This window comes from Zingiber officinale, chromosome 6B (assembly GCF_018446385.1).
Source record: "Zingiber officinale cultivar Zhangliang chromosome 6B, Zo_v1.1, whole genome shotgun sequence".
Taxonomy (NCBI): Eukaryota; Viridiplantae; Streptophyta; class Magnoliopsida; order Zingiberales; family Zingiberaceae; genus Zingiber; species Zingiber officinale.
In genome coordinates, this window is record NC_055996.1 from 34,972,361 (window position 1) to 35,044,449 (window position 72,089).

The following is a 72,089-nucleotide window of genomic DNA, read 5'->3' on the forward strand; positions in this document are numbered from 1 at the left end:
AAAAATACAAATCTTATTTATCTCTTGTACAAAAAGCAAATAGAAAATCAATCCAAGCATAGGTCCCCAAGTCCAAATTGATTAATCAAGTTGGACTTGGTCAATATTGGATCCTGAAGGATCAAATACACTATCTCGATAGACCATATCGAGGCTATGATCCAGGGGGAGCAAAAACAAAAACGATATTAATAAAATGAACATAATTCAAAATTCAAAATTAAATTAAAATTTCAAAAATTCGAAATTAAAAATCCAAAATTCAAAATTCAATTAAAAACTCAAAATTAAATTAAAAATTCAAAAACTCGAAATTAAAACCACGGTACTGGTGAAGTATTGGATGATAGTACGTTGGGGAAGCTTAGTCATCGCATGTCTAGGAAGATATGACTTCGACCTGGTGAATTTGGCTAAGTGGAACTGACCGAAGCTACCCTTTATGGATCCTAACCAGTTAGACCAAGGTTTTGTACTAAGTTCAATGGGAAGGACTATTTGGAAAACCTCGAAGGCATGGTAACTTTAATGATGTCCTTGTGACTCACCATAGCCCAGAAGTTTATCCAAAGAACGTCTACTTGTTGAACCCAAAGCTAAATCTAAATCTAACACAAAGTTAAACCAAACCCTAAAATTGAACTACAAATCATCTCACAAAAATTATAGGATTACCTGATTGAAAATTTAGATCGGGTGAGATGACTAAGGACTAAGAAATTGAAAAGAGAATCAAATATGAAATTGAAAATTAAATTCATAATTAATATTATTTTTTCAAATGAACTTAGTTTCAAAAAATTTTTAAAAATCATTTTAAAAATTATTTTAAAACTTAATTTCAAAATTATTTGAAAAATCTTTTAAAAATCTTTTAAAAATCATTTTAAAATCTTTTAAAACTTAATTTCAAAATTATTTAAAAAATCTTTTCAAAATCTATTTAAAAAACTTTTCAAAATCAATTTCAAAATTATTTAAAAATCTTTTCAAAAATATTTTCAAAATTATTTCAAAATCTTTTCAAAATTATTTAAAAATATTTTCAAAATCAATTTCAAAATTATTTAAAAAATTTTTCAAAATTATTTAAAAATCTTTTCAAAATTATTTAAAAATCTTTTCAAAATCTTTTCAAAATTATTTAAAAATCTTTTCAAAATCAATTTCAAAATTATTTAAAAATCTTTTCAAAATTATTTACAAAATCAATCAAACTTAATTATTTTTAATCAATCAAATTTAATCAATCAAACTTAATTTTCAAAATTAGTTAACTTAAAATTAATTAAACTCATATCACAATTTAAATTAATTAAAAAAAATGAAACACGTGGTGCCTGTCGGAGGCACCTCCCATACACGGGAGGCACCCTAGAAAGCGGCGGGAAAACTCCCGCCGCCTGAGACTAAGGCGCCTCGGATTATCTCCGAGGCACCTCAAACCACCTTCCTAAGGCGCCTTATAACTCAATTAAGGTGCCTTAAGACCTAAAAGTTTATCACGAACAGAACAGAGTTTGTTCATTTCTGTCTACCCAATTTTGCCGAGTTCCCGAGCGATTTCTCGTCGAAATCTCGTCTCTAAGGCGCCTTCAACCCTTTGTTCCTCCCCTTCCACACCCCACAATGCCTCCTAGGTAAACTCTAATCACTTCCCAGTCAATTTTTACATATTCTTTGTGCTTATTTTACAAATCTTTGTGTAAAATCGTTGAAAATAGGAAACAACGTCAAGTAGATCCCAATCCGGCTCGACTCCCATCAACCGAACTCAGATTCCCAACCGAACAACTTAGGGCTACATTTGCCAGCTTCACATTTAACCCTATCAAACCTAGATACCTAAATAGGCTCTTTTTTAGTCAGTTCTGTCACTCATCGGTCCAGATGATAGAATACTATTAGCTGGACAAATTGGTTTACTGCAGTAATGCAGTAAATCATTATTTATGTGCACAGTTCTATCACAACCTTGAAAGGGTTGATGATAGTACATACTCCTCTAGAGTTGGTAGCACTGACATCCAGCTTACCCCTACTTTGTTACATACAGCTTTAGGGCTTAGAGCGTCAGAGTGTACCTTCCTGTGCTACCCCGGTAGGGATCTGCCATTTGGCAATCCCTACTCTCACATTACGTTAGACACGATCTATACGTATTTTTTTGGGGGGGAGAGACCACTCGGCTTGACTGAGTTCCGGTCAGTTTCTCTTAGAGTCCAGGATTATGTTATGTATAGGGTCCTGACAGCCTGCATATTGTCGATCTCATCTCGGGATGTCCCGATGATGCGATCTTCACATTCATTCTTTCTATATGCCTTGAGTCATCAGTTGGACATTGATATAGCCTTACACATGTTCCAGAACATCATCTCAGCATCTAGTACAGTCACATCCCATATAGTGCATATGCCCTACTGCCATATTTTGACTTCCATCTTTTCGACCATCGAGGGTATAGATGTGACCAGAGGAACAGTTATCCCTTTAATCATATACGACGAACTAAGGTCACGCAGTTGTAGACTACCCCATGCTGAGGTCAACGCTGATGGAGTTCTAGCCTCGACAGGTCGACCACAGCCAGCCGCTGCCCCTATCGATCCAGAGGCCGAGGATATACCCGGTGAGGGTGAGGATTGGCCTAACTTCCTGGCAGAGGACTTTTTCTCAGATCCTTCCACCTATGCTGGACCCTCTACATTTGCCGATCCTTCGACCTTGGCATCACTCTCTGTCGAGGATAGGCTCGCCCGTCTTGAGGTTCACTCCATTGAGACTCGACGCTTCCTCCGATCTCTCCGATCCGAGATAGCTGCAGGTTTCGAGTCTCTCTGAGGTGAGATACGGCGTCAGGGACAGCCTCAGCCGGCACCCGAGCAGCCTCTAGCCGATCCTCCAGCTGACAATCTGCCTACTTGACTCTATCTTTTTAGATTGTCTGGATATGTCACTCACTTTTTGGATCTGGATATTTTACTCACCTTTTGGTTGTATCTTGGAGTTGATTATCTTATGTTTAGCTGACTTATGTTTTAATTCAGTACTTATTTGTCACTTTTTCAAAATTGTGAGTATAATTTCAAAACCACTTTTAAATTATTCTTGAAAATTATAGGAAAAATAATGATTTTAAAATCCCATTTTCGTAGAATTTTTAAAGTTGAACTTAGTTTAAGCGCTACCCTAGAAATCCTGTTCCCCTAGATTTGAGCCAGAGCATCTCACAAACACCTAGGTATACCTTGTCTGTGTTTGAAAAACATAGAATGGTGTGAGATGCATAGGGTACAGCCTGGACTCCAGAATGTTTATTTCTGTGCATCAATATGAGTCTGTGCGTTAAATACTTTATTAACAGAAATCAGTTTAAGTCATCCAGCTTTAGTCAAAGCTAACTGGACCAAAAGACTTAACTAACCGAGTGAAAGCTGTTGCCCTTTAGGCAATCAGCAAGTAGCTAAAGGTTAGACAGTTGGGGAAGGAAATGGAAATATTAAGATTAAGCATGCTTGTACTTTAGGGCTCTGATACCTGATCAAAACAATTTGGATAAGTTAACAACTATTTAACTTGACTCATGCTTGGACTTAAGGACCAACTAAATTTGAATAAATAACCTAAATTAAATATTTAGTTACTCCCTCTTCGTCCTAAAATTTAACAAGTTCTTACTCCTATTCTTTCAAAATTAAATTTTTAAAGCTAAGTACATGTTTTAAACTTAAACTACATTTTCAAAATTCAATGTTTGCAAAAGGCTTAGCTAAGTGATTCATATAGCAACTTTCAAAACTTAGCCATCTTTATAAATTTTTGCTAAAAATACTTTTCTATACTTAGCTAAAAGTATTAAAAAGCATATTTCTTTACTTGCAAAATTTAACTCATTGCTTTCAAAAAATTCTGCTAAGTAAAAAGAGACTTCAAATTTTTTTTTTGGCTCCAAAAAATTCTTTAAAATCTAGCCAAGTTTTTTCAAAATTTAGTTTAGTATGGTTTTTCTAAAAACACCTAAGTTTCAAAAGTGGCTACAGTCATCATTCGAAGTCATCCATATGTTACTTAGCCTTTTAAAACTTAGGTGAAAAATATTCCTGTTACTTAGTTTCACAAGCATTTTTTCCTTCTTCCAAAGCCTAAAATCTGGTTTTTTCTAAAAACTTAAAACTTGCTTTCAACTGGCTTATTTTTTGATAAATTGCAAAGTGGGAGAGTAGGGAAATTCAAAAGTAAAAGAAAATATGATTCAAAAAGAAAGCCCTGTATTAAGGGGGAGCTTCACAAAGTTTAAGTGTTAACTTAAGTTATGCATGTATTTGAAATTTATATACTTAAGCTTGCTCACTTAAATCTTTTAAATATATTTATGCATTTGTTTTACTTAACTTTGAATTTCAGTTACCATAATCAAAAAGGGGAGATTGTTGGTGCGGGAAGCATCCGACGATCGAACCTGAGTTTTGATAATGGCAAAAGATTCAAAGTTAAGGTGTGTGGTGATCTAACAGTCTGAATGAGATTGCAGGAAAGTCCTAACTGTGGTTAGGCAGGTGAAAACCCTAGGGGGTGGTAACCCTAGGTCCTAGGGGGTGGTAACCCTAGGTGGAGAAAAGTCCTAGCTGCGGTTAGGCAAAGGGAAAACCCTAGGGGGCGGTAACCCTAGGTCATAGGGGGTGGTAACCCTATCGGAAAGTCTTGGTGGGTCGAGTGCTTCAGGCAAAAGTCCTAGGGGGGTAACCCTAGGTGGAAAGTCCTGGTGTCGCGAACCAGGTGAAAGACTGGACCAGCCGGGAAGCGGACGTCCAGCAGAAAGTCCGGAAGCATCGAGCACCGAGCAAAAGTCCAGTCGATCTGGAGGATCGCACTGGCAATAAGTAAATCTCCTGAGTGGAGTAGGTGAGGACGCGTTCCCCGTAGAGGGAACAATAGGCGTCGGGTCGACCTAGGGTTTCCAGTCGAAAATCCGAAGTCAGACCCGGACGGTCCGATGACTGTCAAACTTCATATTTATGATATTATATGTGCTAACTTTTGTTTTGCAGGATATGTTTGTGTTTTGGATCTAACATATCTTGCAGGTACGAAAGAACAAGGTTAAGCCTCGGATAAACAGTGTCTGAGGTGACTCCATGGAGCTTGGAGGCGCCTCGGGTGCAAAAGATGAGCTGGCTACGAAGCAGGCTTGGGGTGCCTTGAAGGAAGCTCAAGGCGCCTTGGACTGGTGGATGAAGGCGCCTTGGAGAGCAAAGGAGGCGCCTTGAACCTGATAAGGTTCGACCAGTTCAGCCCTTATCTAAGTGTGTGACTCGGCCAGCATGGAGGCGCCTTGGATGGCTTTCAAGGCGCCTTGAACACCCTTTATAAGAGGGTCTCGACCAGCAGCTCAAGACAACTTCGCACAAGCAATCATTCTGCAACCTGCTGCTAACGAGACGTTCAGACAAAGCCTCAACTAGACGCCGACAACCCGGAGCTTTAGATTTAGTCTTTTATTGTCGGTATAACTGTTATTTTTACTGCTTTAAATTCTACTTAGTTTGTAATAGTTTTTACGAACTATAGTTGTTGCCCACCGAAAGCGGTCAGCGACTGCAGGCCTTCGAGTAGGAGTCGCTAAAGGCTCCAAACGAAGTAAATCCCCTGTGTTTGTGTGTTTGCTTTTTATTCCGCTACGTTTTATTTACTCGATTGATTTACGATTCCGAAACGAACGAAATAGCTGCGAGCGCTATTCACCCCCCCCCCTCCCCCCTCTAGCGCTTCTCGATCCAACAAATCCACCCAAGCCTCCTTCTTCTCCTTGCAAGTTTCGGCCACCAACAATCTCCTTGAGATGATGAACTTTGGCCACCAACCAAGCTCCAAGGGATGCTAAGAAACAAAGTCTCCTTTCTCTACTTCTTCTCCAAGCTAAATCTGGCCACCAACCAAGCTCCAAGGAATTGATGCCGCCGGCCACCAAAGAAGAAGAAAAGGAGGAGAGGAAGGATGAGGGCCGACCACCACCAAGGAAGAGAGGAGAGGAATAATAGATGTGTTATTTTGTGAGGCACCTCTACCCTCTCTTTTATATTCCTTGATCTTGGCAAATAAGGAAAGTTTTAAACATAATTAAAACTTCCTTATGTTCCTTGCCTATAGCTAATAAGGAAAATTTAAATAAATTTTCCTCTTTATCCATCTTGTGGCGGGCCCCTACAAGTCCTCCAAACAAGAAAAGTTTTAAACACAAAAAATTAAAATTTCCTAATTTATTTCCAGAAATTTTTTAAAATAAAAATTTCTCTTTTAAAAATTACCTTCATGGTTGTTATAAAAGGAAACTTTTATAAATGAAAATCTCTCTATTAAAACATGTGGATGATTTCAAAAAGAAAAATTTTCTCCAAAATTAAAATCCTCCTTTTAACTACAAATAAGGAAAGATATCAAACCTTTCTCTTAATCCTTTATAGAAACTATAAAAGAAAAAAATTTATTTTAAAACTCTCTTTTAAATCATAGCTTCCACATAAGGAAAGATTTTTAAAAATTAAAAACCCTTTTATTTTAATTGTGGTCGGCCACCTTAGCTTGGGTTCCAAGTTAGGGTCGGCCACCACTTGATCTCATCTAACCTTGGTTTGGCCGGCCCTAGCTTGGGCTCCAAGCTAGGCTTGGCCGGTCACCTTAAGGTGGGTAAGAAATTGGGTTTAGGTGGGTATAAGACTTTATAAATAAGAGACTACGACAGGGACCGAGAGGAGGAATTGATTTTGGTCTCCTGATGAACTTGAGCTTCCCGTGTTCGCCCCGAACACCCAACTCGAGTTCATCAATAATAACTCATACCACTAAAGAGTTATTATTGCACTACCGCACCAATCTCATATTACTATATGGGCTCCTTCTTATCATGAGTGTGTTAGTCTTTCTGCGTTTAAGATATTGAATGCCCACTAATTAAATAAGTTACTAACAACTCACTTAATTAATATCTAGCTCCAAGAGTAGTACCACTCAACCTTATCGTCATGTCGGACTAAGTCCACCTGCAGGGTTTACATGACAATCCTTATGAGCTCCTCAAGGGGACATCATCAACCTAGATTACTATGACACAATTTCATTCTATAATCAACAACACATCATATAAATAATATCATTTCCCAACTTATCGGGTCTATTAATTTAAGGAGCTAAATCGCACCCTTTGATAAATTATAGAAATAAATATTAAGTATATGTTCTTGTTATTATATCATGATTAAGAGTACACACTTCCATAATAACAAAGGTATTATTCTTTTATATAGTCAGTATAAAAAGATACCGCCTCAAATGGTCATGATCAATATACTCAGAGTGTACTAGTGTAATTTTATAGTCAAGATAAACTAATACCAAATTACACTACAACTTATTCCAATAGTTTGTTCCTATCCATCTTAGTCGTGAGCTACTATTTATAATATATAAGAAACTGATAACATGATCTTCTGTGTGTGACACCACACACCATGTTATCTACAATATAAATTAATTGAACAACTACACTTAGCATATAAATGTAGACATTTGACCAATGTGATTCTTTATTTCAAAATAAATGTTTACAAAAAACTAGGCTTTTAGTATACACTCTAACAACCTCCCCTAGGGCACCTGCCTAGAATCCACTAGGACTTTTGCCTAAGAACACTTAGGACTTTCCTTCAAGTTCAGTCATACTTGTTAGATCACAAGACATCTTAACTTTTGAACCCTTTACTATTATCAAAACTCAGGTTCGATCGTTTGGTGCTCCCTACACTAATAGTAAAGTCTGTATTCCTTAATAGATTCATCAAAGAAAAGGTTTATGTAAATCAACCCCTAGGATTTGAAAACCTAAACCAACCAAACCATGTCCTTAGGTTAAAGAAAGCTTTATATAGATTAAAACAAGCACCTATGGCTTGGTATGAACTACTATCAACATAACTTATGTCTAAAGGGTTTAACCAATGCCAAATAGACCAAATCTTATTTGTTAAAATATTAAAAAAAAAAAAGATATTTTTATAGCATAAATATACGTAGATGACATAAACTTTGGCTCAACTAATGCAAATTTTTAAAAGAATTTATTAAATTAATGGAAAATGAATTTGAAATGAGCATGGTAGGAGAACTTAATTTTCCATTAAGATTACAAATAAAATAAATAAAAGAGAGAATTTATGTTTATCAAATAAAATACACTAAACCATTAATTAAGAAATTTAGAATGAAAAATTATAAAAACATTAATACCCCAATGGCAACCAATATAAAAATTGACTCTAACTTAGATGACAAATTAGTAGACTTAAAATATTATAAAAGTACAATAAGAAGTCTACTATACCTAACTATAAGTTTACTTGATATTTTATTTATAGTTGTTATGTGTGCAAGGTACCAATCATGTGTAAAAGAATCATACTTAACTAATTTAAAAAGAATACTTAGATACATTAAGGGGACACTAAGTGTAAGACTTTGGTACCCTAGGACTAGCACATTTTACTTAATTGGTACTTTAACTCAGACTATGTTCGGTGTAAAATAGATAGAAAAAGTATAAGTGAAAGCTTCCAACTTGCAGGTCAATGCCTAGTTAGCTAGTTCAGTAGAAAGCAACACTGTGTTACCTTATCCACTACTAAAGCAGAGTACATACCTATGAGGGAATGTATGTCTCAACTCTTATGGATGATGTACACTTTAAAAGATTATTAATTAGAATATAAAAATATAAAAATTTCAATTGATAACATAAGTTCAATCAATTTAACCAAAAATTCAATACACCACTCAAGGACTAAATACATAGAGATTAAGTACCACTTTATAATGGATCATGTAGCTAGGGGTGATATTGTACTTGACTATGTTGAGTCCAAGTTAAACTTAGCAGACATTTTCATAAAACTCTTACCTAAACTTGAGATCAGTATACTTAGAACATAATTAGGTATGTGTTTAATAGAATAGATTCTAATCTTTTCAAAATTATTCTTTTTTTTACCTTTTCAAAAATTATGGTTTTTCAAAATTATATTATCTCTTCAAAAACCTTACAAACTTAAAAAATCAACTTAGTTTTAAAAATTCTAGGATAAATTATTTTATTTTCTTCAAAAAATGTAGATCCGCTACATTAACAGCTCCCCTAGTACCAGCCCTATGGATATGGAGGGAGGTACATGCAGGTACATAGGCATCAGGCGCATGGTGGGGTAAACCCCAGGTCGTCAATTCCTGAGAATCAACCCCTAACCATTATGCCAAAGATGTCATGTGTCCACCGTCTATGCTACGCCCTGGGGGCATTTTTTGTTTTCTTCAAAACTCCCACTTTTACTAGTGCTTTCAAAGATTGGACTTGGCCTAGGTTTTTTCCCCTAGAAAGCATATACCCATAAGTTTTAGCCAAAACATCTCACAAGCACACTAGGAATACCTTGTTAATGTATGAAAAAAATACTTAGAATAGTGTGAGATGCATAGGGTATTGCTTGGACTTCAGAATGCTTATGTCTATCACCATAAGTTTGAACTATAAATATTAATTCAAATTGGTCAAGTGAAGTCATCTTTTTTAGTAAACCTAACTGATCATGTACTTAACTTGACTAACCAAAGTAAACGCTATTAGTAACCAATGGTTAGACATTTCTTCTAAGGAAAATAGATGATTATTTTTAAAAATTTTGTTACAAAAATTTGCTTTACTTTGATCTTTACATGCTTGGACTCTAGGATAAAAATCATTCACTTTCCCTTCAAACATAAAGCACTCACTTAAAGAGTTTTTAAGGCATTAATCAAGGGGGAGATTAAAAATTATTTTTTAAGTTTGTTTTTTTATAAAAAAAAAATTAATAGCTTCTTTTCTCTACTTAGTTTTTTTGATATATGTCAAAGGGGGAGTAACAAGAGTTAAGTTAAATATTTTCTTCAAAGTTTAAGTATTTTTTAAAATTTTCAAAGTTAAAGTTTTTTTAAATTTTTAAAGTTAGAGTATTTTTAAAAAAAAACAAGTCAAGTACTTTTTAGAAAGTAAGTTAAATATTTTTTGAAAATATAAAGTACTTCTTCAAAGTTAAGTAAGTTAAGTCTTTTTTCAAAATTAAAGTATTTTTCAAAAAACAAGTTAAGTACTTCTCAGAAAGTAAGTTAATTTTTTTTTAAAATAAAGTACTTCTTAAAAGTTAAGCATTTTTTTAAAAGTTAAAGTATTTTCCAAAAAACAAGTTAAATGCTCTTAAAAAGGAAGTTAAGTATTTTTTCCAAAGAGAGTAAGCTCAACTATCCTTGAAAAAATAAAGCTTAAAGCAAGTTTAACTATTTTTAAAAAGCAAGTGTTTTTGAAAAAGTATCTGTAGCTAAGTGTTTACCTAAGTATTTTGAAAGAAAAACTAAAGTTTGAAAACTAAGATTTTTTGCTAAAAAGTACTATATTTCAAGGAGAGTTTTTGAACTCTTAAAGAATTCTTAGTTGTATTTCAAAACTTAGAAACTTAGTTTTTAGGAAAAAATTTCCTTACTTGTGAAAATACTAACTCATTCTTGCTTGTTCTCTATTTACTTAACTTAACTACTATGAATTGTGTTACCATAATCAAAAAGGGAGAGATTGTTGGTGCAGGGAGCATCAAACGATCGAATTTGAGTTTTGATAATGGCAAAGGGTTATAAGTAAAGTGTTATTGTTGTTCTAACAAGTTGAACTGAGTTTGCTAGAAAGTCCTAAGTGATCTTAGGTAAAGGAAAAGTCCTAGCTATAGTTACACAACGAAGTCCTGGTCCAGGAAATCGGGCAAAGTCTTAGCAGGTCAAAGACATTAGGTGAAATCCTAGGATCGAGGACGCTAGGTGAAAGCCTTGGGGGTCGCGAACACTAGGCGGAAGATTAGACGGGTTGGGAATCGAACATCCAGTATGAAGTCATGTGTCTCTGACACTGAGCGAAAGTCTCAACAGTCTGGAGGACTAGTCTGGCAAAAGGTAATCTCTCCTGAGAGGAGTAGGTGAGGATGCATTCCCCGAAGAGGGAACAGTAGGCGTCAGCCCGACTGAAGAAGTAACAGTAGGTGTCAGTCCAACCTAGAGTTTTAACGAAACTCAAAGTCAGGATCGGATAGTCCAAAGGCTGTTAAAACTTATTATTTATTATATATTATTGCCTGGACTAACCCTATTTTGCAGAAAGAATGTTCTTGAAAAAAGTTAGTCCGGGCGCCCAGAGTTGCTCTGGGCGCCCGGGTAAGCCTCGATGAAGAAGCACCCCTGGGTGGGTGCCAGGCACCCGGCCAGTCCAAGCGTCCTAACAACCAAAAACTGCTGAGCTGGAGCGCGACGACTAGCTGACCCACGTCAGCAGTCCAAGCGCCCAGAGGGGGTCCAGCGCCCGAACGTAGATAAACTTCAAGGATGAAGTTTCGATGAGAGCTTGTCACGTCAGCACAATCCAGACACCCGGGAGGGGATCTAGGCGCCCAGATAGGGCTATAAAAAGAGGCTTCGGCTAGCAATTTCTGTTGGAACCCCAAGGTTATTTTGGTGTGATCAACAAGTTAAGTTAGGTCCTGTGTATTTTTAACCTTGTGTCTAAGTGTGCAGGAGCTTAGGAGCACAGGTAGTCGAGCAGAAGATGCAGCTAGTGAGAAGGATGGCACGTGGTGCGTTCGAGGGACGAGACGCTGCGGAAGAGTACACCGACGGACGAGAAGGAAGCATGCGATGGTTCCGAGGGACGAGAAGCCGGAGCGGAAGACTGCTCGAGGAGCAAGAGACGCAGCTAGCGAGAAGGTCGGCACGGGTGCGACTGAGGGACGAAGACTACGGATGAGTACGCTGGCGGACAAGAAGGAATCACGCGACGATTCCGAGGGACGAGAAGCCGGAGCGGAAACCTGCTCGAGAAGATCGGAAGTTGAGTTCGAGTGAGCCATATTTCGAATGGCAGAGATCACCCAAGCGAGCGGAAGACTCGGTCTAAGGCAAACGGAGCCGGAGCAGAAGACCCTGGCTGGAAAAAGTCAACGAGGTTGACTTTTCCCTCTGGGGCGCCCGAAGTTGACTTTTTAACCAGAACGCGTCAATCGCGATCTGAACGTTGGGGGACAAAGTTTTATCCCCCTAGGGCGTCTGGTACCCCTTCGGGGTACCCTGACCAAGGCTATAAATACAGCCTTGGTCCAGAAGCTTTTCAACAATTACAAACAATTCATTCCAGACACTTGTGCGCTTCCTTTTAGAGTTAAGCTTCTATTTTTTGTACGTATCAACACTGTAAGAGGCTTCTCCGCCTAGAGGAAATTTGTTAGTACGCTTTTCATCTGTCTTGGATTAACAACCTCCCTAGTTGTAACCAAGCAAATTGTGAGTCTCGCCCTTTCTGTTTTATTTACTTACTCTTTATATGCAAGTATTAGTTTAAGAAGTCGAGAAAGGGTTGTTCTTTTGTTTTTGTAGGCTATTCAATCCCCCTTCTAGCCGGCCGCCGCAATCCAACAAGTGGTATCAGAGCCAAGGCGCTTTAGAAGGACTAACCGCCGAACGAAGCAACTATATAATGGTCGGACCAAGCATCTACCCGCCGAAGTTCGAAGGGAAATTCACTAGCTGGAAAAAGAAAATGCAGGTATTCTTTAAAACTAATTTGATTTAATGTTAATTATGGAGTTTGATTTTACAGCACCAGAAGGTAAGGAGAAATACCAGTGGACGAAAAATGAGCAGGCTAACTACGTGGCAAACGACAAAGCTGACTACCATCTACTAACAGTTCTTCCGCCACAAGAAGTCAACCTGATCGGCAACTATGACTCCTCGAAGGAACTTTGGGAAAAGTTCCTTGAGCTGCACGAAGGAACGTCCAAAGCAAAGCTCGCAAAATGGGATTTACTTCGCAACCAGCTCACCAGCCTGCGACTTGGGGAAGACGATACAATTGCGCATCTGCACTCAAGGATAAAGGAAATCATCACCGGACTATCGAATCTCGGAGAAAAGATAAGTAACCGAGATTCGCTAAGGTATGCGTTAAATTCTTTTCTGAGAAATTCAAAATGGGTGTCACTAGTAGATGTCTTTTATATTTCAAAAGACTTAGAACAAATTTCATTAGAAGAATTCTTTTCTACATTTGAAGTGCACGAATCAAGATGTGCAGGTTTGAAGGAGCCCAAACATAACGTCGCCCTCAAAGCATTGAGAGACGAACCTGAGTCGGAGTCTTCTCTCGACGACGAGGAAATGGTAATGATGGTAAGACGGTTTTAAAAACTTTATAAATCTAGAACCTCTAACCATCCACAAGGTAAAAAGAAAAGGATGATCTGCTGCTACCATTGCGACGAAGAAGGGCACGTCATGGACAACTGTCCCAAGCTAAAGAACAAGGACAAGGATAAAGGTAAAAAGTATATCCAAAAGTGCAAGGTCCTAAAGGCGACGTGGGACGATACGTCGTCCGAATCGGAAGTTGAGGCGTTCTCCGGGCTCGCATTAATGGTGAATCATTAAGACGACGATTGCGAGTCAAGCTCTTCTGAAATGAGCATCGAGAGCATCGATGAAGGGGGAGTCACGTCGGAAGATAGCAGCAGCTCAGGGGGAGACATGGACAACGAGATCGACAAGGTAAGTCAGGTACGATCTCTTCCTCCCGATAAACTCTTTAAATTCGTTAAATTATTAACAAAAGATTGCTACAAATTAGAAAAAGAAAATAAAAATTTAAAAGTAATACTAGCTAAATCTTGTCCTCTAGAAGATTTAGACAAATCAAAATTAGAAAATAAAAAATAAAAAATTGAAATCAGAAAATAATAATTTGAAAATGCAAATAGATAGTCTAAAAAATCATGTATGTTCAAATAAAACATATTTTAGAAAATACAACAATTTAAATTGGTATTTTCGATATCATAAGGGACAGATTAGAAATATTTCTAAGAAAAAAATCCCTAAGAAATTCTTAATCAATCCAGTAGGTTGGAACCTATATTGGGTTCCAAAGTCTTGTCTGACTTGGACTAATTAGATTTAGAGCTTTCAGCAAGAATATTAGACATTAAAATTTCTTTATGAGGCTTTGTCTAAGAAAGTGGTTGTTGCTCCAAATATTTAAATAAAAATATTTAAATAAAAATGTTAAATAACTTTCTGATAAAAGCATTAAGATGGAAATTTAATAATGCTTAAAAAAATTTTAAACATTTTTTAAAATTTTACAATTTTTTTCTTAGAAATTTACTTTTTGCGTAAAAATTTTACTTAAAAGTTAAAAGTTTTTCTGAAATTAGAAATTTCTACTTAAAATATTTACTTAGAAAATTTTTCAAAAAATTTTTGCAAAAATTTCTTAAGTAAGATTTTTTTTTTAAACTCTCTTACTTAAAGCTTTACTCAGAAATTTTTTACTTAAGATTTTTCCTTAGGAAATTTTCTTAACTAAAAAGTTTTACTTAGAAAAATTCTCAGAAAATATTTCTGCTTAAGTTATTCAACTTAGAATTTTTGTTAAGAAAGTTAGAAAATTTTTTTACCCTTAGATTTTTTTCGGAGCCCCATTTTTTTGTGATCAAAGGGGGAGAAGGAAAAGTATAAGTCTAGGGGGAGGTAGACCAAAATTTAACTTTTCTATCTTTTTGCACATTATTGCAAAAATAGTTATTTTATTTTTTATGTCTATTTACCCTATCTTAACTTGGGTTGCTCACATCAAAAAGGGCAAGACTGTTGGAACCCCAAGGTTGTTTTGGTGTGATCAATAAGTTAAATTAGGTCCTGTGTGTTTTTAACCTTGTGTCTAAGTGTGCAGGAGCTTAGAAGCACAGGTAGTCGAGCGGAAGACGCAGCTAGCGAGAAGGATGGTACGTGGTGCGTCCGAGGGACGAGGCGCTGCGGAAGAATACACCGGCGGACGAGAATGAAGTGTGCGGTGGTTCCGAGGGACGAGAAGCCGAAGTGGAAGACTGCTCGAGGAGCAAGAGACGCAGCTAGCGAGAAGGTCAGCACGGGGTGCGACCAAGGGATGAAGACTACGGATGAGTACGCTGGCGGACGAGAAGGAAGCACACGACGATTCCGAGGGACGAGAAGCCGGAGCGGAATCCTGCTCAAGAAGACCGGAAATTGAGTTCAGGTGAGCCCTATTCCGGATGGTAGAGATCACCCAAGCGAGCGGAAGACTCAGTCTGAGGCAAACGGAGCCGTAGCAGAAGACTCGGGCTGGAAAAAGTCAACAGGGTTGACTTTTCCCTCTGGGGCGCCCGGAACAGTCCGGGGTGCTAGGAACCCTTCCGAGCGCCCGGAGTTGACTTTTTGACCAGAACGCGTCAATCGCGATCTGAACGTTGGGGGACAAAGTTTTATCTCCCCAGGGTACCCGGAACCCCTTCGGGGTACCCCGACCAAGGCTATAAATACAACCTTGGTCCAGAAGTTTTCAACAATTACAAACAATTCATTCTAGACACTTGTGCGCTTCCTTTTAGAGTTAAGCTTCTGTTTTTAGTACGTCAACGCTGTAAGAGGCTTCTCCGCCTAGAGGAAATTTGTTAGTACGCTTTTCATCTGCCTTGGATTAACAATTTCCCCTGTTGTAACCAAGTAAATTGTGAGTCTTGTTCTTTCTGTTTTATTTACTTACTCTTTATATACAAGTGTTAGTTTAAGAAGTCGAGAAATGGTTGTGCTTTTTATTTTTGCAGGCTATTCAACCCTCCTTCTAGTCGGCCGCCGCGATCCAACAGTTTCAACACCCCATTGCAAACATCTTCCGCTTCTGCGCGCTGCTCTGAAAAGGTCTCTACGACGCCCGAAAGCTAATATGATGACAACTGCACTAAAGATCTCTTCCTCTTAGTCGTCAGTATTTTCTTTAATTGTTTAAGTTACTTATACACAATTGTAATTGCTTTTGTAACTTATTCAAATTTATAGTAATTTTTCAACGAAAATGATCGACGATCACGGGCCTTGGAGTAGGAGTCGGCACGGGCTTCGAACCAAGTAAATCAAAGTGTTAGTGATTGTTTGTTTTAACTTATCTTTGTTCCACTGCATTTTAGATCGTATTGTAAACAAACGTAAAAGTCACGAGTACTATTCACCCTCTCTTTCTTTCTCTCTCTAGTGCTTTCAATCCTATACTAACTTAAAAACATCAATTTCCTGGCCCATCATAAAGGAAGGCTCTTCTTCATGCATTGCATATACTTCCTTGGTATGCTTCCATGTACCTCCTGAGATGGTTCTCCGTAGTACTCTCTATATTTTTAATGCAACTTTTTGCATCTTTTCCCACAGATTATGCTAACTTGATGGTGTCTCTTTTCATCCGCTAGGGCTCCTCCTTTCCCTCCTTCTCTGAGGTGGCAGTCGCAAGGGATTCTTTGGGAAGTCTGCAAGTCAATGAGCATTAGTCAAAGGCTTGCGTTGTCAGTTTAGCCACGCCGACGGTCAAATTAGTGAAGGGACCAAGAAATTTTGAGAGCGTAAGGAGCTCGAAAGAAAAGATGAAAAGAATTAGTCTTTACAAGTGTCAAGAAAATCATACCTTCACCTACCTTCACAGGGGCTTTTAAAGCCATAGAAGAAGAATCCAGGTCAACCACCACGCTAGCCCTGAACGGGCTATGTGGACCCCATGAGCGGCAGTAATCGTTGGGTCGTACTGTCGATTTTGTCTGATTGCCAGCCCAATGTCACTTTCCAAAGGGGTCAGACTAGCCAGAGCTAGTCTTGCACCAGAAACAGTTCGAAGTAGACACATGAGAGAGTCAGTTCAGCTGAGCTCCTCTAGCCCCTAACATGACCTCTCAGCCCAAGGCCACTTGGACTCCCGTGATCAAGAAGGGGCGTCAGTCAAGTGCATCTGGTCCCACTAGGCCAACAACTTGATTGAGTTTACCAGGGCGGCATCACCCATGAACTTAGTCAACAAAGAACATCTCAAACTCTCTCCTAAGTGTGGTGAACTTCACTTCAAGTCAAGTAAAGGTTGGTGAATATGTCAGGAAGATTTGATTTTGATTCAATATAATAAGTATTATGTCTCCTCTTGCCAATTGTCTCAAATAAAGTAATGTCTCCCTTTAATATGCTTTGTTCTTGAGTAATACATGGATCTAGTTGACTAGCAGGTTCCTTAACCGATGCTTGATTCGAATTCTTCCATTGGTCTTCTTCTAACTTTTCTATAATATCATAGTTGACTAAAATGTACCACTTGTAGACTGATATTGCCTTAGACCACTGCCTAGACGACTATCTGGAAATAAAATTATTTTGTTAGCTAGTAAACTATCTTAAGTCAACTATCTAGTTGACTCAACTATGAATGTACTGAATTCAATCTTCAATCATCTTGATTATCGACTTCGACTGACGATAAGGCTGAGTCGAAACACAAAAGTACACTAATGGTTGATCAACTCTGCTTATCTTGTTTGCTAGCAAACAATCGTAAGTCAACTACCTAGTTGACAACCATCAATGTTTTGAATTCAACCTTCAATCAACTTGATTACTGACTTCAACAAACTGTAGGGCTGAGTCAAAACACTGATGAATCTACTCAAAACCACGTACAAAACACTCATAGACTATCATCTCACTTAGACTTTCCTACTATGAGCCTACTATGAGGTTACACTTTTGGGACTTCCTTTTTCTAGAGTTATATATTAGGGACTTCTAATATGCCTAGTATTAATCAATTTTGATAATAGTCACCAAGATGTGTTACTTCTGGGACTTCATCATGTTATGAAGTCCTGCCACCAGGACTTCCATTTGCCAAGAAGCTTCTAGGACTTCAATTTATCCATCCTCAAGTCCACCTTGCCCCCACACAAACTTTCACTTACCTAACCTTAGGTTCAGCATGGCTTATCAGGACTTCCACTTGACAAGTCTTATGTCCACCTTAATCTTAATCTACTAGGACATCCACTTGCCCAGCCATATGTCTACCTTGACAATATCAAAACTTCCACTAGTCCACCTTTTAAGTCATCTCACACACCTAATAGACATTTCCGTTGTCAACTCCTATTAAATTTTTTCCATTGTCAATACCTATTAGATTACATTTATTATTAACAGCTATTGGATCTTCTCCATTATCAACACCTTGGATTTTCTTGATTGTCGGCCCATGTTGAATTTCTTAACTGCCCAGTGTCAGTTAACTTATGTCCATCATAATCTCCTGGAACATCCACTCGTCTTCATCCTCAAAATAATTTATTTTTTTTATAATCTAGATATTCAACTGGTACGATCCGATTAATTTTAGAGATAATAATTCAACCCTATAAAAAATTTTCATTAGCCATTAAAAAAAATTTGAAAAGTATGATGACTTCTGACGTAACACCCTAGTATCACAAGTAGATCAAGCACCGCAGATATAGAATGTCCAACATGGAAATCAAACACTTATTACATGTGAGAATACCCTACCGCTTACTATCACACCCTGAGGTCCATCAGACAAATGTTATTATTTATTATTATTATTATTAATTCAGGTATATAATTTTTATAATCCGATTAATTCTATAGGTGATCGATCCAGCTCAAAAGATATCACAAGTAATTTAAACTTCTCAGATACTCTGAATAAGATGTCATTTATCTAGAAAGCTCACCCGACTACTTGTTATGGCACCGTAGCTAGCCCTAGGGGCTAACAAATGTTTTTTTTTCAAATTATATTGTTAGTTAACCAAGAGGTATATTAGTCAAATGAATATTCCTTCCAATCAGATTCTCAACTACTTCAATATAAATATTTTATTCATCAAAATATTTCATTTAGTTAATTGATTTGGAGACAAATGGAGGTTTCAAAAATTCTCCAAGAGAATTGCTATGCTGATCATCCTTCCTACTCAACTACAAAAATCCACACACCCCACAAAAGAAAAGTGCTGTGAACATTAAGCCAAAAAAAAAAAAAAATTAAGACACGGTAGGTTCGACATTTGATTCAAGACTCAAGGTCCGAAGCAGTTTAATATTCACGTAAGATAAGAAACTACGACAAAAAAAAAAGTTTCATAATAAGATAAATGTGACAAAAAATATAATTCACTCACCCTCAACACCTCCGTCAGCCCATCCCTAAATCAACACGAAAGAGATAAATCACATATGATAACCATTAGTACAAGTGACCAAGATATGAAGAAAGACATGTTCAAACAAGTCGAGTTTCGATCCCAAAATCTCATGTAACAATACTCCATGTCTTAAAAAAAATAACTCATAAGACAAACATACTTCAATACAATGTTGTCTGCTCTCTCTGCTAAACAAATGAAAACTCTAATAAATTTAGTCAGAAAAATGGCTTGGGCACTTTTTCAGCCACACTAATACAAACTCGATCTTGTTATCCAGGGATCATAACCAAGGACCAGAGTCGTGGAATGTCTTCTATTACGCAATTTGGAAACTGAAACTGGCAACTTGAACCCCCATGGCGAGAAATAGAAAGTACATATACTACAACAGCATTTTTCATACTACAAATATAGAGATGCAGCAAAAACAATGTCTCGCTTAATTTTAGTCACGGCCTCTTCGAACTTGGATTCCATTTCAATTTCTCCAATAGACTTTGAGGCCAAAATTAGTTGTTGCAGAAGTTCCTCCAGCCTTCTTATAGCCCTGATTAAGCTGCCTTCAAATACTTGAGATAGTTCCATAATCTCGTAAAATTTTGATCCTTTTGTCCAAGAATATACAACTTCCATGATGTCAGAGCGAAAAGAATTTACAAATTTTTCCACGTCAATTTGGATCTGTAAACAGATTACATAGCTACATAAATTATCAAATTTCAATTAACTGATGGTAGCAGGAAAAAAAAAAAGACAGTAGGTAGGAAGGCACCTTGCATTCAAGTTGAACGTTCCCAACCCTTTTTGCAATCTCTTGGAGATGAGAATGAAGGAGATCGAGAGATTCCCTTGGCTTTGGAGCATCTTGGAGTTTCTCCTGCCAAACAAAACAAGAAAGCAGAGCTACCATCTCTTCCAAATTAATATCCTTAAAGATCCCAGTGAACATTAGCTCAGTAAGTGTCAGTTCATCAGCTGTGCTTATCTCACAGGCCACCTTGCCCTTCAACTCTACTACATCCTCACTGGTAATGTAACTGCAATGAGTAAAAGGGCAAAGCTCAGCATAAGCCAAATAAATCAAATGTCATGTCTAAAATTGACACGAGTTTTACAAGCAGAATGTTGTTTAAGTGTGCCATTACATTTGTTGCTTCTATGATTCATATGAAACAAGCCAAAGTAAAGTACATCTCATAACTCTTGAATACAGATTTGAATTGGTTGAGCAATGTTCCATCAATGTTTATTTCGAACCATTAGAAAGACTTGATAAAGAACTCACTAAAAGAGCATAACGTAATAGACTTATAATTTGCCGACTTCATGTTTTGATCTCTATAGTATGTTATCGATCTAACCAAATCTAACCTTAACCAATGGAATATCCATATAGGTTGAGCAAAAAATACAAATATTACCCAAGCCTACGAAGAACTCGTTTCCTTGCTTTGAGCTCATCTTTGAAGGCAAGGGCGGTTGAAGACTGCTTTACTTTTTTTAGTGACTTGATTCTGGCAGTTAACTCTAGCTTAGTATGTAAAACCTTCAGCTTTTGTTCAATAAGCGGCGACTTCCTTACTTCATGCCTATCAAATAAGCTTTCCAGTGCCTCAATCCTTCTAACAGCTTTTTTATACGAGTTAGATTGAACCTGAATAGGATACACTTTTAATTGAAGAGATTAGACAAGATAACTAATAGGAAAAGAGAAATTGATGGTCCTCACTTTCATATCTTCCTCGGGATCTAAAAGAGGCACCCCATCTTTGGCAAACCTTGAAAGAACTTCTGATACTTTTTTCAGTGTATTCTCCCGAGCTTCTAGTGGCAAAAGATCTTTAGGGATGAAGAGACGAATGCTGCTTAAGCTATCAACCTGTTAGACAATGCATCCTACTTGAGGAATAAACCAGCACTAGAAGAATACCAACTTCAGCAAATGTTTTGAGACTAAACTGAATAAAAAATTATCAGTGACCTGCGACAGAGGTAGTGGCACAACAACAGATTCTCCACGTTCATTTAAAGGAATAATCCTTGTTGATTTCTTCATGTCTCCCTTGTTCACAGCACACCTCGTGAGAACGTCAAGTTTGTAATTAGCATCTTCGGGTCTTTTATCTGGTACACATATATAAACAATTTAAAATTACAGGCAAATGCCTGAAAATGTGGGTACCAAAGCATCTTAATGGTTTGGCAGTGTCACTTACCTTCGGCTGAACCTTTTACCCTCTCAAAATTAAGTATTACACCCCATGTCACTTGTTCCTCAGTTGAGAATGACGGCATTTTATCATCACCAAGAAGTCGAATTTTCACAAGCCTGCCAGGCTGTAAAAAGGGTAAGCAATACTTTGGGGTGAATACAATATCACGGACATCATTCTTTAGGCTTCGGTACTGCTCCAATAGATTGTAGTAATCCTTCAAACTCTCCTCCTCTTCAATCACCATAGAATCTCTCTCTATTTTCAATTCCTTTAATTGTTTCTGCAGAAAATGTACAAAAATTACCTTTGGAATAAAGTAACACCATAACATGTTAAATGCAGATTTTAGGTTATACTTATTAGAACCAGATCATGAATAAACCTCATCCAAGTCCGATATCACTAGTCAAACAGCAAACCAACAGATTCTATCGCATTATATTAAATATATTAATTGATAACTAAAATATACATTAATTGATAAAATATATATATATATATTAAAAGGTACTATATTTAAATATCTGAAGTGACATGGATGGAAACTAAAAGGTTATTTTCTAAATCTCCAGGCTGCTAGACATGTTAACATATGTATCAGCATCATGCAAATTAGATTTGGATATGAAAAAGTTGATCGGATTTTTCCAATAAATCAACAACCAATAGAAACCCCACAGAAGAAAATTTTTGAATAATTGAACACAAATTTTCTTTATATTTTATCCATAAATAATTAGTCTAAAAAGACAATTTGTACAATGTTTCTTTCCAACAATTTTGGAATATAATCTCTAATTTGGATAATTATTCAATATTAAAGCTTAAACCTTTGCTTTCTCATCCACTTGTAAACATTGACATTGGATAATTACCATACCCATCAAACCATTAATAAATTTTTATCAAAATCAAACAATTTAATTTTGATATAATCTTTAATTGATTATGGCTCTTTCTTAGACCATTCTTGTACAAAATTGCAATGTTTTATGATTGCAAAACAATAATTACAAGATAAAGAGCTATCTCACATGATCTAGGAGTAGGCCATCGGCTGCAAAATAACTATAAAAAGTGTTTGCATTTCTTAATTCAAAGTACTTGTTACTTGATTGTGAAGATTAATGTATTCATTTAGGTCATGCAGAACTTATTTTGACTAGAATTTTTACAAAACTGTTTACCCTTTCACATAAGGAGAGTGCATGCCTCGATAAGAAAAAGACTGAAACATAAAAATGATTCAAGTGTTGAAACAGTAGAACCATAGGATAAAGGCCTCTCTCCTAGGCTTTTGTAATAACCCAGCTCATAAAGACTCACTAAATAGACTAGGTACTAGGTGTATTGGAAAGAGTGTTGTAGAAATAAATTAAAATATTATTCAGGACTATCTAAAGTAAAATACAATGAAAAACAGAATATTGTTTTATTCAAAAATATGTCATTTTTACTCTTTTTTTGCTTTGGTACTCTCTTATTTGTCTAGAAGGGGGGAGCCTTGGCGCACGTCAACAGTAAAATTGTTGTCATATGAACCTGCTCACATGTTCAAGTCGCGGAATCAACCGCTTTGAATGCACGTTAAGATTGCATACAATAAATGCAATGTGGTCTAATCCTTCCCTGGACCTCGCATTGATAGGAGCTTCATGTACCGAGCTGCACCTTTTTTTACTCTTATTTGTCTGCTTGATTAAAAATATTGTCTTTGCCTTTAGCATTTATTGATATTTAGTTATATAAGATCATAGTTCACTTATACTGTGTGGTTGTATATCAACATGACTAGTAAAAAAATAAGTAAACTAGTAGTAAAATCAGGTAGGTCACATTATTCTTAAGGGACGTTAGAATGCATGGGTTGTCAACAACCATAGTTTTGAATAAGAATATAAAACGTCAAAGTTATGGGTAGATAGAAGTCGTCAATCGCAGAAATTTACATAAGTGTTTACTGGTATTTAGTATATAAGACCATAGTTCCCTTATTCGATGTGTTTATCAACATGACTAACAAAAAATAAGTAAATTAGCAGTAAAATAGGGTAGACCAGGTTATTCTTTAGGAAGGTAGACTGCATGGGTTGCCAACATCCATAGTTTTGAATAAGAATATAAAACATCGCTTTTAAAAAATTACTATGGCATTTATGGGTAGATAGAAATTATCAATTATTGATATTTGCTTAAGTGTCTAATGGGTGAAAATAAAAAAATTAAAATTTTGCTTGCCCCTTGTGAATTTACCTATAACAATTAGGTTTTCAGCCAACGTTTCGCAATATTATATATAGATACATTAAACTATTGTACTAATTCAAAGTTATTCCATGGAAGGAAAACGTTACATGTTCAACTACATCGTTGAATGCGTAGTATTAAATATGCAAGAAATATATATTAAATTAATAAGATAGTTTTATTGTGATTTAATTAAGCTAAGTTAATAGGATATATATTTAAATTATCCTTATAGTTAGGAATCGATTGAAATTATTAACATACAACAACACAACAACAACCAAGCCTTTTCCCACTAGGTGGGGTCGGCTGTATGAATCCTTTTACGCCATTGAACTCTATCTCCTATTATATCATCATCTATATTTAAATAAATTTTATCTTGTTTTATTGTTGCTAACCAAGTCTTTTTTGGTCTTCCTCTTCCTCGTTTGATATGCATGTTTATCATAGTTTCACATCGCATAACTGGAGCATTTATTGGTCATCTAAGTGCATGTCTGTACCATCTTAAACGTGTCTCTCGGAGTTTGTCCTCAATAGATGTAACTCTGACTTTCTCTCTAATGCTCTCATTCCTTATTTTGTCCATCTTCGTATGTCCACACATCCACCTTAACATCCTCATCTCTGCAACTCTCATCTTATGCTCATGTGCTTGAGTCATAACCCAACATTCAGCTTCATATAACATAGCAGGTCTAACAGCGGTTTTATAGAACTTACCTTTAAGTTTAAGAGGTACTTTACGGTCACATAAAACACCCAACGCTCCCCTCCATTTCACCCATCCTACTTGTATTCTATGTAAGACGTCTCTCTCAATCCCTCCATCATTTTGTAAAAATGATCCTAAATATTTAAATCTCTCGGTTCCGGGCAACTCGTCCTCTCCTATCTTAACAATTGTTTCATTACTTCTAATATTGCTAAATTTAAATTCCATATATTCTGTCTTTAATCTACTAAGCTTAAAACCTTTCCCTTCTAGTGTTTCCCTCCAAGATTCTAGCTTAGCATTTACTCCTTCACGTGTCTCATCAACCAAAATAATATCATCTGCAAACAACATGCACCACGGTGCGCAGTGAGTTCATCCATAATTAGTGTAAAAAGATAGGGACTTAGGGTTGATCCTTGATGTAACCCTATCTTTATTAGAAATGCTTCAATTACTCCGCCTGAAGTCTTTACTCTGATCGTTACATCCTCATACATATCCTTAATTAGTTCAATATATGTTACGCTAACACCTCTCTTTTCTAAAATTCTCCATATAATTTCTCTTGGGACTCTATCATAAGCTTTTTCTAAATCAATGAATACCATGTGTAGATCTTGTTTTTGCTCCCAATATTTTTCAATTAATTGTCTAAGGAGATGAATAGCTTCTATTGTCGACCTTCCAGGCATGAACCCAAATTGATTTTCTATCACTGTGGTCTCCTTCCTTAATCTTTTTTCTATAACTTTTTCCCAAAGTTTCATAGTATGACTCATTAGTTTAATACCCCTATAGTTTGCACAATTTTGTATGTCTCCCTTGTTCTTATATAAGGGACCTAGAGTACTTATCCTCCTTTGATCAGACATTCTTTTCGTTTTCAATATCACGTTAAAGTTAAATAATTTTGTAAGTCATTCAATACCTTGTTTCTCTAAGCACTTCCATACCTCTATCGGAATATCATCTGGTCCAACGGCTTTTCCATTGTGCATCTCATTTAAAGTTTGTTTACTTCTGAAGTTTGAATTCTACGATAAAAATTAAAATTTCTATGTTCATTTGACCTAATTAAATTACCTAAGTTAAGTTGGTCACCTAAACCTTCATTAAAAAGTTGATGAAAATACCTCTTCCACCGCTCTTTTATTTCTCCATCATTTACTAATACCCTATTACATTCATCTTTAATACATTTTATTTGGCTAAGATCTCTTGTTTTCCTTTCTCTCACTTTAGCTATTCTAAAAATATCTCTTTCCTCTTCTTTTGTATCCAATTTTTGATATAACCGTTCAAAAGTTTCATTTTTTGCTTCACTCACTACCTTCTTAGCTTCTTTCTTGGCTATTATATATTTTTTTAAATTTTCCTCGTTCTTACAAATATATAATTCCTTATAAGCTATTCGTTTTTCCTTCACTTTCTCTTGTATTTTCTCATTCCACCACCAAGATTCTTTACTTAGTGGTGCATGTCCCTTTGACTCACCGAGTACACTCTTAGCTACTATTTTCAACTTTGATACCATCTTATCCCATGTTGTATTAGAGTCATTGTATATTTCACCTAATGTTTGTACTTCTAGCTTCTCCTTAAATATATTTTGTTTCCCATCCTTTAACTTCCACCACTTAATTCTAGAAATTGTATATATTTTCTTTCTATTGATACTATGTTTGAGGCGTATATCCAACACTACTACCCTATGTTGGGTAGTTAAGCTTTGTCTAGGGATGACTTTGCAATCTTTACAAATCTTTCTATCCTTCTTCCTAACCATAAGAAAGTCAATTTGTGATTTATTATTCCCACTTTTGAATGTGACTAAGTGTTCTTCTCTTTTCTTAAAAAAACTTATTAGTTAATATAAGGTTATATGCTATCGCAAAATCTAATATAGTTTTCCCTTCCTCATTCCTCGTTCCAAACCCATAACTCTCATGTACTCTCTCATATTCCTCATTTTTCACTCCGACATGTCCATTTAGATCACCTCCTATTAAAATCATTTCACTTGGTGGAATATTTTGCAATATTTCATCTAAGTCCTCCCAAAACCTTGATTTGGTAGCTTCATCTAATCCTACTGTAGTGCATATACGCTAATTATGTTCATAGTTTTTTTCGTCACTATTATCTTAAGGGCTATAATTCTATCCCCTTTTCTAACTACTCCTATAACTTCATCCTTTAACAAATTATCTACAATGATACCCACTCCATTTCTTGCTTTACTCTTTCCAGTGTACCATAACTTAAAACCCGAGTTCTCTATCATCTTTGCCTTCTCGCCTATCCATTTTGTCTCTTGTACACACAAAATACTAATTTTTCTCCTAATCATCATATGTACTACCTCCATTGATTTACCAGTAAGAGTTCCTATATTCCATGTTCCAAATCTTAAATTATTAGTTTTCCTATCATATTTGTTCTTATCTAACCTATGGTGTGAGAACTTTTGCCTATTTAACACTACACCCAAGTTCTCATGGAGATGAGACGTTACAGTCGGACCCTGTAACGCGAACTCTTGCATATTTATCACTACACCCGAGTTCTGGAGATGTAGCGGTCCTTGCCGAGACGTTACAGTCGGACCCTGCAACACGTTCCTTCCGGGGAACAACCTAAATTAGCACAATAGTTTAATGGATTCATTCATTGAATATTTGTCATAGTTTGACGCTGGCTGGCAACCTAACGCAACCCTGCTCCTTTATCCGGGCTTAGGACCGGGCATGACCGGTCATCATGGGCGGTATTATTAACATAAAGTTATTTAATTAAAAGCTAAGTTACTGCCTTCATTCACGACCTTTCCTGTTCTGCCCTATCAGCGGCCACGATTCTTGCACGACCCGTACGCGAGGCTCGTGCTACGCCTCCACGACAGTAGTGAGGCTCATGCGATGCCTCTGCGGAGCTCGTGTGATGCCTAGGCTCGTGTGAAGCCTCCGCGGGGCTCACGCGACACCTCCACGATGGTCATGGGGCTATGACACCTCCCTATGGTTGCGGAGCTGCGACGCCTCCACAGCTGCTGCAGGACCTTGGGGCGTGCCAATGTTGATCGGCGAGCAAAATGAAATGTTTCACCCATATCGCCAAGTACAACATGAGATTTTAAACCATGGTTTTAACTTTTTCAGTCAATAAAAATTATAATAGATACAATAACAACCAAGCCTTATCCCACTAGGTAGAATCGGCTAAGATCCATAATAAATGGATCCATTCATTGAATATTTGTCAAAGTTTTAATGCTAGTTAGCAACCTAACGCAACCTTCCTCCTTTATCCGGACTTGGGGCCGGCCATGACTGGTTCGCTATGGGCGGAGTTTAAGACCCATAATAAAAAAAATAAAAAAATAAAAAAATAAAAAAATAAAAAAATATAAAACCTAAGATTTAGTTGGCATCAACTTACCTCTAGACTAGGAAGAGCTCCATCTGATTGAAATTGATAAAATGAATTCCGAAGAAGTTTTTCTGGATCACCATCTTCACATCTCATTTGATTCAGCAGCATGTTATAGCTTAGGTGGAAGGCACTGTGAATAAGAGTTGGATTAGAAAGCAGCCTAGAGTCTCTTATACAGTAGTATAGAACAAAAAGAACATGCGCAAACAAATGTTCAGAAATCCTTCAAGCTGAAACCATGCCAAAAAAACAAAATGCAATGAAACCCAATATAACTCTGGATAAACTTCAGAAATGATTTTACTGACAATTAGACAGTACTAACATGGGTTCATGCTGAAGTTATGCCTCATAATGACATCATAAAAGCTTTCTTGATAATCAAATATAGGTCCATTTGCGAGATTTGAGCATCTAGATGAGAATCGAGATTTGGGCATCTAGATGAGAATCAAAATTTGAAAAAGGGAAAAGTGAAATGATGTATTATATTAGAAGAGTGAAGCTAAGAAACCAAATGAGATCTTACAATAAGGATGGAGAAAACAATGGAATTTAAACCCCAAAACAAGAATGAAACTGGAGCAATGGAAGAGGGCTATAGAGGATAAGGCATTGTTTAGGTGCAGCATTGCCATACTACGGGCTGAAAAGCAATTGAACTGAAAGAAGAGGTATAGGATGCTGGAGAACCTCAATCACAATTTCTAAATTATGTTCTACCATGTTTTTTGCATATAGCACTTCTCTCACAACTTTACCAAAAACTATAAAAATCACTTTTCTGCCAAAAAAAAAAAAATCTTAGCAAAAACAGAATTGCTTTCCAACGACTGTTCCCTCATTGCTGCAACTAAAAACACTATGTCAAACTAAGCCTAACTCGGTAATCCACATGAACACGAATCTTCCATGAATTCAAAACCATATTTGTTCAAGGTTAGGTTGTCATTACCAACAATCTAGCCTTGTGTAGAGTGCAACAGCAAGATATCCATTCAATTAATTCCAAATAGCTGGAATACATGAATAATAAAAAGTACAACATCCATTTTCGTTACTAGTTTCTACCACTACCTAGACCTTAGTTGAGCATCATATGCTAATTTATGCAATGTTGTATGATTGCCTCATTTTGAGTTACAAACAAAATAAACCAATAACTGATATATCTACTATCAATTATATAACTAACTGAACTCTCCTCATCTTATTTAATTAGTAACACAAACGTTTAGGAAACCACATGTAGATAGTAAAAAGTCAACCCACAAATGGATCAATATGGATCAATATTAAGATATTAATAAATATTTATATAGATAAATAATATTATATAATTTCATTCTAATAATATTTTGTTATTTCTTTTTTCTAGTAACTTCATATTGATCTTAGCATTTACATGAACATTGTAACAAAAGGTGATTACGCTTCCTCCAGACATCTGTCACAGCCCGTCTCCAGGTGATATGAAGGGAGGGGGTCAACTTATAGCCGACAGTCAAATGGCTAAGGGGTGAGAGGGATTTCAGCGAGGGCATTTTCATGAACATGAAAGAACTTCAGATTGATCTTAGCATCTTCATGAACATGAAAGAACTTCCAGTGGAGAACAACATAGATATTTGCAGAATTTGCACAATATTAATGTTGAGTATTTAGCTAGAACAGAAAAAAGTTCCATGTGATCAAATTGAATAAAAATTAAATCACAAAACATGAAAGAATATCTTGCACCTATTCAAACTATCAGCACTCCCTTTAAGCATTAATTTAGCAGTAGAAGGTTCCATCTTCTCATCCACCATTAAAATACAGATGCCTCGCTGATCTATACCACGACGGCCAGCACGCCCACTCATTTGAATATACTCACCACTGGAAATCCACCGAAACTTATCACCATCATATTTGCGTACATTTGTAAAAACTACTGTCTTTGCAGGCATGTTCAAACCTATGCTGAAGGTTTCTGTTGCAAACAAACACTAAAGGAGAAGGTTCAAAAGCTCAGAAAGAGGAAAAAAAAAGTTACTCCAAATAACCAGAAAAAAAAACACCTGAACAAAAGAATGAATGTTATTAACCATCCAATAAAATAATCTTAAATGAAACAAGGCTATGCAAACCCATGTGCTTTTAATGGTAAACCAGTGCATAGTGACAACACCTAAAGAATCACAGAGCAGAAAGAGTAGAGAAAACTGGATCCTAGACTACTAGGACTTATGCTACGATTGGTTTAGGAAAAATTTTAGTGTTCCAACGATGGTCCAAATCTAATCTCAATTATATTGGATTGCTAGACTGGTATAAGACGACGACGATAAAAACAACAATCAAGCCTTATCCAATTAGGTGAGGTCGGATATATGGATCTTACTTTATTCTGTCTTTGTTTTACTAAGCCTAAAATCTTTCCCTTCTAATGTTTCCCGCAAAGATTCTAGTTTAGTATTTACTTCTTCACATGTTTCATCTGGCAAAACAATATCATCTGTAAACAACATACACCACGGTACTATATCTTGAATGTGTGAAGTGGGTTCGTTCATAATTAGTATAAAAAGATAAGGGCTTAGAGTTGATCCTTGATGTAACCCTATCTTTATTGAAAATGATTCAGTTACTCCACCTTAAGTCTTTACTCTGGTCATTACATCCTCATACATATTCTTAATTAATTCAATATATGTTACGCTAACACCTCTCTTCTCTATAATTTTCCATATAATTTCTCTTGGGGCTCTATCATAAGCTTTTTCTAAATCAATGAATACCATATGTAGATTTTATTTTTGCTCCCGATATTTTTCAATTAATTGTCTAAGAATATGTATAGTCATTGTGTCTCTTTCCTTAATCTTTTTTCTTACTTTTTCCCAAAATTTCATGGTATGACTCATTAGTTTAATACCCCTATGGTGCGTTTGGTTCAAGTCATCATGTATAACCTTGATTATGTGATTACCTGTTAATCACATAACCAAGATTATGGGAAATAAAATATAACCTAATGTTGTTTGGTTCAACTTAGGTAATGCAATAAAAATGTGTTTGTTTAGAGATTTTAATGTATAACCTAGTTTAATATTTTATTGTATTACCCTTCATTACAAAAACAAATATTATTTTTTTTTTAAATTTATATTTTTATTAAACTTTACATTTTTTTCTCTTTTTGAACATTACATATTTTTTTTACTTTACGTTTTTTTTTTCTCTTTTAGAATTTTACGTTTTTTTCCTTTTTTTTTTGTTTAACTTTACATTATATATATATATATATATATATATATATATATATATATATATATAAAAGATATTTTCAACAAAACAAATTTATTTTTAAAATAAAATAACATATTTTTATTTTTATTTAGTTTTTATAATTTAAAATGAAATTTTCGTTATAAAAATTTTAGGGGTATTTTTGTCCCAAAGTATAAATATCATAAGATATTTTTGGTCAAAAACTTTTGTTAACCTCGAAATTAAGAAAAACCTCATTTTTCTGAAATTTTTCGATTTCGAGTTGCATGCCCCTTTTGTTGACGTGTCGGGCATGGATCATTACTCAGAAATATTCGATTACTTAAACCAAATAAGGTTTTTATTGATAACCTTAGATGGATAACCAACGTTATTAAGCATAAACCCCAGGCCCCAACCAAACGCACCCTTATACTTTGTACAATTTTGTATGTCTCCCTTATTCTTATATAAGGGAACTAAAGTACTTACTCTCATTAGGTACTTTTTTTGTTTTCAATATCATGTTAAATAATTTTGTAAGTCATTCAATACCTTGTTTTCCTAAGCACTTCCATACCTCTATCGGAATATTATTTGGTCCAATAGCTTTTCCAGTGCATCTCATTTAAAACTTGTTCTACTTTGAATTTTGAATTTTATGATAAAAATTTAAATTTCTATCCTCATTTGACCTACTTAAATTACTTAAGTTAAATTGATCGCCTAAACCTTTATTAAAAAGTTGCTGAAAATACCTCTTCCACCGCTTTTTTATTTCTCTCTCGTCTAGTACCCTATCACATTCATCATTAATACATTTTATTCGAATAAAATCTAGTTTTCCTTTCTCTCACTTTAGTTATTATATAAATATCTCTTTCCCCTTCTTTTGTATCCAATTTTTTATATAATCGTTCAAAAGTTTCATTTTTTGCTTCATTCACTACTTTCATAGCCTCTTTATTGGTTATTGTATATTTTTTAAAATTTTCCTCATTCTTACATATATGTAATTCTTTATGAGTTGTTAGTTTTTTCTTCACTTTTTCTTATAATTTCTCATTCCATCACCAAGATTCCTTATTTAGTGGTACATGTCCTTTTAACTCATCAAGTACACTCTTAACTACTATTTTTAACTACTATTTTCAACTTTGATACCATCTTATCCCATGTCGTATTAGAGTCACCATATATTTCACCTAATACTTGTACTCCTACCTTCTCCTTGAATATATTTTGCTTCTTATCCTTTAACTTTCATCACTTAATTCTAAGAGTCGTATATATTTTCTGTCTTGATATTATACTTGAGGCATATATTCAACACTGCTAACCTATGTTGGATAGTTAAGTTTTCATCGGGAATGACCTTGCAATCTTTATAAATCTTTTTATCCTTCTTCCTAACCATAAGAAAGTTAATTGTAATTTATTATTCCCACTTTTAAACGTGACTAAGTATTCTTTTATTTTCTTAAAAATATATTAGCTAATATAAGATCATATGTTATCGTAAAATCTAATATAGCTTTTTCCTTCTTTATTTCTCGTTCCAAACCCATAACCCCATGTACCCTCTCATATTATTCATTTTTCACTCCGATATGTCTATTTATATCACCTTATATTAAAATCATTTCATTTGGCGGAATGTTTTGTAATCTTCATCTAAGTCGCCCCATAAACTTATTTGGTAGCTTCATCTAATCCTACTTGCGGTGCATATACACTAATTATGTTCATAGTTTCTTTCGCCATTATTATCTTAAGGGTTATAATTCGATCCCCTTTTCTAACTATTCCTACAACTTCATCCTTTAACAAACTATCTACAACAATACCCACTCCATTTCTTGCTTTATTCTTTCCTGTGTACCATAACTTAAAATCTTAGTTCTCTATCATCTTTACTTTCTCGTGTACCCATTTTGTTTCTTGTACGCACAACATACTAATTCTTCTCCTAATCATCGTATCTACTACCTTCATTGATTTACAGTGAGGATTCCTATGTTCCATGTTCTAAATCTTAGACTATTATTTTTTCTATCATATCTGTTCTTATCAAACTTATGGTATGAGAATTCTTGCCTATTTAATACTACACCCAAGTTCTCATGGAAATTTAGCGGTACTTGCTGATACGTTACAGTCGAACCTTGCAATGCGAACTATTACATATTTAGCACTACACCCGAATTTTGGAGATGTAACAGTCCTTGCCGAGACGTTACAATCAAATCCTACGACGTATTCCTTCCGGGGAATAACTTAGCATGAGCATAATAGTTTAATAAATCCATTCATTGAACATTTGTCATAATTTTAAGTCAGCAACCTAACACAACTCTCCTCCTTTATTCGGGCTTAGGACCAGCCATGACTGGTTTGTCATGGATTGGTATAAAACAAAAGAATAATTTTAAACTAAAATAAATATAAAAAATAAAGTGAAAAAAATATTAGGCAAAATTTAAAATGGCGCCCCTTGATTCGTCCAAGGGGCACCCTATGTTGATTTTTTATAAAAAAGCACCCCACCCTATATACAATTACCCAACTACCCTCCACTACACAATAACAACTTATTCACATTATTATCTCTCTCCTATTTTTCCAGCCTAAATTGACGCGTTATAGCAGCTATAAACTGGATGTTGCTAGCCGATTGTAAAAGTTACGGTTTCATATACAACATCAAAAAAAAAATGTAAGACTAAAATTGTTCGGAACCTTCAAAAGAGATTTAAACGATACTATCGTCATGAGTTACACCCCGTAATCAATTGTAGATCTTTAAATAAGTTTCGATTGGATATATTGTATCTCGTGGTTCAACTCGAGTCAAAAGTTATAATCTCTCAAAGTTTAGGATTTAAAATTCAAGTTGTAGCAACTACAGTTCATAGCTCCTACATAGTTGTAGTAGCTGCTTATAGCTGCTATAACGTGAATGTTAAACCCTAAACTTTGAGAGATCATAATTTCTGACTGGTTGAACCACACAACGCATAATATATCAAATCAAAGCTCGTTCAAATATCTACAGCTTGTTACGAGGTAGAACCTATAACGGCCAGTTCCAGACTCAAATAATATTGTTTAAATCTTTATTGAAGTTTCTGAACAATTTTAGTCTTAAAAATTTTTTTCCATGTTGTACTAACTATGAAATAGTAACTCTCTACCAAGCGTTAATTTAGGCTAGAAAAAATAAGAGAGAGATAATACTGTGAATAAACTGCTACTCTATGAAGAGTAGTTGGATAATTGTACATAGGGTAGGACGTCCTTTTGATAAAAAAATCAAAATGGAACATCATCTTGATGATTTCAAAAAAAAATGCACCCTTTTGACTTTTTTTTAAAATTATATTATTAAATTTCAAATAGTCTATGTCTAATAGCATTTTATAATTTCTTCAATAAAACATTTTTCAATATTTATACCCAACATATTATTGATATTCTATTATCTATCAAGTCCTTTAATGGCACAACTATAGAGTTATTATCATCTATCAGTTACTATAAATAATTATTTTAACAAAATAAGATGTTATTTCAACAATTAATTTGAAAATTAATATCATTAAATTGAACATCTATTTCTTCATTTAAAATAGTTAACGAATATTAAGTATAATATAAATATCTAATATAATTATGTATATCAATTTTATACATGTATAATATGTTAAGACTTATTGAAAAATAACTTAGTTTAAAAAAAACTCATGTTGCTAGAAAATAGGCCAATGTACATATATATTATTTATACTCCCTCTTCATGTGTGGGTGGATATATTTCTCTTGATTGACTCACACAACACATAATTTGACGCAATATTATTTTCCTCCGTGTATAATATTAAAATTTAGCGGGGAGCCTTAGTGCAACCATAAAATTACTACCGTGTGACTTGAAGGTCACGAGTTTGAGTCGCGAAAACAACCTCTTGCAATGTAGGTTAAGATTGCATACAATAGACCCTTCCCCGAACCCCGCACTGACAAAAACTTCGTGCAACAAGCTGTCCATTTTTTATCATATTAAAATTCTGACAGACCATTTATACTAAAAGCTCAAAATCTTAAGGAAAAAAAAGACCACTTTATATATTTATATAGTACAAATCCATCTAAATCTATTTATTATCACACATCTGCTAGTATTACACATTGATAGCGCCAAAGTATGTTCATGATTGATTGTTATCTAGCCAACTTCACTCTTGCAATTTCACATCTTGTCACACTCTCACAGTGTGGCACTTCCCTTAACAGCTTTGTTGTGAGTCCAAACTGCACGACTCCACTTTATATATATAATAAATTACTTCATCATGCTTTAGGTTCCACATTCCACAAGGAATGTTTGTATTAAATTAACGTGTGGTTCACCTTCCTTCCAAGTTACGCATAAGTTCTAAAAAAAGTTGATGCTTTGATAAAAAAAAAAATACTATAGAGCGAGCACTCATTTATCAAAAAATTATCATATATATAATTTTTTTGATAAATGAGTGCTCACTCTATAGTATTTTTTTATTTAAATAAAAATCAATTTCTCTATTAATACAAACATTACCCGGGACCCCGCATGGTGAGAGCTTCGTGCATCGGGCTGCTCTTATTTTTTCTCTATTAATAGCCTTGGTGCTAATTATTTGTTTCATTGTATTCTTAATATTACACTGCTAAGGATCACTAGGAGATCATCATTTGCAGCTAAACTATACTGGTAAACTAAGATAATAACCTAAACTAATAGTATATTATTATCAGTAATCAATATTATTAAAAAAAAATTATATAGTTGTCAAATAAACAGCTTTTCCCCATTTACTCATCCCATCTTACAATGGTTATATTAATGTAATGTTGATATTTGGATAGTGATGGAGCCTTTTGATTTCTTCTTTTGTTACTTATATTAAGTGGAAGGGATTGGTCATTTGCAACTTCTTATCCACACTTTAATATTGCACAAAACAACGTATGAGGACTCTACTGCCATAAGCATCTAATGCAGTCCTAAAATATCTAACAAATATAACAATCTTTTTGCTAGAGCACTTAGAGGCTTCTTATTTTCAAAAGTAAACATGGAATACCCTTTTTAGGACAATAACCTTGCAACAAGTCATGCCGATGTATTGCTAAATGATGTCGGTGACAAATTGGAGGTTGAAGGAAGAAAGAGAAAGAAGACATTGTCTGTATCAAGTGATATCGAGTATGCTTTGAAATCTCAGACGAAACAATTAAAACGTATCACTCAAATAAATCATCAAAACTCGGTATCACTCAATATCAAAGTTAGAAAATTCGAGTCGTGTTGTAGTTTTGATCTTTGACTAAAAAGATATTGTTCTAGTATCGTGTCAACGCTCCGATGTACGGTGTCAGTGACAAATTGAAAGTTAAAGGAGGAAGGAGATGAAGCAAAGAAAAAAGGCATTGTTTGTATTTAATGGTATCATGTTTCGGTAACCAAAATGACATGTTTCAATTGTTTTAAAATTATGCTCAAAACGTACAATGTCTTCTTCCTATGTTTCACCTCCTTGAATTACAATGCATTGCCTACACCATGTATTAAAATATCAGCACAATATCCAAACATATCCTTTCAGTCAAAGACTAAAACTTCAACACAGCTCGAGATTTTGAGCTTTAGTGTTGAGTTTCACTAATTTACTATGATACATTTCAACTGTTTCACTTGGCACAGTACAAACTTTCAAACCCCTAATTGCTCTCGGTTATATAATCTCCCCGTCAATAAATTTTCTCATTATAAATAAATTTTGTCAATGATTGCCTCCACACAACTTTCTACACTATATTGAATTTACAAATGTCATCATCAAATTGATGCAGCCTATTGCGCATGGTGTCCAAACTAAAATTGAAAGTTTATGCTCGAACGATTCTTCAACCCTCTTGAAGTTGACACTATTGTTTGCGACCACTTGCACTATGTATTCTACGTATCTTTCGAACTACACTATTCATTGGCAATATATGTAAGATGTTTCACAATATTCTACAATTACATCACTAGATATGTGAAATATTATTTTTTTATTACATTATAGTAGAAAGTTAATAATGTTCATCCACAAGGTCCTGTCCAACTATTACACATCAATATATTCCTATATAGTCCCCATTGTTTCTTACACGATAGAATTCATGTTTTGATCCCCTCCACTTGTTTGTCTAGGTATAAATCCATAATTTTATATGCAACTAAAGGTTACAAGGTGTATACTTTTGGATGTTGGACACTACTATAGTAGTAGATATTGTTTATTGCATTAGGAGAAATTCAAATGAACCAAAAAAAAATGATAATACATTGGTCAATCAATTTCTTCTTCTCTTATATAAGCATCTTCAATCCTAGTCTAGTATGTTTGCTAGCTTAGTATTGGAACGCGGTGATCAGATTATATCAGCAATATCAATTGCAAACTTTCATCCCATGGAAGGAAAGGAAAAAACCAATACCACCTCATAATGAGAAAACACAAACTCCTCCCCCAATATTGATCTAACGATTGCACCATTTCCACTAGCACCAGCTACCACCATATTGCCTTTGTTGCTAATACTCATATTCAATTCAAGAGGAACGAAGGCCAATTAGAAATCTTAGTCGAGTTCCTTAAAGGCTTGTATATCAAAATTGTTACATTGTTCATAATACATTTTTTTAGCATCATCTTCCTCCTTTTAGCACCCTTTTTGACATTACAGATTCCTTGAGGGATTTTTATACGATTGGAAATATCTAAGTATCCACCAACAAGATATTGCTTTAAGCAAATGAGCCAAGTATCAGAGTGTAAAATCTACTAAGTTAGCGTGTGTTTCCAAGTTTGATGATAAGATTGTTATTTTGGGGCTATTTGTCTATGCATATTAAAAAGTTCAAATATAAAAAAAATCATAAATTCATTTACAACAAATAAATACAATAATACAACTATTTCTCTATCTATATCAAGTAAATTAAATACAATAAATTTTAATTAATACTCAAAATTATCTAATTATTAATTAATTAATACAAATAATATATAAATATTAATTATATATCAAATAATTAACTGTTACAAAAAAAAAATCATATAATTAATATAATATACATCAACATTATACCATTTAATATAACCATTATATATATATAGGCGACAGGTTTGGGCGATGACTACGCCAGAAGCATTGATTTTTTTTTTAAGCTCCCGATTATGCCAATAAATTTTTTACTAGAGTTTAGGGGTTGGGTTATGGTATTAAGCAAAAAAAAAAATCGATTTTTTTTGTGTGCACGGGTTGTGTAGGGTATCAAAACTATATATATATATATATAATTGGTATCATATATATGTTATAATATATATTATATATTATATATTATTGTTATATAAATATTGATAAAAAAAACTAGTTACAATCATCCTAATTCGTTTATAATATTTCAAAATTGTAATATCTCATTATCTCAATTTAGGTGATTGTCATTCCCACCTCCACAATTGCTCCCACCTCTGATTGTCACTTCTAACCAATCCACCCACTCCCAACCAATCCTTACCTGAACCTTCTGTGTATCATCTTAGCGTTTGATTCTCTACTGCTTTAATGCCAAAAAGCTTCCCCACTATCGCTTGCTGCTTTGATGCCAAAAGCTTCCACACTATCGGCTGCCGATCATGGTTGATGCCTAGTATTTTCTCTTAATCCCTCCTCTACTTATACGGAATACCTCGTTGTATGATCAACATATGGAATTGATTGACTCAAGTTTTATCTCGTGCTGACCATAGGAATGACTATGTAGTATGGGTGGGCCATATGAAACTTGGGTGGGCCGTATGACGACAAGTTTCATGTGCCAACATATCAGAACAAAATTTTCCAGCCATGTCAAACAGCACAACTTGGTACTTTATACCTAGATCAGAACTTTGAGAATAACTGACTGGTTCATTTAATTTTTCATCTGAGATAAACCTGTTTTGAATCAATTTCAAATGAAATTCTTATAATTTTCCAAAGTTTGAAACTTTTCTAAAAGATTTCAGTGAGCACATCAGTTATTGGCAAATATCAGATAACTGTTACTCATCCCAACAGTATGTGTTTCAAAACTTAGTACCAATTCCTAAATTGGGATAGACAAGAAATATTCTTAATCTTTGGGCATGTCAAAATAATCTTTATGTCTAGTGTATAGACAAGGTCATTAAAGAAAAAGTTAGCATGTAAATAGAAGAAGGTAATTCCCACGATTTTACCAATTGGTTATCTTGATTGGATTTTTATACACACAATACAAGCGCATTGCCAACATTAAAACAAAACATCCATCATTAATGGTTGAAGTTACAAATAGTAAGAGGAAAACATCAATTGTAAGCATGAAGAATAACAGTTCGAGTACTCAGTAACTTCTCTCCGCAGAAAGAAAGAAAAGAGTCAAACCATCAAATAATTAAACAATGTTAAATCAATTAATGAATATGAGATAAAACATGTCAGTAAAAGCAATTATCCAAAATATGAATGCACTTCAACAAACCTTGATGAGCCCCTCCTGAAAAAGTATTTCAATTACTTCTTTGAGAATGGGAAGTAGACCAGAATGGTGTACACCAATTCCCCGTTTTAGCAAAGGTAGCATGTTTGTCACCTGTTAAAAAATATATACAGAACAAATTCAACAGACGGATACCAAGAAAATATCTACAACCACAGGGCAACAAGCAGCAAGTCCAAATTATCATTAGCAATGTAATAAAATTACTAATTCACTCCCGAATTACTTTAAATAACAAATATAAATATACCTTTGGGAAAAATAGGCAAAAAAGCATCTACAATATCTTAGTTAAAAATTTCAACAAATGCCTGACAAACTCAATGAGGTTCCTCAGATTACTTGACCATGAAATATGTTGATCATAATCTCCTTTGATTTCATGAATATTTAGACTAATATATTGGTGATTGTATGGTTACAACAACAAGAACAACCAAACCTTATCCCATTCGGTGAGATCGGCTATATGAATTCTTCTACGTCATTGGATTATATCTCATACTATCTCATCATCTATATTTAAATAAATTTTATATTATTTTATAATTGCTAACCAAGTTTTTTTTTTATCTTCTTCTTCCTGGTTTAGGTTTATGTTAGGTTGTCAGCCAGCGTTAAAACTATGACACATGTTCAATGAATGAATCCATTAAACTATTGTCTTGTTCCCTAAAAGTAACTCAATTCAGGGTCAACTGTAACGTCTCGGCAATGACCGCTACATCTCCAAAATTTGGGTGTAGTGCTAAATATGTAAGAGTTCGCATTGCAAGGTCCGACTGTAACGTATCAGCAAGTACCGCTACATCTCCATGAGAACTTTGGTGTAATATTAAATAGGCAAGAATTCTCATACCATAAGTTGGATAAGAACAGATATGATAGAAAAAATAATAATCTAAGATTTAGAACATGGAACATAAAAATCCTCACTGGTAAATCAATGAAGGTAGTAGATACAATGATTAGAAGAAGAATTAATATGTTGTGTATACAAGAGACAAAATGGGTACGCAAGAAGGCAAAGATGATAAAGAACTCAGGTGAAAGAAACTATGAACATAATTAGCGCATATGCATCGCAAGTAGGATTAGATAAAGCTACCAAATAAATTTTTGGGACGACTTAAATGAAGATTATAAAACATTCCGCCAAATGAAATGATTTTAATAGAAGGTAATCTAAATAGACATATCAGAGTGAAAAATGAATAATATGAGAGGGTACATGAGGTTATGGATTTGGAATGAGAAATAAAGAAAGGAAAGCTATCTTAGATTTTACGATAGCATATGATCTTATATTAGCTAATACATTTTTTAAGAAAATAGAACACTCAGTCACGTTTAAAAGTGGGAATAATAAATCGCAAATTGGCTTTCTTATGGTTAGGAAGAAGGATAGAAAAATTTATAAAGATTGCAAGGTCATCCCCGGTGAAAGCTAAACTACCCAACATAGGTTAATAGTGTTGGATATATGCCTCAAATATAATATCAAGACAAAAAATATATACGACTCCTAGAATTAAGTAGTGAAAGTCAAAGGATGGGAAGCAAAATATATTTAAGAAAAAGATAGGAGTACAAGTATTAGGTGAAATATATGGTGACTCTAATACGACATGGGATAAGATAATATCAAAGTTGAAAATAGTAGTTAAGAGTGTACTCGATGAGTTAAAGGGACATGCACCACTAAATAAGGAATTTTGGTGATAGAATGAGAAAGTACAAGAGAAAGTGAAGAAAAAATGAACAGCTCATAAGGAATTATATATTTGTAAGAATGAGGAAAATTTTAAAAAATATACAATAACCAATAAAGAGACTAAGAAAGTAGTGAATGAAACAAAGAATGAAACTTTTGAATGATTATATCAAAAATTGGATACAAAAGAAGGGGAAAGAGATATTTATAGAATAATTAAAGTGAGAGAAAGGAAGACAAGATTTTATCCAAAATAAAATGTATTAATGATGAATGTGATAGGGTACTAGTAGAGATGGGAGAAATAAAAGAGCGGTGGAAGAGTTATAAACTTTTTAATAAAGGTTTAGGTAATCAATTTAACTTAGTTAATTTAAGTAGGTTAAATGAGTATAGAAATTTAAATTTTCATCGTAGAATTCAAAATTTATAAGTAGAACAAGTTTTAAATGGGATGCACAATGAAAAAGTCGTTGAACCAAATGATATTCTGATAGAGGTATGTAAGTACCTAGGGAAACAAGATATTGAATAACTTATAAAATTATTTAACATGATATTGAAAACGAAAAAAATGTATAATCAATGGAGGGTAAGTACTCTAATTCCCTTATATAAGAATAAAGGAGACATACAAAATTGTACAAACTATAGAGGTATTAAACTAATGAGTCATACCATGAAACTTTGGGAAAAAGTAATAAAAAAAATTAAAGAGACAAAATGACCGAAAATTAATTTGGATTCATGTCTAGAAGGTCGGTCATAGAAGCTATACATCTTCTAGATAATTAATTAAAAAATATCGGGAGCAAAAATGAGATCTACGCATGGTATTCATTGACTTAGAAAAAGCTTATGATAGAGTCAAAGAGAAATTATATGGAGAATTCTAGAAAAGAGATGTGTTAGCGTAACATATATTGAACTAATTAAGGAAATGTACGTGGATATAACGACCAGAATAAAGACTTCAATTGGAATAACTGAAGCATTTCCAATAAAGATAGGGTTATATCAAGGATCAGCTCTAAGTTCCTATCTTTTTATACTAATTATAAATGAACTCACTACATGCATTCAAGACAGAGTACTGTGATGCATGTTATTTGCAGATGAAATTGTTTTGGTAAATGAAACATGTGAAGAAGTAAATGCTAAACTAGAATCTTAGCGAAAAACACTAGAAGGAAAAGGTTTTAGATTTAGTAAAATAAAGACAAAATATATGAAATTTAAGTTTAGCAATATTAGACGTAATAAGACAATTGTTAAAATAGGAGATGATGAGTTACTCGAAACCAAGAGCTTTAAATATTTAGGATCATTTTTACAAAACGATGAAGGGATTGAGAAAGATATCTTACATAGAATACAAACAGGATGGTTGAAATAAAGGAGAGCGTCGGATGTTTTATGTGACCATAAAGTACCTCTAAACTTAAAGTTCTATAAAACCACAGTTAGGCCTGCTATGTTATATGAAGCAAAAGATGAGTTCCAGAAATGAGGATGTTAAGGAGGATGTGTGGACGTGTGGGCATACAAGGATGAACAGAATAAGAAATGAGAGCATTAGAGAGAAAGTCAGAGTTGCATCTATTGAGGAAAAACTCTAGACACGTTTAAAATGGTACATGCATGTACTTAGACGACCAATAAATACTCTAGTTAGACAATATGAAACTATGCCAAACACACATATAAAACGAGAAAAGGAAGACCAAAAAAGACTTGGTTAACAATAATAAAATAAGATAAAATTTATTTAAGTATTGATAATGATATAGTTGGAGATAGAACTCAATGGCGTAAAGGATCCATATAGCCGACCCCACCTATCAGGCTTGGTTGTTGTTGTTGTTATTCCTCGTTTGATTTGCATATTTATCATAATTTCACATTACCAAATTGAAGTATTTATTGGTCGTTTAAATTTATATTAATAAATATTTATATAGATAAAGATGAGTGAATATACATAATTATCTATAATAATATTATATAATTTCATTCTGATAAAATTTTGTTATTTCTCTTTTCTAGCAACTTCAGATTGATCTTAGCATTTTGAGATCTTATAGAAATTATATGAGAAAAGAGAAAAAGAGGAGAACAAAGAAGATCAAGAGTACATCAACACTAAACTAAAGCAGTCATCATTCTATGATATTGAATCTTACCTGTGGCAGCTTCTTGTCATCATCAGAAAGTATATCCATAGCACTCCAAAATATTGTTTCAAGGTTAACTTTTTCATCTTCTTCATTCAAGTCCAATTTAGCCATCTGTATTAAAATAAGAGAGAAGTTATTCATTATTTGAATGAAAAAGATGTACACTTCCATCTTTTACAAAATAATAAAATGATTTAATTAATTTGAAATTTCTCTAGTGAAATAGCCTTGCATGAGTCTGATAGCAGAATAATTTCCAAGTCACTAATCAAAAGTGGTTGGGACGAACATGGCTTAATTAGACAACAAGAAAATGATAATATGCTTAAACAATGTTAACCAAAACTATTAAGGCATAGAAAATAATTTTGATTCAATTGAAGCAGTGAAATAACCATTCCAAAGATATTTGTTGCATGTATTATAGAGATGTCTTTGTCTTTGTAAAAGCAAGTAGTAATTTAAGAATAAGTGTTAGAGTCTCCTTTTGATTCATAGTGAAATCAAATTAGATGATCATAAGATACAATGAAACCATAAAGTCAAATGAACATCATTCAAAAGTTCAATATATTAAAAAGGCTTGTGAATAACTGCGATAATCAAATACTATTAGTTGGTGCACAGTAAGATTCTACTGCTAGCAAAGATATTGACAATAGCAAACGAGATAATACATGTACAGTCACAAACTCACAGAAAGTACAGCTGGCTACCTGCATCGCAAGAAGCTCACACTCCCTTTTGCTAAAGCTGAAAAGTATTACAGGATCATACTGTCGCTGGATTATCATCTTGACCATCTTGAAGATATCGCTATCTTCACGAGGTTTTCCAACTAGCAATTCCTTTTGCCATTTCATATTATTCCGTTTAGACCCTTCATCTGGAACAAGAGCATTTAATGCTTTTTGAAAACTGTCCTCTCTAAATTTTCCCTTGTCATCCACTACCAAGTATAGTCCATTGCCTCCAGAAGGAAAAATATAGTGCTGAAGTGGAGTAGGTCGATAATCTGTATAGACAATATGACAAGGTTGTTGATGAACCTGAAATAAAAAAATAAAAAAAAAAGTCATCTAGCATGTATATGAGACAGCAAAAGATTTGTCAAGTAAAATTTATGGTACCTAAACCTCTTTTTCTTAAAAAAAAAACAAATTGTGTACAAATAGTGAATGCTTGGAAAATTCTGTTAACAGTTTTCATGAAAGAAAGCAACATAATTTTACATAATTGCAACAATTCATAATTCTAACTTCATAGAGACTTTAAGTAAATAAATAAAAAGAAGCAGAATGAAAAGAAAAAAAAAAGGAGAAATAACCTTCGCAACCCAATCAGCAAATTCTTTGGCATTAGGAACTGTGCACAAATCTTGAGTTCCTAGGAGCCATGACTATGCTTTCTTCCCAAACAACACCTCTCTCCCTATCACGCATATAATGGACTTCATCAAAAATAATCCAAGCCACCTCCCTCATAACTTCTGATCCTTTATATTGCATACTACGCCAAATCTCTGTAGTCATGACCTAGAATTGAAGGAAAGCAATCAATGATATATTATTGATGCCAAAAAACTAAAGATATTGTGATCTCATAAATCTACCAAGCAAGAAGCATTAGGTTCAATGGTGACATCCCCAGTCATAAGACCAACGTCAGAAAATTCTTCCTTAAATTCTCTGTACTTCTGGTTGCTGAGAGCCTTGATAGGTGAGGTATAGATGACACGTTGTTGATCTCGCAAAGACATAGCAATAGCATACAACGCAACAACAGTCTTCCCTGCTGATGTATGTGCTGAAACCTAGAAGACCATGACAATGAGCAAATTGCATCTCCATCAAAGAAAAGAAATAGTTCAAACCATAATAAATAAAAAATTGATCATCAAGTTTAGCAAAAGATACACTAATATAGTCCAGAGATCATGAAAGACCGCAAATTAAAGAGAACTGCACACTATAAAAGTAGTGATAACAAAAAAAAATGTTATCTACAAGAAAGAATGTTGATCGTATAAATGGGAAAGTTTTTTATTAAAAAATGGAGAAAATACCCTGCACAGAAGAACACACTACTGATATTGAGCAAGTGAAACGGGACTTAGACACTTTCATGAATTGAATTCATCGGTGAGAAAGTTGTGGCACATACCCACATGCCAAAGGCAAACAATGTATAAATGAAAACATGATTATTATGAAGTTTATAAATTGAGTAACCGCAACGATTTAGATTTACGAACATATAAAGGAGAAAAAATTGATTTAAAAACATGTTATGGAGGGGCAAAATCTGAGTAGCCAGAAGGAACGGCAAGCAGCTATACCATCACGGATTGACCGGCATCAAGGCACTTGATAGCTTCGCACTGGAAGGGGTCGAGTTCGAAGGGGAACTCCCGAGCTGGAGGCTTCCGCTTGTCATCAGCGAGTCGAGGCCGCGGCAGGGAAGCGTAACCGTCGGGATAAGAGACGTCATGGAGACAAGCGTCGGTGCGGATGGAAGACGCCTCCCTCGGAATTTTAGAGGGCGTTACGGTGTCCGGACTCGCGTCATCTATAGCTCTTCTCTTCAACGACGTCATGGAGGCGGGAAGCAACGCAGACAAAAACTAAACCCTAAACTTAAACTGAAACGCGGAGGAGATGCCAGGGGAGGAGAGGGAAGTTTATTAAAACCTAGTTCCCACGGAATCCTCGATGTATTTTATGAGTACGATTTATTTAGAATCTAGGTTTACGGTCTACTATTTATTTGTATTTTATATTTAAAATTTTATTCCCTCTCTGAAAATCTTTATTTTTTAGCGCCTTAATTTTAACGTCCGTTTAAATATTTCAAAATTTATATTTAATTGGCGATATATTCTTTAAATTTAGAACTTTTGTTTAAATTTTTTTTATATATTTTATATTGTCAAAAAATCAAGATTAAAATAAGTTTTATGTATTTTAATATAAATCATGACAACTAATCATTTATCAATTATTTCCAAAATAATTCTAAGGTCAAATCTTTTTATTAATAAGGTTATGTCTGAGATTTAATTTACATATTCACTCGATTATTTACAACTAACTATGAGTTTTGCTAATAAGTCTTACCTTCGATGCTTTTCCATGTGCTAAGAAATTTTATTTGTCTTTCGTCCTTGGACAGAATGCGATGGAGAAGGTGAATAACATGCATTTTCACAACTCAGATAGGTATATCCACGGCTATCTCTTTAACGTGAGTATTATATTTTTCTCGACACCTTCCAACGGTGAAAAAACTTCTTCCAGTTTAAAATCATAAACACCAGCACAAATTAAACAAAAAAAAACAAAAATAACAAATAGCTTTACAGTTGAAAAAATCACTCTAGAAGCTCAAATGTATTACTGTAAGAATTATAATGAAATTGTACAAAAATAATTAAATCATACCTCATTATGTTGGAATTCAAAGAGAAAAGAATGATGGACGGAGAAAGTCATCTTTTGCTATCGGAAGAGTGATCATATATATAAAATTGAAAAGCCTTTCACAAATTCATAAATCAAATCTGGTAACCTTGGATGTTTTTCCTCCATAATGAAAACGAATCTCATGTTCTTAACACCTCTCAAACTATCTTTATAATAGGAATTATCGTAGGAGTAAAAGGGATATTTTGTTCCAAAGAAAGTAGGCAATGTGAGCATGCCCATATTCCCATTTCCTACATCTCCCACTCATCCAAGGTAAGTCACTAAGACTAGATAGTCACAAAGACTAAATAAATTACATAGACTGTACAAGAGTTTAGTCACAAAGATCATATCAGAATATTCAATCCATACTTAGAGAAAATGGTTTGTGCGACAGCAAGCACACTGAGCGATAATCGCTAAGAATATTGTTACATCTTATATAGTCATTTTCTGAGCGATCAATGCTAACAAAGTTGTTATACTTTATTTAGTCGTTTTTCCAAATGAATCAAAGACACTCTCATAATGGCACATAGTCTCTCTCATGGTGGTACATATTCGTTATTCAGGAAACATCCAATCTCCCGGTGGCACACAGTCATTGTCTTGAAGATATCCATGTTTTACTATTTACCCAGTTTAAATGATCTTCATTTACATCAATATGAATATCTCTAATATCTTATAATTATTAAGTCAAGAGCATGTTTCATATTCAATATTCATAATTATTTCTATACATAACAGAAATGGGTCCATAGTGAACAATATCAAAGATGTAAATCTATTTAATTTCCCTTTTTAGTTAGAATCTATTCATTCTAATCAGTTGCTTTCCTAGTTATGCTCTATAGACCGAATCATCTATAACCATAGGATATATACTAAAGTAGAAATCATTGATTAAAACTTTAAGTAAATAGCTAAATAGTCACTTAGGGTAAAACTGAGATTAACTTATAATCTCAAGGGTCTCACATAGTGAAGAAGTAGAGATTCATTCTCCTACTACCTTTATTGTCGCTATAGCACATATGGTATGAATCACATGCTATGATATTTTTCTCTTTACAAAAGAGTGCATGTTTTTTCTCGTCAAGCATACCATTAAGAAAAGCAATTTTTTTACATCCATCTTATATAATTTCAAGTCATCATGTGCCACAAAGGTCAAAATAACTTGTATTGATACAAATTTTACTATGAGAAAAAATATCTTTTCAAAATCAATACCCTTCATTTAGGTGTATCCTTTTGCAACCAAATGAGCTTTGTATATGTTAATCGATCCATCAGCTTTTCTCTTTATCTTTAGAATCCATTTATTCCCAATAGCCTTTCGATTGGAGGAAGTTCAACAAATCCCAAACATGATTTTGATTCATAGACTCCATCTCTTCAACCATTGTAGCTTTCCACTTTTCTCTAACTCTATATCCTAATGCTTCCTCAATAGATTAAAGTTCATCATCGTTAATTGGGAGTGTCATCAATACCTCATTCTCAATATTAAACCTCTTCTTAGGTTTGATTTTACTAACACTTCTTCGTAAGTTGGGCTATTGAGAAGTCAACTCATGACATGTCATATCACTCCCACTTGATTGACTAGACTCAGACATCCCTTTTGACACATCTCTTGTTAATAATATCTCATCCTCCTCAAAAAGAGGAATACTTTTATCAACATCACATTTGGTTGGGAACTCTATTTTGAGAAAAAGTATATCTCTCAAATCCATTTCGGAGATGGTTGCATCTAATTGTTCACCTATAAAACAAAACCTTTGAATGTCTCAAAATATCTAATAAAGATACACTTCTTATCCTTAGGTCCTAGTTTTCCATACTTGTAAAGCTATCATGAACATGAGCAGCTGACCCCAGGGTCTAAGATTACTCAAATCTAGTTTTTTGTCTGTTCAACGTTCATATGGGGTAGATAAAATTGACTTTGAAGGCACTTTGTTAAGTATATAGGTTGTAGTTAATTGTATCTCCCCAATTGGAGATCGACAAATTAGCATGTTCCATCATAGACCTAACCATTTCAAAAAGAGTTCTATTTCTTCTTTCAGCTATCATATTTTGCTGTGAAGTTCCAGGGATTGTCAGCTATCTAATAATCCCTCTATCATTACATATTATCTCGAATATATTAGACAAATATCCCCCCATGGTTAGTGCATAAAGTCTTCACCTTACATTCCATTTGATTCTTAACTTCGTTCATATGACGAATGAAACAATCAAATGCTTCAGATTTATGAGAAATCAAATACACATGACCGAAACGAGAGACATCATCAATAAATTTAATGAAATAGGAATCTCCATGTTTAGCCTTCACATTCATTATACCATAAATATCTGAATAAATTAATTATAATGATGATTTAGCTCTAATAGCCTTATCAAATGGTTTCCTAGTTGCTTTTTCAGCAAGATAATGCTCACATATAGATAAGTGAATCTTAGCTTGAGTGCCCAATAGACCCTCTCTAACAACTGATTTATACGTTCTTATCCTATGTGATCTAATCTAGTATGTCAAACCTCATCAGTAATACATGTATCACTAGTTAGAGCAATGTTCGAAAAATAACCCTCAATAGCACAATTGACATCTAGTTCTACATTTAAAATAATAAATCATTTGTTAAAAAACCATATCCGATTGACACTGAGTTAATCTTAAATTCAACACACTGGCTATAAAAATTAATACACTATCTTAAATCAAAAGGACATGTAATGAAAACAAGATTCTGTCAAATTTTAGGAGCATACAGGATATCATGTACCACCAGGAGGTTGAGTTTAAGTGTCAACTCCTCTTACTTCAACTCTTGCATTGTTTCTTATATAGATCCATTTGTTGCTAGCTAGTACTTGATAGTACTCTACAAATGTAACTCGCTCTTGAGTTACATAGTTGGTTGATCTTGAATCTATAATCCACAAAGGATAAGAATCAGCTAAGAATACTAAACTAGTAACAAAATGCTCAGAAAAAGAATACATACTTGGATTTACCTTTTTCGGCTCATAGCACTCCCGAACGAAGTGACCTTTCTTACCCAATTAAAGCAAGTCATCTTGCTTTTAGGTTTCATTCCTTTCTTCTTGATTGGGCTCTGTCACACAATAGTAGCTTCTGTCTTCTTTCCCTTACCCTTCTTTAATCATTTCTTTTTCTTAGATCTAGATGATCCAATAGAACCGATAGCCACATATGCCAGTCCAGAAATCCTTGCAGATTCTACTCTCTCCACATCCAATTCTACATGGCGTGAGACGTCAGTGAAAGTCTTAATACTCTCGCTATGAGTTAGGGTCTACTTCATGGTTTCACAAGAATCTGGAAGGGAATAAATAACTGCTTGAACTTGTTATTCATCAATCAACTCATGATCAGCAGTTTTAAGCTCTCGAATCATGTTTGACATCTTCTTGAGGTATTAAACCATCAAAACATTCAGACACTTCTTGTAGATGTCAAACCTAATCGTCAGCTGTCGAAGCTTGCTCAGACTTACTCCACTGTATTTCTCCTTAAGGGCTACCCGGACTGCAAGAGCCATAAAATACAATTCATACTAAAAGCTAGGTCATCTACCATTCAATTAATCAATATGCCCTTTGTAGTGGAGTCCTTTTTCTTTCATGCCTTATAGGTATCAAGATCTCGTCTGTTCTGTGTAATGGGAGCATCTACAGGTTCTATCATAACCTAATTTATAGCCTTTAGAAATTTTTGTTCCTCAAGTATATACTATATCCTGATATGCCAAATCTTATAGTTATCCGCATTATGTTTCTCTCTCTTATTAAGTTCAGCTATGATATTTTTAATTGTCATGATCTAACATAAATAAATACATTATTTAGTATTCAGTGTAATTCATATGTGTTCATTATATGATTGACTTAACGTTAATTTGAATTGATTTATAAAATCAAGTGATAATTACGTTTTCACTCATTATCTGTATGATCAATCAAATCAACATTAATTAATAGTATTACACACATCTCACTAATAAACTAATCATTAATTATTATACTCATAATGAACTAATCAAATAGTATATTGCATTGACCATATTATTATGCATCAAGTGGAGTAATCAGCATAAATAAACATATGAATGAACATATTATTAACATAAATATGATGCATATTGTTAACATATAACAAACTGGCATAAACTAAACAGACTAATACTTCATCATAATGACAGTAACAATAATAGAACTCTAATAAATGAGATAGGCTAATACTACTCCCACTAGGACAAACACTAGTGCAGTAATCAACATAATCTCTTTCAACCTGGACTCATTTGGGCAATCTTAGGTAGGACAGCTTTAGGATTCTCCATTAGATCTACAATTGGATCCTCTTTTGGATCTTCCTCAACCTCTTTAGGATCCTCTTCGAACTCTTCAGGATCTTCTTCATTCATATGATGAAGTAGTTCCTCACATAATTCTGAATATGTGACGCGTCCTTCATGGTGCCCCCATACATAGTCTGCTACCACCTTCGGATGCACCGACAATGAATGCATAAAGCTCAGATCCTGTAATTATCCAGGACTGAAAACTCTTCTTGCTCGAGTTTCCAAAATAATCTATCAAGCCATCCAATGTGGTCGTCGACTCCATAAATAGGGTTATACTCAATCTCCTAAATCTATTCTCATAGCTCATTCCGTCGCACTTCACGACAAGTCAAGGTGGTAATCATCCGTGCCATGTATAAATTGAAATTAAATAAGTCAATACAAAACTAACTAACCAGTACAAAATTGGCTTAATTCACTTTATGCAGACATAGAACCAACATTATTTATCAAGAAAAATAAATCTTCTCGATTTTTAAGAGTCTAAGTCGAATGACCCATTGAACCAGTCGATTGGGAATCCAGATCCTAAGCTTGGTTATTGCCCTCGTTAGAACTAATCTAATTGGATAGGGATCTTCTGCACCTATATTTTGCTATTATTTAATCTAAGATCATTTAAGTCAATTTCAAACTTATTGATCAAACTCAGATCTATTTGATCAAATCAATGCAGACGCAGCTCAGTGCCCTTTCATAAGTATTTCTGCAACCTTATCGCGACATCCTTCTACCGTGACCCGGTTGTCAGCGCTCATTTGTTGTGACACATTAGTCGTGCACAAGATAGGAGAGTTCTGCTGTCTAGTCACCTCCGTGACTTGGCATCGTTAGTATACAATATTCAGTGATGAGAAATCGCAACTATGGTATAACTCCTAACTTTGCTCTCATACCAATGTTAGAATTATAATGGAATTGTACAAAATAATTAAACCATACCTCCTTGCAGCAAAATTCAGAGAGGAGAGAATGCTGGATGGAGGAAGCCACCACTTGCTGTCCGAAGAGTGATCACAGATATGAAATCAAAAAGCCCTTGCAAGTTCACAAACCAAATCCCTGCATTTATGGATCTTCTCCTTCTTGTTCTCATAGACACACCTTTTCCTCTTCTCCCCTTTTTTTAGTTAAATGACTTGGATGATTTTATAATGGGAATCCCCAAGGACAGTATGGTAATTTGTTCTAATTAAATGTGAGTAATATACGCATCATGGGCAGCCTCCATGATCCCACGTTTCCATTACCAACATTGTGTAAAGTCTATTTCGGAGATTGGTCCAATCATATAGCAATTATAATGGAATTATACAAAATAATTAAACCATACCTCGTTGCGGCAAAATTCAGAGAGGAGAGAATGTTGGATGGAGGAAGCCACCACTTTCTGTCCATAGAGTGATTACATGTACGAAATCAGAAAGCCCTTACAAGTTCACAAACCTAATCCCTGTGTTTATGGATGTTCTCCTTCTTGTTCTCACGGATACACCTTTCCTCTTTTTTTCCAGTTAAATGACTTGAATTCTTTTATAATGTGAATCCCCCAAGGGTAGTATGGTAATTTACCCCAATTAAATGTGGGCAATATACACATCATGGGCAGCCCCGACAATCCCACGTTTCCATTACCAATATCTCCAACTCATCCAAGTCAAGTTACTAAGGCTAATTAGCCACAAAGAATAAATAGAATTAAGTCACATAGACTATACAATAATCTAGTCACAAAGACTATCCAAGAATCAAGTCACAAAAACTATATAAGAATCATCCATTTCATACTTAAAGAAAATGGTTCGTGCGATAGCAAGCACATTGAACAATAGTCGCTAAGAAGATTGTTACACCTTACATAGTCACTCTCTGAGTGACCAATGCTAATAAAGTTGTTGCACTTTACTTAACTGCTCTTCTAAATGAATCAGAGATACTTTCATAATGGCACATAACCTCTCTCCTAGTAGTATATATTCATTATCCAGAAAATATTCAATCTCCCAGCAGCACACAACCATTATTTTGGAGATATCCATATCTTGCTATTTACCGAAAATAAATAATCTTCATTTACATCAATATAAATATCTTTAATCCTTCATAATGACTATTATGTCAAGAGCATATTCCATATTCAATATTCACAATCATTTCTATATATAACAGAAATGAGTCGATCAGTGAATAACATCAAAAGATGTAAATCTATTTAATCTTACTTTTTAGCTAGAATATATTCATTCTAATCAATTATTTTCCTAATTATGCTCTATAGACCGAATCATCTATAACCATAGGATACATACTAAAGTAAAAAATCACTGATTAAAACTTTAAGTAAATAGCTAAATAGTCACTTAGGGTAAAATTGAGATTAACTTATAATCTCAAGGGTCTCATATAGTGAAAAAGTAGAGATTCATTCTCCTACTACCCTTATTGTCGCTATAGCACATAACGTATGAATCACATGCTATGATATTTTTCTCTTTACAAAAGAGTGCATGTTTTTCTCAAAAATTAACATCGTATAGATTTTGATCTAGACACACCTAATGTTCAATCCTGAATTTAAATTTGGCATCGAACAGGTTCAGTAAATAGTGGGTTTATTTACTTTAATCATTATTAACACATAAATGATCTCACTTTTACATAATTATCAAGGTGACCTTAACTTATGAGTATGTCTCTATTCACAACTATATAAGTTATCACATAAGTAACGATCTTACCTCTATTCATACTTAACAAATAGAGATGATTATCTATATGAGTGGATCAATCTCAACCTGTCACATGCTCTCCGAGACTTTATCTAAATATAACAAAGACATTTATACTGAATAGATCATGACATTTCATATATCTAATTGTCTTTACAAAATGTTACATTTAAGAAGTTCTAAAGACTTTACATATCCTTTAAATGACTCTTTAGTCAATGACTTAGTAAAAGGATCTTCAAGCATAGCACGTGTAGGGGCATACTCAAGAATTACCTTCCTTATAGCCATAATGCCCCTCACAAAGTTATACTTAATTTCTATATGTTTGCCTTTGTTGTGATATTTGGGATCCTTCTTAAAAGCTATTGCAGCTTGACTGTCACAGTAGATAATTACTGAACTCCCATTATCCTCAGTAATCATCAGATGCTTCAAGAACCTTCTTAATCAGACTGCTTTTTGCATAGCCACCGAACATACTATATATTCACCTTTCATAGTTGACAAAACTACACAAGTCTGTTTCTTACTGTTCCATGAGATAGTGCCACCATTCAGTAAAAATGCATAACCTGATATGAATTTTCTATCATCCAGGTCCTCAACCTAATTTGCATCTGAATAGTCTTTCAGACTCATTTTTTATCCTTGAGAATAAAGATAAGATATTTGAATGTCCTTTTTACCGTCTTCATGTGTCTCGGTCTTGGGTTTAACTAGAAGCGACTGACTAAACCAACAACATAGCTGATATCGGAACGTGCACACAACATAGTGCACATCAAACTATCAATAGTATTGATATTTAATTTTTTTATTCATCTTAGCTATTTCCTCAAGAGTTGTGGGACTCATACTCTTGCTTAAAATAATACCTTTCACAATATGTGTATGTTGTAAGTACCTCGGGTAAGTTTTGATGCGATCAACCTGGTTAAGTTAGATCTTATTGTGTTTGATGTTTTGTGTTTAAGTGTGCAGGAGCTTAGGAACATAAGAAGTCAAGTGAAAGATGTAGCTAGTGAGAAGGATGACACGAGAAAGGAATCAACGGGTTTGGTGCATCCGAGGGACAAGGTTCTACGTAAGAGTACACAGGCGGACGACAAGGATGTGCGTGACGTTGGAGAGATGAGAAGCCAGAGCGGAAGCCTGCTCGAGGAAAAAGCCGGAGTTGGGTTCGAGTGAGCTCAACTTTGGAAGGTCGGAGTATTACCTAAGTGACCAGAGCGGAAGACCGAACAAAAAGTCAAATATGAAGTTGACACTTGTTCGGGCACCTCGAGATGGTTCAGGCACTGGGACCAATTTTGGAAGAGATTCCCGTTGCTATGGATCATCGCTGAGACTATGTCAGCAGAGGTCTGAGCGCCCGGAGCAAGTTCGGGAGCTCAGGAGTGGATAAAATCTTATCATGTTATAGTTGTATAGCCATTGTGTAGAGATAGAGAATGTCTCACTGGGGGCACCTGGAGAGGGTCCGGGCACCAGGACAATGCATGTCAACAAACGGCTAGTTTCGACCAGTGAGCTATAAATAATGCCCTGGTCTTCTTCATTCATAGAACACTTTTTCTGTATTCAAGTTATTTCACTCTATTCTTCAATGTCTGAGCTGTCAACGTCCTGTACAAGGCTTCTCCACCTCTGATTTGTGTTGAAGAAGGAGTCACTTACTTGAGCTTCATTTGCCTTGGATTAATAACATCCCCAGTTGTAAACTAAGTAAATCATTTGTGTCTCGTATTTATTTTATGCAATTCAGTTTTGTTTATTAAAGTGTTTTTTCTAATCTAAAGTCGAAAGTTTTAGAAATGATATACTTGTTTTTTTAGGGCAATACACCCTCCTCTTATCAGCCACACGTGACCTATAATTGGTATCAGAGCAAAGACGTTTTAAAAGGACTAACCGCTAATTGAAGCATAAGAAATGACCAGAGTTAGCATCTACCCACCAGTGTTCGAGGGGAGTCGCATTTTGGAAACGACGAATGGAGGTATATTTTAAAACTAATTCAATATTTTACTATCGATTAAATACGGTTTTGATATGCCCAAAAGCGAAGAAGAAAAAGAACTTGAGGAGCATCGATGGACTGAAAGCAGCGTAATGATTTATTGGCTAATGGTAAGGATGAGTTCCACCTTCTGAACATTCTGCCCGCTCAAGAACTTGATAGAATAGGTACTACAAGAGTGTAAAAGAACTATGGAAAAAGTTCTTGAAGCTCTATAAAGAACCAAAAGAAGCCGAATCTAACTCATCGATGACCATTGAGTCATCGTCAGAAGAATTCGAGACCGAGGAAATTGCTAGAACATAACTTATACTAGAATTAAGGTCTTTAAGGACACACATAAATGCACTTATAGTATACTTTTAGTGACACTAAAGCTATGGTGACACCACCAATGTATTGATATGCAGTGTTAGTATAAACCCTCTAGTATTCCTGACATTTGTATAATGTCATTATAAAATATTTATGCTAACTTCAAAAGTGTCTTAAATATAGGAATATAATGACAATAAAAAATGTCACGAAAACATATTTCATGGACATTTATGCATGCCTTTTTATTATGTAAATACAAACAAATATAAATGTCACCTAAACTAATTTATATTGACAATTATAAATGTTTTAAATTTTTATATAAGGACAATAAATTATGTTAGTAATGATAATTTATAAGGGTATTTTAAACTGTCATCTTATATAATCTATAACGACATTATGAAATATTAATTATAATATTTTATAAAAACATTAAATAGAAACATTTAGAATACACCACAATAAATTAATAATATTTATTCAGAACACAAAACATTCATCACATAATAGAAAAAGTTACACACCATCACAATTTAACCATCATCACAATAAGAATAGAAACGTTTTATATCCAAAATATCCAATTCATTCGCCATATCATCATATATAATTTATCCCATCATCACAAAAGTACAAATGCATTACTAATGTAAAAGTATTGAATCCAATGCTAACTAAATACTAACAAATCATTGAGTTTTAAAACTAGCAAAGTCTTATAAAATAAAAAATCAACTAATTTACTATCAACCATCTTCAACCATCATATGCAAAATCCAAGTACCTGTCACCTACAAATACAATCAATAAATTTGTATAAGTAAATTAAACAATGAAAATATAAACCTAATAAACATAATTTAAAAGATTGAAAATCATACCGAATGAGAAACATATAAAGTATTATTCTATATGCACTAATAGAAATCTTCGCATATTGTCAACTGCAAATACATTTCATATTTATTTAAAATTTTAATAAGATGATAAATATAAAAAATTAATAATATTTCACTAAAATGTTTAAATCATACCAAATGATAAGGCCAAGCTATCAGTCCTCCAAGTGTATCCTCAAACTTTTGTAAAAGATCATAAGGTCTAATTAAATTTTCTTCGGGTTCTAGGACAACTAGTACTTGTACTTCACACCAATTTGGTCCTAGTTTTTGTCTCCCTACTATATTATTTGGATCATCCATGTCGAGGAGCACTCCTTTTGCCACAGTTTTTGTTGAATCAAATAAACTTTTGATCAAGACAGAACTTCCAATCTACATGAAAGTGAAAGATATAGCAATAATTTTTCAAGATGTGTAGAATATATAATAAAATAGAAATTTTTAAAAAAAATCTTACCCATAAGGTTGGGCGAGATGGAATAGAACCTTGTGGATTGCTACTCGATGAAGTGTGTTGACTATTATTACAATTTGAAAGAGGATTTATGCTTGATTGTTCAGAAATCTTTGTTTTTACCATTGTAATATGTTGGCCTTGCTTTTTGATTTGTTCATTCATCTGTTCTAACTTTGCATTCTGTTCCATAACTAGTCGATTGCATGTGCCACGACTAGGAACTAGTCCCCATAAATCAGATGGGCTAATTCCATCACCAAGCATACGTACTCGACCAGGTCTATCTGGTCCCATGATTTGAGCAAATATATCATTAGGGCTCACTTGATCATTGTAATCTTCAAGAAGTTGATTTTCTAGTTCATTCATTGCAGCCTTCAAGACATGTTAAGATTTAGTTAATACATAATGATAATTAAAAAATACTTTAAAATAAAATAAATGAAGAGTATAAAGCATCTTACCAATCTTTCTTTTACAATATTACTTGAGGGAGTTCCATTAGCATGAGTAAAACATGCATGAAATAATTCAACTCATGTTGGAGGATGTCCCTTTTCTTTTTCCTGAAATATATTTGGTTACTAATTTCTATAATCAAATGCACATAAAATTATAATATGATAAAAAGATCTACCAATGTTTGTTGCACTTGAGAAAAAGATGTCCTTCCCGTGGTTTGATTCATTATCCTTTGCTTTCTTGCATTTTTATTCTTTTCACTTCTTTCCTAATATATTAAATTACACATAATACATAAAATAAAAGTCTACTAACATTATATTCTAAATAAATAAAATACATACCTTTGATTTTTCTGTGTTCCAAAAAGCACCTAGTCTCATATATTGTTCTACTTGAGCTCTTTCATCTCTTTGTTGTAAAAGAATTTGAATTGATAACTCAGGATCATAGTACTTTCTTTTTAGTTTAGACTTTCAATTTCTCCATTGTTTTGCTATTGAGCATAATGTCCAATTTTTCGTCCCTAAAAGAAGGTCATACTTATCCTGTAAAAAAAATATATAGACAAATTATTATTGCATAAATTAAAATTTTTAAATACAAAAATTATACAAAGTAATTCAGTTACCTTTATAACATTTAACATGTCTTTCTTTTTGTCCATTGACATTTTATGTCAATCTTCTATATCAATTGGACAATACTTACCATTCCTTGCTAAAGAACCCAAGAAATCAGTAAATTTATTTTTTTTGGTTCCTATAGGACGTCCCATATCATCACATAGAATTTTAATGTGTGGTAGTGTACTTGGTCGACCCTAAATTTCTTTGAGAAATGTAGGACCTCTTTTTTTCCTCTTAACATTATGTTCATTTTCACTAGCTGTACAAAAAAAAGTTATAATACGACTTTAAAATAATGATTCAATTAAATTATTGCATTATTCATATATGTTACCTTCATTATATTCCTGGTTCATATCATCATTCTGATCTAGAACTGAAGACATGTTTTCAACAAGTGGGACATTACCTTGCACATCAACATGTAGTTGATTTGAAACTACATCTCTTTGGTTATTCAAGGTACCTTCTATGTTTTGACCATCTGTAAAAGTATTGATTTCATTAAAAAAAAAAGATAAATATGAATAAACACAATCAGTTATTAAATTTGTCATGCATAAAAAGAGATATTATCTTGTTCATGATCTGTGTGATTTTTACTTATACTTGGCGGTTGCATATCTAACTTAGCTTGAAGTTTAAAACGAGATTTCCTCCTAGTTCGACGCTTAGGAGTCATTCCTATAACAAATAATAATTATTAATAGATTATAAATAATAAAAGGTCAATAGTTAAAAATGGAAAGGAAATACATATCAACACATATCATCCAAACATATATAGTAAGAATAAGCATGTAGTTAAATAGGTAATCAGTTTATAGCAATTCCAATGAAATGAATCATCATTTTTACTATGATATTTATTCCACATTGAAGATGGCTACCGGTGGAGGAAGTATGGGCAGAAGACAGTCAAGAACAACACTTATCCGAGGTAATCGAGATGGTGACGCTGCATAACATTATGTTGCAGCATGATGGTGTCGCTGCAGCGTGATGTTAACTGCAGCGTGATGGTGCTGCTGCATTAATATGAATAAATATGAACCATGGAAGTTCATATACTAAGCATAACATTAGTAAATACTATTAAGTTCATATAAATAGTGTTGGATCGAGACGCGCTAGAGGGGGGTGAATAGCGCTCGCGGCTATTTCATTCGATTATCATAATCGTAAAAACTCGTTCAGAAATAACGCAGCGGAAAGTAAATAAAAAGGAAAGCAAACACACACAGAAGGACACGGAGAATTTACTTTGTTCGGAGCCTGTAGCGACTCCTACTCGAAGGCTAGCGATCCTTGATCGCTTACTGTGGGCAACAACTATAGGCTCGAATAGATTTACAAGTTTAAGTACAAGAAGCAAAATAAAGAACGTAAATAAACTTTTATACCGATAACTAAACTGCTAAATTGAAGCTCTAGGTCGTCGGTGTCGAGTTACAGCACTTCGGAATGAGTTCGTTAGCCGTTGAATGCAGAAGAATCACTTGAAAGTTGTTATCTCTCACTGCTGCTCGAAGTCCCCTTATAAAGGGCATCCAAGGCGCCTTGACAGCCTCCGAAGGCGCCTCCACAGCTCCGAGTCCACCGTGCTGATGAGCGCTGACCATTCTGCGCTTATCGCCTTGAAGGCGCCTTTATCCATCTTTAAGGCGCCTCCAATGGAGCATCCAAGGCGCCTTTGTGCACCATGAAGGCGCCTCCAGTGGTTCTGCGCAGCCTTGTCACCTTAGCACCCGAGGCGCCTCCAATCTCCATGGAGGCGCCTCGGACACTATTCATCCGAGGCTATTCTTCGCACTTTGGTCCTTGCAAGATACATTAATCCCAAATATACCCTGCAGCACAAAGTTAGCACATAAAACATAATAAATATGATAATGAGTAATTACAATCTCTAGACTGTCCGGGTCTGATTTTAGATTTCCTACCGGAAACCCTAGGTCGACCCGACGCCTACTGTTCCCTCTACAGGGAACGCGTCCTCACCTACTCCACTTAGGAGATTTACCTGTTGCCAATCCGGTCCTCCAAATCGACTGGACTTTCCGCTTAGGGTTACCACCCCCTAGGACCTAGTGTTACCACCCCCTAGGGTTTTTCTCCACCTAGGGTTACCACCCCCTAGGACCTAAGGTTGCCGCCCCTTAGGGTTTTCCTCCACCTAGGGTTACCACCCCCTAAGATCTAAAGTTGCCGCCCCTTAGGGTTTTCCTCCACCTAGGGTTACCACCCCCTAGGGTTTTCCCTTTACCTAGGGTTACCACCCCCTAGGACCTAAGGTTACCCCCCCTTAGGATTTTCACCTTGCCTAACCGCAGCTAGGACTTTTGCCTAAGCATCACTTAGGACTTTCCTGTAAGCTCCATGAACCTTGTTAGATAACACACCACAACTTGACTTTGAGCCCTTTGCCATAATCAAAACTCAGGTTCGATCATCTGGTGTTCACTGCACCAACAAATAGTACTACAGCGTGATGTTAAATTATACTAAGCATAGCATTAACAACAATAGTACAACAGCATCCATGGAAGATAAATATGAAGGATGGTATACCAAACATAGCAGTAACAACAATAGGACAGCAACATCCTCACTATGGATGTTATGCAACAATAGCCTCTACTTTTTAACAAGTGGAACATTACCTTGCACATCAACATGTAGTTGATTTGAAACTACATCTCTTTGGTTATTCAAGGTACCTTCTATGTTTTGACCTTCTGTAAAAGTATTGATTTCATTAAAAAAAAGATAAATATGAATAAACACAATCAGTTATTAAATTTGTCATGCATAAAAATAGATATTACCTTGTTCATGATCTGTGTGATTTTTTACTTATACTTGGTGACTTTTTCTTAGTTCGGCGCTTAGGAACCATTCCTACTATAAATAAAAGTTAGTAACAGATTTTAAATTATAAAAAATCAATAGTTAAAAATGAAGAGAAAATACATATCACCATATATCATCCAAACATATATAGTAAGAATCTATTCTATTGTTTTTACAATGATAAAATCTCTTCATAAATCAGTATCAATTTCCACTCTTGCAACATCATCACGAACCCAGACTACTTCTTCATGTTCATTGCAATCTTCTGAATTACAAATATAACTTTGAAGATATGTATCAACATCTGCCATAGGCTGCATATTATACTTCGCTCGTGCATCAGTCGTGATAATGACATGCCAATCACAATCATTTGGATCTTCCACATAAAATATTTACATAGCTTGAGATGCTAAAATATAAGGCTCATTATGATGCCTAACATCTTTAAAATTGGCCAACATAAAATCATCTTCATCCAATTTTAGTCATTTGCCTTTGGAGACCCACTCGCATTCAAATAAAGCAACTTTTCGACCTCCCCCATAATCTAACTCAATCACATTTTGCAAAATCCCATAATAATCAAGTTCGCTTAATACTGGATTGTGATATTTTATACTTGAATAACTTGAAGTAGTTGCCCTAACAGTCACACCACAATTTTGAGTTTTCCTCTTACGTTCCACTTCTTTTGTATGAAACCTAAATCCATTTGAAACGAATTTATGATATTGTATCCCAATGATATTTGGGCCTCTAGCAAGTGATCTCAAATCATTTGAAACATGATCATCTTCTGGAAGATCTGTATCTTCAATCTATCATAAAAGAAGGACTTACTCATTTATATTTGAAAAAAATAATATATATTTTTAATAACTATTACAACACAACTTACATGATTAGCAAACCATGAGGCAAAATTTTCACTATGTATACGTTCAATTTGGTGTAGTGGAAGACGAGAATGACTAAGTTGCACAATTCCACGATGTTCACTGCAAATTAGTAATATTAATTTCATAAATAATGATGACTAAATAGTTATATATTTAAACAGCATGAATTATATAAAACCATACTCTATATAAGATTGTAAGCGATGACAATTGAATAACACATATTGATGTGCATTCTTTAATATCTCAATATCAAACTTAGTAGCAATGACCTTTCCAAGTGCATAGCCAGATGTGTTAAACACATCTAATATAAATGTTGAGTCAATATTTGCATTATCATTTCTTGATGATTGATTAAATCTTGTCTCTACATAATCTGCTAAATATAAAGAGCAGAATGTCAAACATTCCTCAGCCAAATAGCCCTCAGCAATAGATCCTTCTGGCCTATTTCTATTTCGGACATAGGACTTCAATGTCCCTAGGTACCTTATGTCAAAAACACAGCAATTAGTATTATTTAACAAATAATATATTACAAATATAATAACATTAAAAAGATGTATATATTACCTTTCAATTGGATACATCCAACGATAGTGAACTGGCCCAGCAAGTTGTACTTCAGTAGCCAAATGAATAGTTAGATGAACCATTATGTCAAAAAATGAGGGAGGAAAAATCTTTTCCAACTCACAAAGGATCACTGCAATATCTCTCCTCAGACGAGTCATATCCATAGGAGAAATTACTTTACTACATAACTCTCAAAAATATCTACTTAATCTAATCAACGAAACTCGAACTGACTTAGATAAGCTAAGGTTCTACGTAGTGCTACTGGCAACAATTGCTGCATCAAAATATGATTGTCATGACTTTTTAGACCAATTATTTTTGGCGGTTTCATTTGAACACATCGTGATATGTTAGATGCATAGCCATCTAGAACTTTAATTTGCTTTAAAACCTTGCAAAACATATTCTTCTCTTTTTTCTCCATTGAAAAAGATGCTGGAGGTAAATAAACTTTCTTTGGTCCTTTCTCAATAGGATGAAGTGCTGTTCTTATCCCCATTTCTTGCAAATCAAGTCGTGATTTAAGATTATCTTTTGTTTTTCCTTCCATATTCAGCAATGCCCCACAAATATTTTCGCGCACATTCTTTTCAATATGCATAAGGTCAAGATTGTGACGTATCACATTATCTTTCCAATACGGTAAATAAAAAAAATACTCAATTTTTTCCAATTAAATGACAGTGCTGAATTATCATTAATTGTTTTCCCAAATGTAAATTTTAAAATGTTCAACTCATCCATCACCATGTCTCCTGATAGTGTGGGTGGTGGTCTTCCAAATTCTTCCGTGCCATCAAACAATTGAGCATTTTTTCGAAACACATGATCACTATTTAAAAACTTACGGTGACCCATATAGCAGTATTTTCCACCATTTTTTAACCATTGTGAATGTGTAAATTTATGACATACTGGGCATGCAAGCTGTCCTTTAGTGCTCCATCGTGATAAGGTTACATATCCAGGGAAATCACTAATAGTCCATAGTAATGCGGCATGCAATTGAAAATTTTGTTTAGTTGATGCATCATATGTTTGCACTTCTGTCTCCCACAAATCCTTTAAATATGCAATAAGAGGTTGCAAGTAGACGTCGATGTTATTTCCTAGAGCAAATGGGCCGGGTATCAATAATGATAACATAAAGTATGGTTGCTTCATACACATCCATGGTGGAAGATTATATGGCATTAAAATGACCGGCCATGTACTATGTGCCACACTCATATTTTTGAATGGATTAAATTCATCTGATGCTAAACCAAGCCTTATGTTCCTAGGATCCTTTGCAAATTTTGAGTGTTTATGATCAAATGTTTGCCAAGCCGGAGAGTCAGCTGGATGTCGCATGTAACCATCCTTTGTGCGAGATTCAGAATGCCATCTCATATGGGATGTTGTTTTGGATGACATGAACAACCGTTGTAATCTAGGCTTTATTGGAAAATACCATAAAACCTTACGTGAAATTTTTCTCTTTTCACCGGTAGAATCACTTTCGGATGTTTCCCATCTGAGCTCACTACATGTTTCACATTGAATTCTTTCTTTATCCAATCTCCAGTACAAAGAGCAATCATTAGGACAAGCATCAATCTTTTCATGACCAAGTCCTATTTGCTTCATCAATTTCTCTGCTTCATAGTATGACTTAGGCAAATCATCCATTGTATTAGGAAATGCTTCTCTCAACAAATCTAAAAGCATATCAAAAATCTTATTATTAATTTTGCCTAGACACTTTAAGTGAAGCAAGCGAATCATGAATGCAAGTTTTGAGAATTTCTTGCATCCTGGATATAATTCTTTTTGTGAATCATCAATTAATTTATAGAATTTCTCAGCCTCTCCTGTTGGAATCTTGTTATCATTTTCAAATTCTAATGTGCTAATTATATTATCATTGTCTGAGATCCCAAATGCCTCATAAATTAAACCTTGCATATCATCTGCATAATTTTTAGATGGAACAGAAGCAGAGTTTCTAGATGTACTATATGATATCTTTCCATGAGCTACCCAATGAGTATAACCTTTGATAAATCCATCAACCGCCAAATGATCAAAGACAACCTCTCTTGAAACAAATATACCAATCTTACACCGTATACATGGACATAAAATCATTCCATTTATATTTGCATTAGAAAATACAAAATGTAAGAAACTTTGAACACCATTTCTATACTCCTCAGTTTGTCTTGGTAAAAACATCCTACTCTTATCCATAATGATCCTAAAAAAAAACTTATTAAAATTAATTTAACATTATGATATATTGTTAAATTTTAAAATGCATGTATACTAAATTTAACACTTATAAATAAAGAACTGTATCACAAATAAAATTCACAAGTTAGAGAACTCAAGATATAGAGAAATCTTTATAACACAAGGACTCAAGAGACTACAACATAACAATCTATAACATCTTATAATTTATCTCACCTAATAAAAATCAACAGTATAAAAAAATAACTCAATATGGTATCTTATTTTTATCATGTCCTAGATGCAAATTGCTAGATATCTGATGTGGAATAAAATTATTCATTTTTCTTGGCTCTTAAACACATGCATCCATGTTTGGCTGTACATAATTTGTGAAATACATAATCAAAGTTTTTAGGACAAAAGGATAAGGTATTGCATGAGAGGATCTCATTTCTACAACTCTCGAGTTGTTAAGTCAAATATAAGTGCAAGCATAGCAATTAACAATCTATACTATGGTTTCAAATCTCCTGCTCTACAAGGTGGATCGATCAATCTCATTTATGCTTCTCTTAATTCCTTTCATTCTATTTTAGGTACTTTGCTCCAATCCATTACTGTGTGCGCTGGAATTCTGATGTGTTGGAATTGTCACCGTGCTGAGTAAAGCTGCTGTCCGTGTGAAGCTGAGTTTGGAATTGCTGTCCGGTTTTGATGTGTTCTTGATATGTTGGAATTGTCACCGTGCTGGATTGCTTATAGCTGCTGTCCGTGTGATGAAGGCAAGATGGAGTTGGCCAAGTTTTTATAATGTCATCTGTTGATGAAGCTAAGCCAGTGGTGTCTTCTTAAGAATGCTGTGGTTTTTTTTTATTTTGTAATTGTGTTTGTAATTTTTTGATTACATGTCTGTGTGATGTTGGTGAGGTGTAAGTGTGAACACAAATCCGCATGTTGGAATTGTGTTTGCACGTTGGTTATTTTACTGTGATGATGGCTGGTATCTTGCATGCTCTCATGTTGCATGCAAGTGAGTGTGGAGTTTTACCTCAACTATTGAGGAATCAACTACCATGATTTTATAAGTTTTGACGATTAGGATGAGTAGAAAACTGACTTAGTAGAAGTCTCCAACTCAGCCATAATAATAAGGTAATTTCATAGAACCAATACCTCTATGTTATATTTGTAGAAAATATGTTCTAAATGCATGATAGACGAATTAATTAAATGCGATAAAAACTTACAGCGATCTCCCGCAGATCCGCAATCGGCAATGACGAAGCTCGCTATCGGAAGAGCGATCACAGGATCGGAAAGCCCTCCGCAATTCCACAAACCAAATCCCGCCGCCTTGGATGTTTTCCTTTGACTCTCGTCGCACGCTTGCGATTTCCACACCCTGAGCCTTGGACGTACCCCCTTTATATAGGGAAATCCACTAGGGGTATAATGGTCCTTTTCCATTATGAGTAGTGGGGAACATGGGCCACGTTCCCCACTATCCCCATTTCCAACATCTCCCACTCGTCCAAGGCAAGTCACTAAGACTAGTTCATTCAGGTAAGTCACAAAGACTTAATAAGTCACATAGACTATTAGAGAGTTTGGTCACATAGACCATATGAGAACATCCAATCCATACTTAGAGAAAATGGTTCGTGCGACAGCAAGCACACTGAGCGATAGTTGCTAAGAAGATTGTTACACCTTGACTTAGCCGCTCGTTGAGCAATCAATGCTAATAAAGTTGTTACACTTTGCTTAGCTGCTCAAATAAATTAGAGACACACTCTTCATGGCACATAGCCTCTTTCCTGGTGGCACATAGCCTTCATCCAGGATTCATCCAATCTTCAAATGACACACAGCCATTATCTTGAAGATATCCATGTCTTGCTATTTACCCAGATTAAATAATTTTCATTTACATCGATATGAACATCTCTAATCCCTTATAATGACCACTATGTCATGAGCATGTTCCATATCCAATATTCACATTCATTTCCGTACATAACAGAAATGGGTCGACCAGTGAATAACAACAAAAGATGTAAATATATTTAATCTTCCTTTTTAGCTAGAATCAATTCATTTTAATCAGTCGCTTTCCTAGTTATGCTCCATAGACCGAATCATCCATAGCCATAGGATACACGCTAAAGTAGCAGACACTGATCAAAACTTCAAGTAGACAGCTAAATAGTCACTAAGGCAAAAATTGAGATTAACATATAATCTCAAAGGTCTCACATAGTAGAGAAACAGGGATTCATTCTCCTACAACCTTTATTGTCGCAATAGCACATGTGGTATGAATCACATGCTACGATGTTATTCTCTTTACGAAAAAGAGTGCATGTTGTCTTCAAATTTAACATCGTACAGATTTCGATCTAGACATACCTAACGTCTAATCCTGAATTCAACATATGAATTCTAATCTGGCTTTCAACAGGTTTAGTAAATGGTGGGTTCATTTACTTCGATCATTATTTACACATAAATGATCTCATCTTGACACAATTATCAAGGCAACCTCAACTTATGAATCTGTCTCTAATTTCATAATTTCAGCTACGTAAGCTGTTTCATAAGTAACGGTCTTACCCCTATTTGTACTTAACAAACAGAGATGATTGTCCATGTGAGTGGACCAATCTCCACCTGCCAACATGCTCACCGAGATCTTACATGAATGTAACAAATACAACATATGCACTGAATAAATTATGGCAAATGGCATAATCATAACACAAAGTCTGATTGTTATTTCAATATTGTTACATTCTACGAAGTCCCAAAGACTTTACATGTTTTTTAAATGACTCTTTAGTCATTGGCTTAGTAAAAGGATCTGCAAGCATAACACGTGTAGGGACATACTCAAGAATGACTTTTCTTTTAGCCACAATATCCCTTACAAAATTATATTTAATTTCTATATGCTTGCCTTTGCTATGATATTTGGGATCCTTGGAAAAAGCTATTGCAGCTTGACTGTCACAATAGACAGTTACTGGACTCCCACTATCCTCAGCAATTTTCAGATGCTTTAGAAACCTTCTCAACCAGACTGCTTCTTGCACAGCTGCTGAACATGCCACATATTCAGCTTCCATAGTCGACAAAGCTACACAAGCTTGTTTCTTGTTGTACCAGGAGATGGCGCCACCATTCAACAAGAATGCATATCCTGATGTGGATTTTCTATCATCCAGGTCTCCAGCCCAATCTGCATCTGAATATCCTTTCAGACTCATATCTGATCCTTGAAAACAGAGACAATAATCTGTTGTCGCCTTCAGATATCTGAATATCCTTTTTACTGCCTTCCAGTGTCTCGGTCCTGGGTTTGAAGCGACTGACCAAGCCCACAACATAGCTGATATCGGGACGTGTACACAACATAGTGTACATCAAACTACCAATAGCACTGGCATATGGTTTTTTATTCATCTCAGCTATTTCCTCTGGAGTTTTAGGACACATACTCTTGCTCAACACAGTACCTTTCACAATAGGTGTATGTTCTATGTTGCAATTAGACATGCTGAAATGATGTAACATCTTATTTATATAAGACTCTTGTGACAGACCCAAAAGTCTTTTAGGACGATCTCTCATGATCTTCACCCCTAAGATGTATTCAGCTTCTCCCATATCTGTTGTATCAAATTGTGATGACAGCCACTTCTTGACTTCATTCACATATCCTATGTCATTTCCAGCTATCAGCATATCATCAACATATAATGATAAAATGACATATTTTCCTTTTTCCCTTTTCAGGAAAACACAATGATCCTCATTGATCATCTCGAAACCATAAGATAAAACGACTTCGTTAAATCTTATGTTCCATTGTCTTGACGCTTGCTTTAGCCCATATATAGACTTTCTAAGTCTACATACTTTTTGCTCTTGGCCTTCAGCAATGAAACCTTCTGGTTGAACCATATAGATTTCTTCGTCAAGATCACCATTAAGGAAAGCGGTTTTTACATCCATTTGATGTAATTCTAAGTCATAATGTGCCACAAAGGCCAAAATAACTCTTATTGATACAAATTTCACTACGGGAGAAAATGTCTCTTCAAAATCAATACCCTCCATTTGGGTATATCCTTTTGCAACTAAACGAGCTTTGTATCTGTTAATCGATCCATCTGCTTTCCTCTTTATTTTGAGAACCCATTTATTCCCAATAGCCCTTCGGCCCGGAGGAAGATCGACTAAGTCCCAAACATGATTTTGAATCATGGACTCCATCTCTTCAACCATTGCAGCTTTCCATTTTTCTCTAACTCTACATCCCAATGCATCCTCAATGGATTGAGGCTTGTCGTCGTCAATTGGAAGTGTAACCAATGCCTCATTCTCAATATCAAACCTCTTCTTAGGTTTGATCTTACGAACACTTCTTCGTAAGTTGGGCTGTTGAGAAGTCAACTCATGACTCGGCATATCACTCCCACTCGGTTGACTAGACTCAGGTATCCCTTTTGACACCTCTCTTGTTGATAATATCTCATCCTCCTCAAATAGAGGAACATTTTTATCAACATCACCTCTGATTGGGAACTCTGTTTCGAGAAAAGTTGCATCTCTCGAGTCTATTTCGGAGATAGTTCCATCTAGTTGCTCACCTATGAAAACATAACCTTTGGAGGTCTCATGATATCTTATAAAGATACATTTCTTACCTCTAGGCCCTAGTTTTCCATACTTGTGAGAACTATCATGAACATAAGCAGCTGACCCCCAAGGTCTCAGATTACTCAAATCTGGTTTTCTGCCTATCCAACGTTCATATGGGGTAGATGGAACTGACTTTGAAGGCACTTTGTTAAGTATATAGGCTGCAGTTAATAATGCATCTCCCCAATAGGAAATTGGAAAATTAGCTTGCGCCATCATAGACCTAACCATTTCAAGAAGAGTCCTATTTCTTCTTTCAGCTACCCCATTTTGCTCTGGAGTTCCAGGGATTGTCAGCTTTCTAATAATCCCTCTATCATTACATATTGTCTTGAACATATCAGACAAATACTCCCCACCACGGTCAGTGCGTAAAGCTTTAACTTTATGTTTCGTTTGATTTTCAACTTCGTTCATATAACGAATGAAGCAATCTAATGCTTCGGATTTGTGAGAAATCAAATACACATGACCGAACCTAGAGAAATCATCAATAAATGTAATGAAATAGGAAGCTCCATGTCTAGCCTTCACATTCATTGGACCACAAATATCCGAATGAATTAACTGCAATGTTGATTCAGATCTAATAGCCTTACCAAATGGTTTCCTAGTTGCTTTTCCAGCAAGACAATGCTCACATATAGACAATTGAATCTTAGCTCGAGTGCCCAATAAACCCTCTTTAGCTAATCGATTCATACGTTCTTGTCCTATGTGTCCTAATCTAGCATGCCAAACCTCATCAGTTATATCTGCATCACTAGTTAAAGCAATGTTTGAAAAACAACCATCAATAGCATAATTGACATCTGGTTCTACATCAAGAACCATAAAACCATTTGTTAAATAACCATATCCGATTGACACTGAGTCAATCTTAAGTTCAACAGATCGACTGTAAAAATTAATACAATACCCTAAATCAAGAAGACACGTAACGGAAACAAGATTCCGTCGAATTTCAGGAGCATACAGGACATCATGTAGAAATAAAACTCTACCACCACGTAGGTTGAGTTTGCAAGTGCCGACTCCTTTGACTTCAACTCTTGCATTATTTCCCACATAGATCCACTTGTTGCCAGCTGGTACCCGACGGTACTCAACAAATGTAACTCGTTCCCGAGCTACATGGTTGGTTGCTCCCGAATCTATAATCCACAAAGGATAAGAATCAGCTAACAACACTGAACTAGCAACAAAATGCTCTTGAAAAGAAGACACACTTGGATTTACCTTTTTCTGCTCAGTGCACTCCCGAGCAAAGTGGCCCTTTTTGCCACAGTTAAAACAAGTCAACTTGTTTTTAGGTTTCTTTCCAGTCTTCTTGACTATCTTCTTGATTGGGCCCTGTCCCACACCAGCAGCTTCCTTCTTCTTTCCCTTCCCTTTCTTGAACCATTTCTTTTTCTTGGATCCATATGATCCTGCAGAACCTACAGCCACATAGGCTTGTCCAGAAATCCTTGCGGATTCAACTCTCTCCGCCTCCAATTCTACATGGCGTGAGACATCAGTGAAAGTCTTGATACTCTCACTGTGAGTTAAGGTCTGCTTCATGGTTTCCCAAGAATCTGGAAGTGAACGTATAACTGCTTGAACCTGTTGTTCATCAGTCAACTCATGACCAGCAGTTTTAAGCTCCCGAATCATGTTCGACATCTCCCTGAGGTGTTGAACCATTGACACATTCGGACGCTTTTTGTAGCTGTCAAATTTAATTGTCAGCTGTCGAAGCTTGCTCAGACTTACTCCACTGTATTTTTCTTTAAGGGCAACCCAGACTTCATGAGCCGTAAGATATGACTCATATTCAAAAGCTAGGTCGTCTACCATTGAACTAATCAATATACCCTTTGCAGTGGAGTCCTTTTTCTTCCATGC

At 34.8% G+C, this 72,089-nt stretch overlaps 2 protein-coding genes and 1 pseudogene across 2 annotated transcripts; all 3 read right to left on the reverse strand.

The window, feature by feature from the left end:
• Positions 1–19,174: 19,174 nt before the first annotated feature.
• LOC121992350 lies at positions 19,175–46,254 on the reverse strand (annotated as a pseudogene).
• Positions 46,255–57,519: 11,265 nt separating this feature from the next.
• On the reverse strand, positions 57,520–58,219 carry LOC121990906. Its single transcript, XM_042544953.1, has 2 exons — positions 57,851–58,219; positions 57,520–57,765 (listed from the first exon to the last, which is right to left on the reverse strand). The coding sequence occupies exons 1-2, from the start codon at positions 58,217–58,219 to the stop codon at positions 57,520–57,522; spliced, it is 615 nt and encodes a 204-aa protein (XP_042400887.1).
• Positions 58,220–63,492: 5,273 nt separating this feature from the next.
• Positions 63,493–65,513, reverse strand: LOC121990907. The gene is made up of 2 exons (XM_042544954.1): positions 64,197–65,513; positions 63,493–63,867 (listed from the first exon to the last, which is right to left on the reverse strand). The coding sequence occupies exons 1-2, from the start codon at positions 65,511–65,513 to the stop codon at positions 63,493–63,495; spliced, it is 1,692 nt and encodes a 563-aa protein (XP_042400888.1).
• Positions 65,514–72,089: the final 6,576 nt, after the last annotated feature.

Bases quoted from the DNA above. Each gene is read 5' to 3' on its own strand.
- LOC121990907 (XM_042544954.1), bottom strand. From the start codon at position 65,513: ATGGATAAGAGTAGGATGTTTTTACCAAGACAAACTGAGGAGTATAGA. The intron at 63,868-64,196 runs GTATGTCATAAA...CATATTGAAAAG, and splicing joins AAGGACAGCTTGCATGCCCA to AATGTGCGCGAAAATATTTG.
- LOC121990906 (XM_042544953.1), bottom strand. From the start codon at position 58,219: ATGAATGAACTAGAAAATCAACTTCTTGAAGATTACAATGATCAAGTG. The intron at 57,766-57,850 runs GTAAGATTTTTT...ACTTTCATGTAG, and splicing joins CATCTCGCCCAACCTTATGG to ATTGGAAGTTCTGTCTTGAT.